Raw genomic sequence first — 72089 nt, forward strand, 5'->3', positions numbered from 1 at the left:
CTAGTCACACCCACACTCCCAGGGCACAGCTCTAAAAGAAGTGTCATTTTCACGTACAAATGAGCATGTACTATGTTTCTATGCCACAACATGTGTACAATCTCAGTAATAATTTCTCTTTGTTTCAACGCCAAGATTTTTAAAGACCAACATAGGTGTAAAGAACTCATCGTTACCTGTGTTCTATTTGCATGCCTTGATTCTAGGACATTTCAGTTAACAGAGAACTCACCCAACCAGACTTGTCAATAGCACTGAATCAGTTTAATCCAGAAAAAATTTTCCTTGATGACCAGTAACCTTCTTAACTGGAAAGTAAATTGGTTGAGGCAAAGAACCAGCTGTCTCCTGTGGGCTTGTTCCAAATAATAGCTCATGCCTATTATGACTAGGTCTTCAACCTCTGCTAACGATCTGCTGTGGGCTGCTCTCCTACCCACTTCCTGATCGTGTCCCACTGCACTTATTAACTGAACGCTCTCAGCAGGGACTTGTCTTCAGTAATCCTGTGCCAGTGCTGGCTTATAGCTGAGGATAGACAGTCTCTCAGTGGGTGGAGTGATGGAAAAATGACTATAAGTATTAGAGTGACCTGTGTTCATTCATTCGTTTCTTCATTCATTCATCTATGAATTCATTCTCTAAGTCTTCAATTCTTCCTTTCTTGTTAATATTTCTTGTGCATCATTTAAGTCTGGACAGTAAATTCAGAAGGCTTGGTAGACTTGAAAGGGGAGAATAGAGTAAGAAATAAATGAAGAAGATGGGAAATAAAAGAAATGAACAGAATGGTACTGAAGGCATGGTCTGTTGAAAGTGAGCTGAATCATCTCAGATGCTTTAAAAAAATTCAGATTCTTGGGTTCAACCCAGATCAACTGAATCAATAATAGGCAGACCTAAAAATAAGCATTTAATGTCCCTAGCCAATGTCCTCATGCTAATTAAAATATGTGAAACACTATAAAAGAGAAAGGAGTGGTTATTTTTTTAAGAATTTTTTGGAAGACTCTAGTATGATTAGAGATTAAAGACAAATTAGGAAATAAAAAGTGAGCTCAACAGTAATTTCTTATGTAGTATTTAATCTTTTAAACAATTTCTGTTTCAATTTCTATACCTGAGAAGGATAATAAAGATAATATTGTTCATAGAAATTGAGAGCAGGAAAGGATCCTCAAGGTGAGGTGATTTGTTTATTGTCACAGAACTTTAATTTTTCAAAATTTTATTTGTAAAGAAGAGTGAGATTGTGCTTGGGTGATTGTTTGAACATCTTAGCGAGAGAAGAGCTACTAAATGCAAAAGTGTATATTTAGTTTTTGACACATCTTTTATACTCAAGAACTAATTTCCAAAAAGCATTTCTGTCAAAAAAAAATCATGTATTAATATATGAAAATGGCTTGGAATCTGTGGCCAAGGTTCTAAGAATATGCTTCATTTGGCATAAGTAAAATAGTGGGAAAATATGGCTCTTTTTTCTGGTCATTGCACAAATGGATATCATCATTCTCGTGTTACTGCTTGAGGAGAACACAATTTGTTGATTTAAAAATCAAAACAAAACAAAAAAACACAAAATGAAACACTAATTGAGCACTATTCTAGGTTCTGGGGATAAAACGGTGATTGAGTCATGGTTTCTGCTTTCAAGAGGGAGACAGATGAATGGGCAAATAATACAAAAGTGCTAAATACTATGATGGGATACCACAGGAACTCATATAGTGAAGTGGAGGTAGATAAGGTAGGCTTCTTGAAAAATGTGACAGCTTAACTTTGAATCAAACAACCCAGGAGAACTGTGTGCGTGTGTGCGTGATGTGGAGAAAAGAACCAACGGGTTTGAAGTGGACTATTTCCATGATATTCCATCGCGTTGTTTATCCTTTTCTAAGGTAGCTCACCTGCTCCACATTCACAGCCTTATCCAACTTCTGAGCTCAGCACCAAAAAGAAAGCCAATATACTAGCAAAAGCAAAACCAATTAAAAAACCCCTGAAGTTTGGTGTGGGCTCCGAACACTATCATTTTGACAATTGTCCATTGGTGAGGCCCTCTGTCCTCAGCTCTTTCTCATCCTCTAACTCTGGCTTACACACTCGACACCTGTGTGTGCTTCTCCTGTGATTGATCGCTTCATTACTGGACCCTCCCTGGCTCCTTCTGGTTTCTATTTTATTCTTGGGTTTTGCCAGCACTCATGATTAGTATTTAGCATCTGAATTCTGCCTCACCTTTGTTGTTTATTTTCCCAATTCCTGTCCTGTTTTGGAAAATGGTGTGGCACCATTCAAATTCTGACTTTTTTGAATTAGCAATGAAAGGGAAAAGCCAGGAAAAAAAAAAATCCTGAGACATGTTGTTGGCTGAGTTCATTTATATGTGTTCTACTTCAAGCCAGTCTGTACAAGGCTTCATATGATAATTCATTCTGCAAGTAAGCCAAATATATAACTGAGTAGGTGCAACCACTGAGTTGCTAAAACTCTTGAGATCATCATTTCTTTGTTTGGGGAAATGAGAGAAATGCAATATTGAAATATAATGCAACAGATTAACAATACATTTTTGTAATCCTTCAAACAGTTTTATTCTCTCAGGAATGAAACAAAACACATTAAAATGGCTTCCACAATTCCTTGATTGAGACTGGATATAATGAAAGCAAATTGGTAAAGATATAACAATTTCTAAATGAAAGTGTAAATCCATTGAACTACCCAGGACAGTGTTCCTTCCTGTTCTTTTGGCCTTAATCCAACCACTCATCTGCTGTTCCAAAGTCAAAATCAGATCCTATTAAACTAGGTATTTGTTATTTTTAGAATTTGAGGGTCCAAACCCCTCTTCTGGGAAGAGTATCTTCCTTACTTCCATCCTCAGACTCAGGGGTTGGGATGGCTCAACTCACACCTACTTGTGGTCTCTGGTTCACTGACGAATATATGACCCAATTTGGCCTAAGGAGAGGCAGGCTCAGGGCTTCCCACCCCCCACCCCACCCCACCGCACCCCACCCCACATGGGCAGGCACCAGGAATCGAACCCCAGTCTCCAGCATGGCAGGCGATAAATCTGCCACTGAGCAACTGTTGACCTGCACAGGCCCTGGCTTTTATTTGAGTTTATCCAGAAAGAGCCATTCTTTTCTTATCACTCTGGAGTAGGGAATGAGCATGTTCCTAGCTTCCATTATACCTGAGAATGAATTGGGCTAATAAAGAGGGAAATAGAGCTGAGAGACAGTGAATCCTGATTCTTTGAGTTAGTGGATCTGGCCATGCTTTGAAGTCAAAGCTACGCCAGATTTTTAAGGCATGTGGGACACTAATTTTTATTTTTGTTTCTGTTTTTTGTTTTATGAGCCAATCTGATTTAGATCTGTCAAAAATGAAACTAAAAGAGACTTGCTTAATGTACTTGCGTAAACTACTCAATCCTGTCTTTTAAATGAGGCTTTTCCAGGTTTTTCATCTAGGTTCAATCTTTATTCCTGTCTTCTTATTCTGATGATGCTGGATGCTCTCTTAGAGCTATCTATGTTTGCATAAACCTGCCTTCCCCAGTCAATTCTGAAAAATGTGGAGGGTAAGGACTATGCATATTTATATACCCTTATACACTGACATTCTTGCATAGCTCGAATAAAATATTCAATCTCCAAGGGTTTCTTCAATTATAATAAATTAATTTGCTGGGTCTGTTGTAGATTGAATTATACTCCAATTTAGACATGTTTTTAATCTTAATCCACATTCCCTGGGAATGTGAACTCAGTGTATATAGTTCTCTGGAAGATGTTATTTTACTTAAACTGTGTCCCAACTGGATGAAGTTGGTTCTTAATCTGGATTAATGTAGGCTTTTTAAGAGAAGAAATTGATATATACCACAGGGGAAGAACCAGAAGCAGGAAGTCAGCAGAAACCTGAAAGAGAAAAAAGAGGACTTTGCCGTGTGACTTCCCAAGGTCTGCAGCCACCGACCCTGAGGAAGAGCAAGCCTGCTAGCCTCGGGAAACTGTGAGTCAACATATTCCCATCGTTTAAGCCACATCAACCCAGTAGTAGCAGCCTGGAAAATTAAGACAAACCTCAACACTCTAAACTGGGTTTCTGTTTCTGGAATAACTGCTTTCTTAATTCTGTCATTTCTGTTAATTCTCCTTTGGGGAGGACAAGGCTGTGATTTGAGGCCTTCTCTCTAAATTTCCCTGGTGGAGACAGATTTAGCGACGTAGCGCTACAATGGCATTTTGAACAACACTAAAAACAAATTATCAAAAAAAAATAGGTCTATTAAGCCACAAGATGAATTTTTCAAGAACAGAAACATATAGGCAATTCTCTATCTGCATTAAGGTTAAGGAGCTCAGCTCGGTCAGGTTCATAACTAATGATTAATATAGCCCTCATTTATGGGAGCGTCCATTGGCCAGTCACTTGTACACATTGCTTCTAATCCTCACAGTAACATTGCAAAGTAGTTATTGTTAATTCCATTTTGCAGTTGAGGAAATTCAGGCTCAGAGAACATCCCTCAGCATTTGCTACAAAACAAGCATTTGGCAAGTTTGACCAACATGAATGGCTCAAAACCAGAAGCCTTAATTATTTGCCATAATTTTGTGTCTGATAGGTAGTTGGTCTGAGTGAGTTACACAAATCTCCATAGTCTACTGACTCGTCTTTTCTGGGGCTTTCTGATCGACAATGACGTCACCCACATGGGGTTGTTAGTAGGCTGGTGTCAAGGGAACCCCAGCTTGCCTCCTCAGATGGGTGCTCAGACTACTTCAGACAATGGTAAGCTCTGAAAACCTCGCTTGCCGCATTCACGTGGTGGTCTCAAGTTTATAAGCCAAAGAACACAGGGCAAGCCCCAGCATACAGGTGCTGTTAGAGTCTCTGCTTGTGATATATTTTCTGTTGTCCCATTGACCAAAGCAAATCACACCGTCAAGCCCTGATTCAAGAGCTGGAAAAATAGAACTACCTCCTGATAGAAGGAGTGGCAAAATTACATTACAAAGAGGCACGTGTCTGGTGATAGGAGGACTTATCGTGGCTATTTTGGGGGAAAAAAGAAAAGGAAACACCTACCATAGAGAGGAAAAGTAACATATCTGAAGGCATAAGAGAGTTTGACTTTAAAAACAGGTTTTCCTACTTTCTGTGAGCCTGAAAATTAGGAACAGTTTAGGGCAGAGTTGTAACATCCCACAGAGAAGATCTTTGTGTATTAGCTGTTCCTAGTGGTGCCCCTTTGTACACAACACCTGTGTTTTGTCTCCCCAATCAAATGAGCAGTTCTGTGTCTATATCATCAACTGGTTACATAGTATTAGATTAATAGCTCAACAGTGGGTGGTGTTCAATAGTCAAAGTCCCATTTAAGAGAGATCCAAATTAAAATGCTTGCAAGAGCTAGGCAGACGTCATAAAGGTATAAGTCTATCTATATATCACATAATAGGGAGATGTTGGGACTCTGGTGATATGAAACATTGCCCCATCAAAAAGTATTCAACTTAAGGGGGAAAATGAGACTGAGCTATCCAAAACAAATCTGTGTCAAGGCAAGAGATGGCAAAGAAGTATCTCTGGGAACCTTATATAGTCATGTGTCAACTTGGCAGTGTCCCACTGTCTGGTCAAGCAAGCACTGGCCTGATTGTTGTTGTGACAGTGTCTAATTGATTTAAATCATCAGTCAGTTGATTGCACCTATAGCTGATTTATATCTACAACCAACAAAGAAGTATGCCTTCAGTAATGAGAGAAGTCTCATCCAATCTGTTGAAGGCCTTAAAGGGAGAACTGATGCATTCAACAGTCAGAAGGAAGAATTTCCATCTCTGTTTCAGCCAGCCAGCTTCTCCTGGAGAAGTCACTGAAATTTCTTCAGAGTTTACAATGCACAGCCTGCCTTTCAGAATTCAAACTTGCCAATCTCTACAGTCATGTGAGCTAATTCCTATAATAAATCTTTTAATGTGTATTAAATCTTTATATATATATAAAGATTTGTATATATATATGTGTGTGTGTGTGTATATATATATATATATATATATATATATATATAAAGAGAGAAAGAGAGAGAGAAATCCTGTTGTTTTGCTTCTCTGGGTTTCCTTAACACACCCACATATGAATACCCCCTTTCCCCACCTTTACCTGGATTTAACAACATTCCAATAGAAACAGTTCACCTAGAGTCCTGCTCTTTTATATCCGAGGCAGGAATGTGCGGAATCCCGATACGCTTTTGTGATGGTCAGATCACTAGTATGCCCAGCTCTTCATGTCCAGCAGTGTTAGTTGCATCCTACAGAGAGGCTATTTTTCCAGGAGCCCAGACAGATGTTTGTGCTGCATAAAATGTTGATCTTAGGGCTGTGGAGAAGAGGGCTTGGTCTAACTGATCCTTGCCAGGAGGAGGGAATGTCCACCAGAAAGATCCAGAAATTCAGTTTGTCAGCAGTCAAAGGGCAGCGAAAAGCTGTGTATTTTTTCTCTAAAACTGTGATAAAACCAGGCATTTAATAACACAGCTCCAACTTCAAACCAATCAAACATTGGCAGTTGAGGATTGTTTTATTTTGAGGCTTTAGCTTATCTCCATGGGATAAAAGCCTTTCCAAACTGGCTTTAACTAAAAATGTCATCAATCCCAGCTGCTCACTGGTTAGCAGAGAGTGGTAACAGAAGGCTCCTTTTTGATAGTGCTCTTCCATAATATCATTATCCAAATTTGCATGGCAAAGATGTGGGAGCTATTTATATGTTGATTATTACAGTGCTGCAGTTTATATTTTTTCCCAGCACAGTTGAAAATCATATTTAGAAAGGCTGACATCATCTTTAAATATATATTATAGCTCTCATTTGGTGGAGAGGAGCTGCTGAAATACATGCCACCTACTCAACTTCTCAGAAAAATGGTATAGATGTTTCACGCACAGTTATATATAAATGTGTATACTGGCATGGAACCACAATGGAAGCTAGGGGATTTAGAGGGAGTTTTGTGGGCACTCATTTTTGCCTTCTCAGTTTGCTTTTTATTTCTAAAAGAGGATTGGCTGTGTGATTTAGATGTGAGAACATGGGCTTTATAACCAGAAAGTCAGGTGTCTGAATTCTAGGTCTGTTGTGCAGTAGCTGTTTGATCTTAATATAATTTTTTTTTTTTTTACATGGGCAGATACTGGGATGTTGTATGATCTTAGAAAGGACAATTATCAACTGCAAACATCTGTACTTCTCAATTATAAAATGAATCTACAAATGCTGACCTGGGAGATTTTAGAAACTATGCAGTACAGCTAACGGTTAATGAAAACGAATGACTGACATCATTGGACATATTCCCTGCAATAGAATTGTGTTTTCTACAGATTATCCAGTTTTATGTTTTATTCCCAACAATATCTTGTAACAATAGAAGATATTGCTCTGTGAACCCCATTTTATCTGCCCCATTTAACAGAGGAGGAAACTGCAGCCTTCAAAGCAAAGTAACTTGCTTTAGTTATGGGGGTGTTGCATGGTTGAAGGAGAATTGTCTATCTGAAAGTCTGATGCTCGATTTTACCTATTTAACCACAGCCCTAGCTAGTCTACAGATTTGATATTAGACAGCTGACTGCTGTCCCTGCCCTTTGAGTTTTCTGGAAATCTGCTCACAGTGAAACACAATCAAGGGCCCTGTAAGGTACTGCTGTGCCTCAGGGAGATAGGTGAGCATCGTTTTGCTCCATTCTCGTCAGGGTAAGTGCAAGCCCTCAGTTCTGGGGGTGTAATTCTATGGAGTGCAGTTGGAACTTGGAAACAATTTGTTTCCCCAACCTATTAACATTCACCCATCATCTAATTTGAATCTGGAATCCTACTGCTGATAACAATTAGATTTTTGTTTGCAATTCTGCTGCAGTTTTAGCAGAATTGGAATCCGAATCTAGCAGGATACCCATGACTGAAGTGACGTGAGAAAACAAATTTAGAGCAGCATTATCCTTACTGGTTTTTAAGTGTGATTGAAATTTCTCATTGTTTAATACAGTAGGCCAAATATCACACTTCAGATGAAAAGGTAATATACCTTTTCTGAACGTTTATTTGACTATCATGCTTAATTACTTGAGGCTAAATGACACTGGCATGTATTTTGCAGAATTTAACTATTATGCAAAAATGCTTCAAAAATAATTTACCCTATAAATGGAAACAAAAATACAGCTGCAAGTGCTAAGTGTAGTGAGATGACATTTTATTTTTTACAGGCTAGTTGGCAAAAAATCAACTTTCATAAGCACATATGCCTGTCCCAAGCTTTTAAGGAGTCAATTTTATGTTTTGTACCATTTTTTCTCCTTGCTTGTTAAGCAAGTTCCAGTTTGAGCCAAGATCAGTTTTTATATGATGCTCAAAGCTAAATAATTTTTGGTAATATTTGCATATGCTAATTGTTTCCACACTCCTCCCTACTACCCCTCCGGTCTGCGTAGCATTGTTAGGCTAATCAGTTTGAAATCTCACTCCCCACCTTTCATGTCCTTGCTCAAGTAGAAGATTCTACATCATTAAATCCAAATATTTTACATCGGTATCCAAAGTCCTCTATAATCTGACCCTATTTTCCTTTGTATTTTCAATGAGAACAATATGATTTTTTTTAATTTCTTTTCTTTCTTTTCTCCTTTCTCTCTCTCTCTCTCTCTCTCTCTCCTTTCTTTTTGATTTCTAAAAAACAACACCTAGAGGTGAGGGTTGCAGGGGGTAAATAAAGAACAATCCTATCTCTTCCTCCCTGGTTCAGGAAAAAAGAGAGCTAAATTACAGGAATCATAAAGATTTTGATTTAAGTACCAATTCTAGTAGCAAAAATAAAAGTCTACATGGAAAAGAATATGACTTACAACTGCTATCATGTAGTCTACTGAAATTTCTCTCCCTTTCTTAAACTGTTTCCCAACAAGGCAGATCCTGTCTGAGGTCAGCTCACTGCATCTGGGATGGCAGAGCAGAATATGTCCTCTGGGAAAGCAGGCTGACTTACTTCCTTTAGCAAATCCTCCAGTGCCAGAAATCCAGATACTGTCGGCAAGATCAGAAAAAAGCAAGGTATATTTCTCCTTACATCTCTGTATTAGTTTTCTATTGCTGCATTACAAATTACCACAAAGTTAGCAACTTTAAACAATGCGTATTTATTAGTTCACACTTAACTCTGTAGGTCAGAAGTGCAGGCATGGCTTGACTAGGTTTGATACTCAGGGTTTAACAGTCTGAAATTGCAGCATTATTGGGGCTGAGGTGTCATCTGGAAGCTAGGGAAAATTACATGTCAAAGCCCATTCATGCTTTTGAAAGAATTCAGTTCCATATGGTTGTAAGATTGAGGTCCCCATCTGCTTGGTAGCTGCCAGCAAGAGACTTCTCTCACTTCTTAGAGGCCACTCACATTCCTTGCCACATTGTCTCCTCCATTTTCATGTCAGCAGTAATACATCAAATATGTCTTGTGCTTCAAATCTATGACTTCTTCATTTTTGAAACCTAGACCAGGTTTTTATATGAAATTTTAATCTAAAAACATTTTTAGATTTATGGAGTATTATAAAGATAATACAGAAATTTCTCATATACCCTACACAGCATTTTCCTAATTATCATTCTTTTCGTTAGTATGGTACACTTTTCATAATTAATGGATCAATGCTGATGGATTATTATTAATAAAGTCCATGTTTAGTCATATTTCCTTGGTTTCCTGCCAATGTCCTTTTTTTGTAGCAGGATGTCACTTCACATTTAGTAGTCATGTCTCCTTAGGCTCCTTTGTTGTGACAGTCTTTCAGTCTTTCCTTATTTTTGAATTAACCTGACAATTTCGAAGATTATTGGTCAGGTATCTTGCCAAATGTTCCTCAATTAGATTGGGATAAGGTGTTTATAGTGGAAGGCAAACACAACAAGTAAAATGCCATTCTCATCACTCTATATTAAGGGTCCTAGGGTACTTTGAGTTGTGCATCCCAGAAAAATAATGTTCATAATCTTATTGCAGTCTTCTGGGTGTGAACTCATTATAAATAAGACCTCTTGAAGATGCTATTTTTAGTTAGAATATTGTTCAACTAAATGAGGGTGAGTCTTAATCTGGATTACTGGAGGAGGCCTTTTTTTTTGGAAGATGCCTTTTAAAGAAGACCTGGAAGTCACAGAAATAGAAAGTAAGAGGCATCACATGTGATGGGAGGTAGAAATAATCCTGGAACGCTTAGTGTTGCCAGCAACCAGCACCAGATCCCAGAATGCTACCGATTTTGGGGAAAAAGCATTGCTAGCTGAAATCTTGATTTTAACCTCCTTCAATTGGCTGCTTTATCTCTGTGACATACCTCTATCATCCCGTATATTTTTGTATTTTTAAATGCTTTCTTATTTTCTGTCATTACAAGATGCTCCAGATTCATCTTGAATATATCTTGCCCCAATCCTAGAATCAGTAACTTCTCCCAAGAACCCTCTTTCCTTTCATTAGAGAATGGTATTAGAAATTATACTGGGTGTTAAATATGTCATTGCTACTGGGGTGCTGATGCTTCTAGGCCCTGTTAGGTGATAGAGATGGATTACATATGTATGGACACTAACCTCTGTATATACACATATTTATAAATATTTTTATATGAAACCATCTTTATCTATATTAAGCTGAACAAGAGTTAATACTGATGCTTCCAATACTAACTAATATCACTTGGAACATTTTAGCCTCCTTTGTTGCTTTTCTGTAAATTCCCACTCCCAAAGTGAGAAACCTGGCTTCTACCCTCTACCATACAATTTCTGAATTGTTCACTTCCGGTATGTATGCATGTATAGCTTTACTAGAATTGGCATCCCATACCTTCATGGGGAACAATGTTGCCAATCAAGCTAAAATAAATGCTTATCTGCAGGTTCTTGCACCACTGATCTTACAGACTCCCCTTCCATCCATAGTTACATAAGTCAGCACCTTTTCTCCCTAACCCCCTTCAGTGGTTGTTTCATATATTTACAATGCAGTTAAAGTATTTATCATATTCTGCACTCCATCCTGGGTGCTTGAACTATTAAATTTATTTTTAATTTTTATAGGAAAGGTAAACTCTTTCTGTTGTTAAGGCCTATAGAAAATAGCAAAGGCATAATATCAAGTATCTATCAGTATCACACCATATGAATTGTTTCACAACTCTAAAAATAATCCTGTGTTTTACCTATTCACCTCCTACTCTCATTCACATTCTTGGCAAGAACTGATCTTTTTTACCATAGACATAGATTGGCCTTTTCCAGGATGTCTTACACTTAGAATCATAAAGCAAGTACCATTTTCAGAGTGGCTTCTTTTACTAAGAAATTTGTATTTCATACTCATCCATCTATTTTAAGGTCTCCATGTGTTTTAGTGGCTTAATAACTCATTTCTTTATATTGCTCAGTAATTTTCAATTGTATGAATGTACCGTAGTTGTTTATCCATTCACCTATTGAAGGACCCCTCAGTTTCTCTTGTTTTGGGTGATTATGAATAAATCTGCTATAAACATTCACAAACAGGCTTTTTCATGGACAGGCTATTTCAGGTCAGTTTGGTAATTACTGAGGAGCATGATTGTTTGATTGCATGACAATGTCATGCTTAGTTTTGTAAGAAATTGCCAAATTGTCTGCCAAAGTCTTTATAACATTTTGCATTCCCAGTTTCTAGCAATGAAAGAGGTCCTACTACTCTGCATCCCAACAGCAGTTAGTATCATCAGTGTTTTGGATTTTACGCATTCTAATTGGTGCATAATCATTCCATTGCTGTTTTAATTCACAATTACTAATGACAAAATGATGCTGAGGTCTATTCATATGCTTATTTGCCACGTGTATTTATTCTTCACTCAGGTGTCTGTTTAGAATTTTGTTGATTTCTTAACTAGGCTGCTTGTTTTCTTATTTTTGAGTTTTGAGAGGTCTTGTATATTTTGGATACAAGTGTTTTAACAGATATTTGTTTTCCAAATATTTTCTCCCAATCTTGGCTTATCTTCTCATTCTCTTAACGGAGTCCTGTGCAGAGCAAACATTGTTAAATTTTAATAATGGTCACCTTATTTTTTCCTTTCATGAATTATGCATTGGTGATGTATGTAAAAATTCATCACCAAACACAAGGTCATGTAAATTTCTCCTATTGTTTTCCAAGAAGGTTTAAAGTTTTGCAATTTTGAATTCAGGTCTGTGTTGCATTTGAGATTTTGTTTTTTGTAAGGTATAAGTTCTTTGCGTAGGTTAATTTTTTTTTTTTTTTTTTAGTTTTGCATATGGGCATCCAATTTTTCCAGCACCATGTGTTGAAAAGAATATCATTTTTTCCTTTTGTATTGCCTTTGCTTCTTTGCCAAAGAACATTTGACTATATTTGTGTGGGTCTATTTCTGGGATCTCTATTCTGTTCCACTGATCTATTTGTGTATTCTTTTGCCAATGCCTTACTGCCTTGATGAACAAAGTCTTGACATTGGGTGGCATAAGTGCTCTGGATTTGTTCTTCCTCAGCATAAAATTATTATGTTGGCTTTATTTCCATATTAAATGTTAGAATCAATTTTTCTTTATCTTAAAAATAGTTTGATGGGATTTGATTGAAATTGGGTTGATCCTGAAGACCAGGTTGGGAAGAATTAACATCTCAAAAGTGTTTAGTTATCCAATCTATGAACGCAGAAAATATCTCTATTTATGTAGAGCTTTTTAAAATAATTCATCAATATTTTATAGTTTTCTGCATATTAGATATATCCATATTTTGTTAGATTTATATTTCAATATTTCATTTTGGTAGAGAATGGTATCATAAATTGCATTTTCTTATTTTAAATCCCAACTGCTTAATGCTAACTTTTGTATACTAACTGTTTTAGTTTCCTAGGCTGCTCTAAGTAAATACTATGAAATGGGTCAGATTAGACAGTGGGAATTTGTCCATTCATGATTTAGAGGTGGGAAAAATATTCCAATAAACACATCATCAAAACAATAATCAAGGTGATGCATTCTCCCCAAAGACCAACTGCTGGCGAACATTTGTTCTCTCACATGGCAAGACATATGGTGTCGGCTGTTCTCTCCCTTCTTTTACAGGTAGCATTCATTTCAACTTCTTGTTTCTGTGGCTTCCTCTTTATACAAATATTTATTCCATTTATAAAGGACCCCATTAATAAGATTAAAGCCCATCATGAATGAAGGGAACACAATGTTATACTTAAAATAGGCTTACATACACCAGAATGGATTAGATTTAAGAACTTTTTTTTTTTCTGGGATACATACAGCTTCAAATCACCATACTAAGAAATTTTTAAATTTTTTTTTTAATATTACTTGCAGGGCAATTCTGTGTTTATGAATTGCCTCAATTTTTACTTGTTTGAAAAACTCTTTATTTTTCTTTTAATTTGGAGGAGAATTCCATTGGATGTAGAATTTTAAATTGGTGTTTTCTTTTTTTTTTCTTTTCACACTGAATTTACTTCATTCCATTCTTTTCTTGTTTGTATGATTGCTAATGAGAAATTGGCTGTAATTCTTGTGCTAGTTCCTCTAAAGGTAAGCGCCCACACCCTCCAACACCTTATCCTCATTTCATTCAATTTTATCTTTCTTTATCTTTCTGCAGTTAGAATTTGATATGGGTATATGTAGTTTTGTTTTGTTTCATATTTGTGTGTATGTTTAAAGAGTATCTATGTACTTGGTATTCTCTCTGCTTCTTGGACTTATGGTTTAGTGTCGGTTATGAATTTTTGAACGTTTTTAAATTTAGTATTTAAAGCATTTCTTTTGTTCCATTCTCTCCTTCATCCTCTTCTGGCATTCTAATTATGTGTGCATGTTAGTGCCATTTTGAAATTGCACTGCAGTTCTTGAATAATCTATTCTTTTTCATTCATTCTTTTTTCTCTTGCATTTCAGCTTGAGAAGCTTCTATTGACATATCTTCAAGTTCACTAATACTTTCCTCAGCAATATTGAGTCTAGAACCAAGCCTATCAAAGGAATTTTTCATTTGTTACAATGTTTTATATCTACAACATTTTCTTTTGATTTTTAGAATTTCCATTGCTAATCTTTTTCTTGTATGTTATCTGGTTTTTTCCATTAAGACCTTCAACATATTAATCATAGTTATCTTAAATTACGACAACTGTGTGAAACATCTGATTCTAGTTCTGATTCTTGCTTTGCCTCAAAAATTCATTTTGCTTGCTTTTGGCATGCCTTGTGATTTTTTTGTTGAAAGCTGGACATGTTTATTGGGTAATAAGAACTGAGGTAACTAAATCTCTAATGTAAGAATTTATGTTAATCTAGCCAGAAGCTATGTTTGTTTAATGCTTGCTGCGCTATAGGTTATACAGGTTTCAAATTTCTTTATTGTCTTTGTTTTTATCTTCCTTTTTGATACAAAAGCTCCTCTTCATCTGTGCCAGTTTGAAAGTATTATGTACCCAGAAAAAATCATGTTTTAATCCTGATTCAATCTTGTGGAGGCAGCCCTTTCTTTTAATCCTGATTCAAAACTATAGGTTGGAAACTTTAGATTAGATTATCTCCATGGAAATGTGACACTCCCAATTGCAGGTGGGTCCTCTGATTAGATAGAGATGTAATTCTGCCCATTCAGTGTGGATCTTGATTAGTTTACTGAAATCCTTTAAAAGGTGATTTTGGAGAAACTTCAGAAGCAATAGAAATGACAGAAGCCTCAAAGCTGACAGAAACTTCAGAGTGGAACTGACATAGATGCTAGCACTTGGAGAACAGAGAAACAGATGTTTGGAGATGCTTGGAACCCAGCAGGCGTTGCCATGAGGTGTTAGCAAACTAGAACCTGGAGAGTGCCAAGGGAAGTCAAGAGATGAAAGCCAGCCCTGGAGAAGCAAAGTGAGGAACCCCCACAGGAACAGAGACTAAAAGTAATGGACCCTAGGAGCAAGAGGCTAGCAGATGCCACCATGTGACTTCTGAGCTGACAGAGGTGTTCCTGACCCACCAGCCTTTCTTGAGTAAAGGTAACTTCTTGTTGGTGCCTTAATTGGTATAGTTTCACTTCCTCAGAACTGTAAACTTGTAACTTATTGAGTTACCCTTTTTAAAAGCCATTCTAGTTCTGGTATATCACATTCCCGCAGCTTGCAAACTAACACAATGTTTCCATAAGTATTCTTCCTCAGAGACAGTTTGCATCTTTCAACTTTTTCAACTGCAATCCACCTTTATTATATTGGAGGCCTTTTGGTATGGTGATAAGGTATGGGAGATGGGTAGCATTCTGCTACCTTACAATTAAATCTCAGTCTTTAGCGGATTTGCCTTTCTTGCTTGTGACCTTCATAAGAATTTCTTCTTATAATTTGTTTTTTCTTTACCCTTAGCTGAGACGGGAAAGCTGATGGGGCTGGAGAGAGGAATGCCCTACCCATATGGCTCTGGTACAGGGATTTGATAGTCGAAACCCTTAGAGAATAAGGATTTGTTGTGAAGAAAGGTATGCATAAATTTCACAGTGATTACTCTTTCCCTTTCTGTGCCAGAGTCATGAGGGAATCTTTCTCAGATCTTCACTTTGAGAACTTGGATAAATATCTGGAGACAGAGGTCATGAGAGTATGGGGAACACTGAAGCCTGCAAGCCCCCAAATTACTCAGTCTTGTGCTAGTACACAGTAAGCCCCAGTGTCCCCTTAAATTGATCATTTATGTATTCCTACTAAATTACGTCTCCAGTAGTTGTTGCTTCAAGCAAGCTGATCTGGGTTGTGCCTCTCTGGATTGACCTGTATATCCAGATATCAATGTAGTGGTTTTCCCTGCAACCTCAGCTCTCTGATGATCCCAGGAATGGTCATTAATTTATAGTTTGTTCAGTGTTTTCTTGTCATAGGGACTTCCCAGTTCTCTTCATGTCAGAGCTAAACTCAGAATTCCTGTACCAAGATTTATGCATTAGGTCAGACCCACTTAGAATATCTGTTTCTTATGGTCAAATCTGCAACATTAACCAAACTAATCACAAGATTGAATTCCATCCTATTCACTGTTGCAGAGATTGTACATGGTCTATAGGCAAGGAATTGAGTAATCTTAGAGACTAACTTATAGCTCTGCATTCATCATTTCTCTTCTGTGGAGTGAAGTGGAAAGTCGCCAACTTCTATAAAAGAAAAGGGAAATAAACCCCCCTCTCCAATATTAAGTGCAAGATATATTCACGTATAGTGTATCAGCAAAAGACATGCTATGTCTGCATTCAATTATATCCCAACTACTCCTCACCAGTTCCATAGTCTAAGATGTCATTTTCTTTGCCTAGCCATTTACAGTAGCCTCTTTGCTAGTGTTGCTATAACAACATCTAGAAGGATTGAAACAACAAAGTACATCAGATCAGATCCTTCCTCTACTTCCAATATTTTCCTACTACTCTTACAGCCCAATCCCAAGTCCCTATCCTGGACTGTAAGGCTCTAAGTTACTGTTTTATCCACTATTTGTGGAGAATGACCAACTCACTATCCTCCAAATTCTTTGAAGATGAACAGCAGTACACAGCCTCTCTAACATGTGATTAAGCAAGTAAGTTCAGCAGTACCTTTATTTGATGATAGTCTGCTCAATCAGAATCAGTGGCCCACTGATCACTGCTTGAATGTTGTGACAGAGTCAAGTTGCATAAATGTTTCTGAATGCTTGCTCTCAATTTTTGTAGCAATGGTGGACTGGTAGTTCAGAAACAGCAGCCATCAGTGGACCACACTTAGAGCAGCTCTGCTCTTATAATCTGATCACTTATAATCTGGCCATTTCTTCCCCTCCTGCTCTTCCTCCTTGCTGATTTCTCTCCAGCAACATGGAAATATTGTCCTTCTGTAGTACATCATAATAGTTTTTTATTACTATGTGGCAAATTACTACTAATTTTGCAACCTAATGCAAGCCATTTATTATCACCCAATTTCCATGTTCATGAATTCAGTTGTGGCTTACCTGTATCCTCCACTTAGGGTTTCACAAGGCTGCAATCAAGGTTCTCTTCCAATCTCAGGTGGTTGCTGGCAGAATTCGGTTCTATGAGGTTGTAGGACTGAGACAACTTCTATAGGACACCCAATGGTGTCATGTGGTCCCCTCCATTGGCAGTTACAACACAGCATCTTGCTTCTCCAAAGCATTTCATCTTGAGAATATATATGAAACCACTTATTCTTGTTCAATCACGTCTCTATTGTACAGTTGCAAATAGAAACACCATGCAGAAGGGGAGTAGCACAGACTTTGGGACAGCTCAGACTAAGTACAAATTCAGACTCAACTGCTCATCAGTTTTATGACATGGTAAATTACTTTCTCTGAAGTTCAACAACAAAAAACAGAGAAAACAGTACACATTTCCCAATAGTTATATTTGATTTTGAGTCTTAGATCCACTACTTGCTAGTTTGACTTTAGACTACTTCTTGAGAATTTTAGAGTCTCAGCGACCTTATCTGAAAAATGGGTATGACAATAATTTCCCCCAAATAAGGTGATGATGAGATTAAAAGAGCAAGTGAATGTTAAGGACCTGTCATGGTGATAAGAATATTATTTGAAGTTAGTACAAGTTAGCTTTCATTAATATCATGATCATTATAACCGTATAAATTCTGTGGAACACAATAAATTGATAGTATTCATTACTTCTTCTTTCATTTTGAAATAATATTGAGCTAGATATAGCACTAATAATAGTAATAATTTAACTTTTATTTTTCACAGGCCCTAAACAACTATTCATATGAATGACAGGTGATCAAAGAACAGGTGTTGACATTTCCATATATATCTAACTATTTAGGTAATTTTAAGGAAAAGTAAATAAATTACGAGGAGTTTTAAAATATCAGTATATATATAAATAATATTTTTGTTATTTAAAAAGAATTTGCTCATAGAATTTCACCAATGTCGCATTTCTAACACTGATTAAATAACAAATTAGAAGAAGCAATTTTCTTATTATCAGGCTGTATGAAGTATTCATATAATCGTAGTAAAAAATATTTACTTTCCCTCTCCTTAACATCTAATTACATAGAATCAGTAAATTTTCCCATTACAACCTAATGTTCTAATTATTTTTAGACTAATATTTTGACAAAGAAGTAATGAAAACTCTAAATATACTTTGGTGCAGAATGTTAAATTTACTCACTGCAAAATTAAATTAAATGGGGATGTAAAACAAAGCAATACCAAAAATTGGTATTTCTAGGATAATGCTAGTAAGTAATTATGTTATTAGAGTAAGACTTCATATTCTCAGTGTACAAAGAAAAGAAAAAGAAGTATTATTTTAAGTACAATTTTGTAATGTTAAACCTGAATTGAAATATCAGTGTGGATTCATAGGTTTTTGTTTGTTTGTTTTTAAATACGTACTTCTTAACTTTGCCTAGTGGGAAAATCTAGAAGCTATGACAACTCAGTACAAAAAGAACATATAACATCCAGATTGAGCTCTTTATGTAATATTCTCCACTAAACAGAACCAGTGCTCCTTGGGGACTGATTAACTTCAAGCCTTAAGCAGGAATTATTCAAATAGAATCTGGGACTTCTTGTGCTCTTAAAGACTAGAAATTAATTTCAAAAGGACACAGGACAAAAAAAGGACATAGGAATAAACATGAAGTGAATCTTGTTGTTTAGAGTTGAAAAATTTTTGCAAATAATAGCTGTAGTAATAGTTGGAGTAATAGTAATAACACCAATAGTACAATTAATTAAAACATGTTGAATGTATTAAAATCCATACTTCATAGTGATAGAAAAGGAAGAGGGAGAGAATGGAATAAGAACATATTAACAAACATATAAACTTCAGTGGACAGTATTAAAATTTTTTAGGACACCAACTTCTTTCTCAAAAAAATAATCATTTAAAGGCAAGAAAAAGCATTTATTCTGCCTTTCCTTCATGGAGTGAGTATCAAATAGATACGGATAACATTACTAATTTTACTTATGGTCATGTGATTTGTAAGGAAAAGCTTACACTTTAGATATTTTACTTAAGTACAGTTGAAATGACATATTGTATTTTGCTTTAAAGCACTTCAGCCCAACAGACATTTTTGCACAGATGTTCATAGCAGCATTATTCACAAATGCCAATAGATGGAAACAACCCAAGTGTCCATCAACAGACATATGGGTAAACAAAATGTGGTATATACATATGACGGAATGTTAGTCAGTAATAAGAATGAAGTAAATCCTGAAACACGTGTCAACATGGCTGAAACTTGAGGACATGTTAAGTGAAATAAAGTAGACACAAAAGGACAAATGTTTTATTACCTCAATGATATGAACTAATTATAATATGTAAACTCACAGTCATGAAATATAGAATATACATTACCAGGAAGAATGAGGTTGAAGAGTAAGGAACAGTTTTTTAATATATGCAGAATATTTAACTAGGGTAAACTTAAATGTTTAGAAACGGACAGAGGTGATGGTAGCACATTATTATGAGAATAATTAACAATGCTGAATGGTGTGTGAGTGTGGTTGAAAGAGGAAGTTTAGAGTCAGGTATGTCTTCAGAGGAAAAGTTGGAGGTTAAAACATGGGAATATATAACACAGTGAATCTTGTAGTAGACAAAGTACGTGATTAACTATACAAATATAAAAAGTACTTTCATGAACTAAAGTAGATTTTTAGCACTATTATAAGGAGTTAATAGTGGGGAAAATGTACCTATTGAAAACTATGGATTATAGTTAACAGTAATATTTTAATACTCTTTCATCAACAGTAAGCTAATGTATGCACCAACATTATGGTTAAATAATATGGAGGATAAGGAGTATGAGAGGATTAGGGTTTTCTTTTTAATTTTTATTTCTTTTGTGGAGTAGTGAAAATGTTCTATATTTGATCATGGGGCTGTAAGTATAACAATGTGATGATATGGTGAACCAGTGATATATACTTTAGATAGTTTCTATGTTATGTGAATATATCTCAGTATAATCGCATTAAAGAAAAAACAACTAAAACCACTTCAACCCAGAGGATAAAAGAATACGTAAAGATGATGCACAGAAGAAATGTGGCAAAATCCTGATCATTGTTGAATCTGGGCGATAGGTAGGAGGAAGAACTTTGTAATAGCCTACCCTCAAGTATATATGTAAACAATGATCTTCATAATTTACAATGGTTAATAAAACTGCATAAATAAAACAGTTAGAAAGTTTAAGTGTCAGGAGCTCAGATCTAACCATATGTTTTAGTTTGCTAAAACTTTGGAATGCAATACACCAGTGAAGGATTGACTTTTATAAAAGGGATTTATTTAGCAAAAAAAAAAAAAAAAAAAAATACAGTTCAGAAGAAAGGCAGCTAGCTTTCATCAGGGTTTCTCTGTTGTGTGGGAAGGCAGGCAGCGACATCTGTGGCCCTCTCTCCTGGCTTCTGGGTTCAAACAGCTTTCTATGGGGTGTTTCCTCTGCTTCTCCAAACATCCATGTGAGATACTTGCCCCTGTTCTGACTCTTAACTTTAAGCCTCCAGCTGATCAAATTAAAATGTCATTCACTGCAGAAGGAATTCCCCTTAACTGATCACAGTTGTCATCAGCCACAGATGAATTTCACATGTTGATGATTTAGGTCCACAGCTGGGCACCATCATCTGACCAAGTTGACACCTGAGCCTAACACTACACCAAACAACACATATTCTGTTAAAAAATGGAGAACACAAGTCTCACCCCCACCCCCAAACATGGGGCTCTAGAAACATTTTTAAAGAAGACCTTCTTTTTTTTCCATTTATTTAACTAATACTAATTCATTTTCCAGTACAAGTCAGATCCTGAGCCCGTTTTGGAGAATATCGAAGTCTGGTTGGTGACCCTGATACATGAGTGCTTCAGTTTGCTAATGCTGCCAGAATGCAACATACCATAAATGGATTGGCTCTTACAAAGGCGATTTATTAGTTTACAAATATACAGTTCTAAGGCCATGAAAATGTCCAAATTAAGGCATCAGTAAGAGGATACCGTTGGTCAAGAAAGGTCAATTGTGTCTGGGGTTACTCTATCACATGAGAAGGCACATGATGACATTTGCTTCTAATTTCAAAGAGTTCTCTCTGCATCTGGAATCTCCTGAGACATTTTCCTTCTGCTTCTCCAAATGTCTGTCATTTGGTTTCATCTCTCTTCTCTCTGTTGGCTCTGAGTTCCCTCCGTTTTCTGCATATTCTCTCCATAGAGGACTCCAGTAAGTGGATTAAGGCCCACCTTAAATGAGGTGTGTCATATCTATATGGAAACAACCTAATCAAAAGATCCCACCCATATAGGCCTACATCCACAGATTTGACTTAAAAACTTGGCTTTTCTGGGGTATATAATAGTTTTAAATCAGCATGAGCAAATAATCACAATGTCTTCCATCTTTCATGGTTTTCTTATAGGGTTAGACTTAAGAATAAGAGCTCAAATTGAGGTTTATAAAAGGTGTAACTAAGTGTTATAAGTCTACATGGAATGGGAGATGTGGAAGATAGTTTAGAGGAGAACACAATGCTTAAGAAAAATAAATAGGGCTTCAGCAGGGAGTGTAGTGGCAGAAGCAAGCAAGGAAGTCAAGGTCTTGCAGAACTGAATGCTCAGCACAAACCATCTGCTACTGATGGTTTTCCCCAGGCCATTCTTCTCACCCTCACTTTTATAAGGCAGAGGTAGTGTGTGCCAAGGTATAATAGTGTCCAGTTTGCACATAATTTTGCTAGAATCTTTTTGAGCAATGCCCAATCTTGAGTATGAACTTTCTGGTAAACTGTTAAAGACAACATTTTTTTTTTGTAATGACCCTAACTTTTTATTCATATACTCTGACTCTCTTTGTGTCTTAGAATTTGAAAGGAAGTAATAATCACTGCATGGTTTTACAGGTAAATAATTTCTTCAGAATGCCACCTGAGCTCCTTGGCAAACACACGTGGCTGCTTGTGGTGCCAACTCAGTCTGTGGCAGATAGAGGGACTAATAGTAATTTCTGTTTCCAGCCCTTTTGGAAGTTTCCAAGCTGTCTTTGGCATCTGCTCCATTCATGCTCCACTAGCAGCTAGGGAATGAGGGATTTTGAAGATACTATTAACATTTTTGTCAATTAGGAAATGTGTGATCAAGTAATTGCTTTAATCTCTTCAAGATGGTCTACCTCAGAGAGCTGGAACAAAACAATGGAAGACTGGGCACATCTCACCTTAGGAGAATACTTTACACTTGGTATGGTATTAAATGAAAAACCTAAATTATGAACGATTCTTAGATGTTTGTTTTTGTCCATATGACTTGGAAAAATCAGCTTATTTGAACATGGGTTATCCAATCCTGGCTCTGGGAAAATAAATTATTGTATTTTCTCCATATGTACCCAGGATACCCTATTTCAGTACCCATAATGATGCTCTTTTCAAATAGAGGAAGATTTTTCCTCCCATCTTAACATTTCTTACTGTTATTTGTTTCATCTGCACCTGGTTTGAGTCCTGCTTTTATCATCTAACAGTTGAACCACTTTGGACAAATCCATGATTGTCTTTATACCCCCATTTCTTCTCCTGTAAAATGGAGATGGTAACTATGTGTATCATAGGATTATTGTAAAAATTAAAGGAGATGAAACTCATAAAACATTTAGTACATAGCAAGGGCTTAGTAATTATTACCAGTTATTTTAATATGTTATGATATGAATACCTTGCTCAGGGACCACAATCAGAGTCTTTTATCTGATTTCTCTTACCTCTACTCAGAAAGTATCTTCCACTTACTCTGCATTGCCATAACAAATTACCTGCACCCTTCTTATGGTATGCATTATTTCTTATCTTGGGTTTTAGTTAATACATATATGTTCTATTCTCTCTGTAACTCCTGGATGTCAAAGTCCATATTTGATTCAATTGTATATCCACATTTCCTAGATTGGTGACATGCTTAGGGGAGATACTTAAAAATATTTGTTGCATGGTATTTTATCTCCTTCACATTTTGAAAGTGATATGCAAATAACATTTCCTTGTAAATTAGAAGGCGGTAGACCTCAGTGATTCTTGCTTAGGTAGCACTGGCATTAACCTGGCTGGTCTCTTTGACTCCAGATATGCCCCTTACATCTACACTATGTTGTCACACTAATTTTCTAAGACACAAATATGATGTGGTTACTCCCTTGCTTTACAACCACTTTCAATGACATCCATAGCCAGTCTGACCTCAGCATTGCCATGGAGGAAACTATGAAATTATGAACCCTACTCCCTCCATTCCAGTCTTGTTCCCCACCAGTCTTTTCACCTTATGCAATATGCTTTACTTTATTCTGAGCAATTTGAAATGCATGATATTCCAAACTTCTTCTTCTCTGTTCTGTGCCTTTTGTCTTTATCCAGAATAAGTGCTATACCACTTTCCACTGTCACCTAGCTTGCTATGATGTCCTTCAGGATTCAGTTCAGATGTAACCTGCATCATCTCACCCAGAAATGCTTTCCAGACCATCCTCTCCACCTATTCCCTGTTTTACATCTCTTAATTCCAAACTGCTTGAGGTTTCCTTCATGAACCAACCTATTTCATTCTTCCTTGCATGTTTTGCATGTGGTTCACCCTTCTAATAAAGGTTGAACCTTACTTACTCATTGTTGAGAGTTAACTTGGGGGTTATTTCTTCTAGAAAGCATTTATGAAGACTTAGTTTGGGTTAGGTGCCCTTCTATGTTCTCTGACTCATTTAATACTTATGAATTCAGCTATCCCCATGAAGTTTATTTTGTTCAACAAAATCTGTTGCCTACTAATATAGATGTAATGTTCTAGGTCAGCTTTTCTCGACCTAAACATTATTGATATTTTGGAGTAGTTGATTCTTTAGGAGCTTTCCTGTATATGATAGCATGATTAGCATCATTCCTAGCCTCTATATACAAGATGTGAGTAGCGCACAACGCAATCCTGTTGTGAAAACAAAAAATCCCTCTAGGCATTGCCAAATATCATCTACAGGGAAAAATGATCACTCTTGATTGAGAGCCACTACTCTAGATCCTAAGACAAGGGTTGGATAGGTATTTGACTATTACTAATAGAGGGTACATGGTTAGAGAACATAGGAAATTAATTATATTTCCCATTTATTATCATACTGTTTTATTTCAAAGAGAGCTTTCTATGTTAAAATGAAAAATCAAAGATTATTTATTGACAAATATTCAAAGCACTAACCAAAGGCTATTATAACATTATCATTACAAATAATAGGCAGTAAGAACCAAGAATATATAGTGGAAGATCACCCTAAAAAGTTGTTATGGAACTGAGAATGCAGAAAATTTCTATCCATTTAATGCTGTTTTGGATGTTGTCTTTAATCACCTTGATATTCATTACTACTATGTTTTTAATCCTAAATCCCATTAGGAATAATATCTATGTCCTTCATGACCTGGATGTGAAAACGAGGGATTATACTTTTTCAATTTAAATCATTATAACTGAGTTTTATGGAATTCAAACACATTATGACCCCTCTTCTATGAGTCTGACTCTTTTGACAATGTTTTAGGAAACTTGTTCCTACACTCAAGGTACTTACATTTTGGCATTTTTAGGTCTACATCTGAGACCTAAAGAAAGAATGGGGTTAGGAGAAGAAATCTTTGTGATTATAGAAATTTCACAGGAAAAGAATGGATATAGTTGGTCTGAAGAATAAGCAGGAATCTTTCAGATAAACAAGGCAATGCAAACATCCAAGAGATTGACACCAGAATGCAAATCAATATTTAGCTTCCATCCTCAAAAACATCTTGCTGAAATAAATTCTGCATTGTAATGGATTTATACTCTGAAACTCTTATTGTTCAGAGTACTAGGAACCAACATTTCCTAGACCAGAAAAAAATCCACTGACCATGTTTTGAATAGCATTGTTGTAGACACAAAACGCAATTATATGTGTGTGTTTAGATATATGTATGAATAAAGGGTCTTAGTCACGCTATCATTTTAATCAGCTTATTCTAGCAGAATTTTAGTGAATCTAAACTAAGGCATGGTTTATAGGATGATGAAGATAGGGAAATAATTAGGTTAGAGGAAAAATACAAAAACAACAGCAATATAAACAAAATTTCTTTCTTCCATATAGTGCCTGAGGTCTGTGTGCTGATAGGACCTTATAAATCAGAATTATCTGGAAACTTATTATGTTTACATAAAAGTTTATTAAGACAAAACTCCATAAACAGAAAGAATAGCCTGACCAAGGGGAGAAGATCATCAGAGCAGCCGAAGGGAATGGTTAGGTTAGGCCAGGCAAGGTGATGAAGAATTGGAAGGCAAATGAATTCCTTGCTTTTGCAAGAAATCCTTTATCCCCTCCATGATCCCTTCCTTCCCACATGGACCATTGCTCTCACTTCCTCTTATTACTAATTAGGCTATTTTATGTGAATTTCAGCATGCAATATTTCATATTTAATAACCCTGCATCAGAAGGAATGGGAAGTCAAAGGGGCTGGAATTTATTGCCAGGTGCTCTGGAAAACATCTGGGGCATTTATAGCAAAGCCACAAAATTCCTCAAGACCCGAAAGCATCCACAACCCACACTTCAGGAATCCAATAATTTTCAGCTGGGAATCTAATAAATAGCACAGAGCAAGGGCCATACCCTGATCAAACTTATTTGCTAGATATTCAGGCCACAGAAAGTTGACATTCAGGGGTTGCCATAATTGTGCTTCTCATTTAGCACCTTGTTAACATAAATTGAGGAAGTTCACACCTCTAATCTCCTGTTACTAATGTTGGCCTCTAGAATGTGAACTCAATAAGATGAGGTTGACTCTGCTGAAAAAGCTTAATTTTAAAAATAGAAGGAAAGGAATCTGAATGTTTCAGTTGAGAAGCACAGAATCTAACACAGGAGGTATTTCAAATCTATGGGGCAGCTTCCAAAGCGAAAGGTTAAAGTCAGAAGGTCAATAAAGTTGACTTTTTTTTTTAAACATAATTACACATACTTTCTTTGTGTTTACTATAGTCAAACTGATTAACATGATGAATCCAAAAGCAGACCAAGCTATCCCTGTTCTCTGCTCACAAGGAGCCTATCACAAGTACCATTTCCTCCTTCAAAAGTCAAATCTCACCAACACTCTGAAATCCTGTTCAGATTAATCTTCCTTCACATACCTGCAAAGGATGATTTAAATTCCATTTTTTCCCTGATGTCCCTTTATTATCTCATTGATTTTCACTATTCCTACCATAATAAAATTTGACAACTTTTTATATGTGATCTTGTTGCCTAAGGTTTTGAATTTATTTTCCATAATCAGCAAAATGCCATGGTTCTTACGGACACTGATCTCCAACTTCTCTCTTCTGACCATTTCTAAGACAGTGCTAAAGCTTGTGGTCACACTCCCCAAAAGAAAGTCACCATTTGCAGAGTTTTCTTTTTTTTTTTTGTATGCTTATGGAGGGGGTCACATATCATTCTTTTTCCAAGTGAGTACCCCGTTTTTGCAGCATCTTTTGTTGAATTTTTGTTTATTTGTATTTTCTTTCTTTTGTTTGCTGGTTTGTTTGTTTCTGGAAAGTGCGTGGGTGGGGAATGGAACCCGGGTTTCCCACATGGCAAGCCTGAATTCTACCATTGAACTACCCTCTCACCCCCTACGGAGCTCTTTTTAAAAAAGAGCTCTTACTTTGTCTTACTTTGTCTGATAGGCACTACTGTAGTGATTACAAATGTTAAAAGCTTCTGTTTAAAAATGTCAGAATTTGGGCTTTTATAAAAGCAGTAGAGGATTATCTGCAAATAAGTTTTAAAGGATTTCGGACTAAGATAGCAGAATAAAGGTGATTAACAGAATTTCCTTCCTCTAATCAAGAAACTAATTAAATGAATTAAAAAAAAAATAGTAGGGCGGGCCGCGGTGGCTCAGCGGGCAAAGTGCTTGCCTGCTATGCCGGAGGACCTCGGTTCGATTCCCGGCCCTAGCCCATGTAACAAAAACAAAGAAACAAAATACAATAAAACAAGAAAATGTTTAAAAATGTTTCCCTTTCTTCCTTCCTTCCTTCCTTCTATCCTTCCTTCCTTCTCTCTGTCTTTCCTTTAAAAAAAAAAAAAAAAAAAAAAAAAAAAAAAAAAAAATAGTAAAAATGAAGAAAATTTTACCAGAAGCAACCCAGCATGAAAAGGAGAACCATCTCATGCTTCACAAGTCTGAGGTCAAGAAAAGAAACAGAAATTCATGGAGTAGCTAGAGTGTCTGTGTCTCTTAACATAGCTGCTAACCCTAGAAGCCTCATTAATAAGTTGATAAATTCTTTCCAAATACTTGAAAAGAAGCAAATTAAGTGAATACCCTAAATTCCCTCTATGCTTACTAACAAATAGTGTATTTGGTTCCTGGGAAGCATCATTAAAGAAGGAAACCCAAGGCTCTGGGTCTACTCTGATGTGGGCAAATAACCTAAAAGCCTAATGTTAACTATGCCATGAAAATGGATTATACTTTACAGCTAGGAGAAATAAACCTTGATAAAGCACACGTAACTAAGCATCAAAAGAAAGAGAAGAATTTAGATAATCTAAAAACAATGCACACCCATTATTCTGGAAAGTACCCCCCTTTTCCATGCCGTTAGGCTACAGAGGAATGGACATAATGCTAAATACCTAATCCTCAAATCACTTTTTGGTAAGGAGCACAAAGTTGTCCTGGATTAGTAAGTAAATGATTCAATATTTAAGAAGTCAGCTTTAGCATAGCGAAGACAATTAAAGGTCTGGACAGAGCATCCCAGGGATAAGCAAAATTACAAAAGAAAATAACATAACAACTAGATAAATTTATCTAAGAGAAAACAAGGAGGGATGAAAACAGCATTTCAAGGACATAACCAAATCTAAAAGGAAAAGTAAATGAAAGAATCAACAATTTCTTCACACGTGCTTAGACTTTACAGCAAATATATTTACTATATGGATTCAATAAAGTCTCAAAGTTAGGAGAATAAACTAACAACAAACAATGTACATTTATATAGAAAACCTGAGGAAGAAAATTGATAAATAAATTGAAACAGCAGGGAACCAAATCACTGGAAAATCAAATTATGACAGACAAGAGGCTTGTGATAATCAGAAATAATGCAGGTAGAAAGGCCAAAAAAGATTAAAGCAATTAGACAAATGATAAGGAAAATTGGTATCCTTGAACTGGAAAAAACATTTTAAAAATCAATAAAGAGTATGTTTTTAAACATTTCATAGAAGAACATTTCCCTGAAATGAATAGCAAATGAAATTAACAGATATTATGAATAGACAATATTCGGTAAAATGTGACATGCAACAATCAACATAAATATGCATCATGTTTAATTTACTGATCTTCAAGTATAAAAGGAAGTTTTCTTTAGGCATTCAGGCAGAACAAAACAAGTTACCCACATGGTGATAAAATCAGACTGTCTTCAGTCTTTTTCAACACAACATTAATGCCAAAAGACAATAACTTTTGTCTAAAATAAATTATATGAAATATAATTATAAATTATATATTATATATTATAAGTTATATATTAAGAATATTATACTCACATTAATAAAGTCAATGGAAAACATTTTATATGCTTTTATTTCTAATATATATTTTTAGCAAATGTAAGATAGAGACTTTGAGAGATTATAGCAAATGGCATGCAACATCATATGTACAAAGTATTTATAATGATTTTGAAAGAAACTGTCAGCAGTTAGAAAATTCCTACTGCAAGATAATTTTAATCTCATAGGGAAGATTAAACAAATGTTAAAATAAAATATAAGGTCGCAAATTGCATTAATAATTTATGGTGGTTTAAGAAAGGGGAAATTAGTATATTTAGTTAGCCTGGCAGTTCTTTATAGTGACTTTTGAGTGCAGGAACGAAGAATGAGTAAAACATTGAAATTTAGGGATGGAAAGAAAGGCAGTTAAAGCAATGAGACCAGCTTAAACAAAGACAGGTAACTGTGAAGTTGCCTATCCATTCAGAAAAGTGTCAATCATGTCACAATGACAGGGTAGCAAAGATGGCAGAAGGTAACGATAGATGAGGAAATTGACACAAAATTGAGAAAAGCTTTCTGCCCCTCTTATATTTTATCTGCTAAGCAGCATGAAACCATGTTAAGTTTTTACACAGGAAAAGTGTATTTTGGAGTGTCTAATTAATACCCAATTTATAGAAAGGCTAATATTTGCATTATCTTAAATGCCTTGATTTCCCATCCTTCCATTGTACCAAGTTTTACTTTATTTTTTGTCCTTTTATGAGAGGGAAGAAATGTATGAAATTCAAAGGATGGCCTGAGTTTACTTTTAGCACCAATAGACATTTATTAAGCATCTACTATATGTGACACCCTGGAGTAGAGTGGCATCAGTAAATATTCAGCACCACTTCTGCATTTACAATTCTTTATTATAATTATTTACAAACAGCAGGTCAATTTCTAGTTTTGGAATTAAAAATACTACCAGGATTCATACGGTAAGGAAATCAGTGCATTGGTTTAGACAGTTTGTCAAAATGGCTGGAAGCCATACTGCTAAGTCTCAGACATCAAGACAATTCAATCATTCTAAGCCACACATACCTTTAGTCTTCTGGCTTCCTGAGTTTTATCCTATTGAGTAAATCATTGTGAAAGATTGACTTCTTTTTATCATGGCTGAGAATATCAACTGCATCAGTCATTTTCAAATTTTTACCCCCTGTAGAAATGGGTAATTTCTTTTCTCCAAAATCTGATAGCCAACTTAATATGTTGAAAAGAACATTGATAGCATCTCAGAACTAGTAATTATTAGCTGTGTCATCTTGGCCATGAAAGGTAGCTTCTGAGATTGTGAGTTTCCTTATCTGTAAAGAGAAGGAAGACTAAGTAGTACCCATGGTTATGGTAAACACTAAGTGAGTTAATGTATGGAAAAGGCCTACAGTGACATATTGTATTATAGTGAATACCTATCACCAGCGATATTTCTCTTTTCTTTTTCACTAGTCTTGAAACCAAGAAAGCTGATTTTTAAATGGCTCAAATTTACAATGTGAACTTGTTATGACCCTTAAGACCCTTAAGCAAACAGGACTCTTGTTTGTAATATATCTCTTAGATTTCCTCTAGCTCTGAGAACTTTGAGATAAATTCTGTGTGAAGCACTCATAAAGAACAGTTACAGAGTGCAGGAAAGTGAACTCAATTAATGCTCTCACCCAAATGAGTATAAAATCTAGTCTGCAAGATCACTGAGAAATAAATCACTACTTACCAAAGGATGGGGCAAGGCCAAACGCTATGGAGAGCACTACCATTTTCCATAGATGGTCCTTGCTTTTATTTTGTCCATTTTATTGTGAGTGATGCTTTTCATATCTGCTAAATGTGCATGTTCAAAAGAAACTCCCCTGTGACCCAATGCACAGCCTTGGGCATGTCAGTCTGATCACCAGCTAAGTTTCGTGCATCATCCTAAATGCTGAAATGTAGGTTCTTTGGGAGAGTTAGTTTGGAAAAGGATTTACTCAGAAATTAATAGAGAAATGGCAGAACTTTCATTTGCCATTTTAATTTTTCTCCCTCATTGTTAGGGATTGAATCAGGTCTCCCATAAAAACATGTTTAAGTTCTAAGCTCCAGTCTTACAGAGTTGAACCTATTTGTAAATAGAACATTTGAAGATGTTAATATTTAAGGTGTGGACTCATTCGTGAATATGATCCTCAAAGAGCCTATTTAAGATGAGGTCAAAATGAATGAGAATGAGAATGACCTTATGGTCGAAGTCCTTATGAGGAGAGGAAATCTAGACAGAAACATAAGACAGAGTAGGAGGAGAAGCGAGAAGAAGAAGCCACTTAACGGAAACAAGAGATGCAAGCCAAGGGACCCTGAGGATTGCAGCAAGCCAGCACCAGAACACTGCAGATTCTGTGAGAAAGTTTGAGCTGTTGAGACCTTGATGGACTTGTTGGACTTTAAGCCTCCAAACCTGTAACACAATAAATTCCTCTTGTTTAAGACAACCTGTGTGGTATATTCATAGCAACCCTGTGTAAACTAAGATACCACATCTTCTTTAAAGTGTCTGGGAAGTGATGAGGAAAGCTCAAATCACTCACATAAAAAATATATATATATATATTTTTGGATGCATGGTCTGGGAATCAAACCTGGGTCTCTCGCAGGAAAGGCAAGTATTCTACCACTGAACCACCTGTGCACCCTAATCACTAAATATATATATTGCTTACACAAATTATGAACTTTTGGTCCACATATGTGAATAATGATTTCAAATTTCAGCCACCGTATGTTTTGGAGGCTAATTAAGAAATAATTATTCTTGAAGAATAACAAATAGTGTAGGAGACCACCTAGGTTGTATTTTGTCTTTGAAACTAGGCTTTTTTGGTATTCCTCTCAAATCTGTTTTTTTATGAAAGATCATTTATGTCTTCATTAATTGGTACTGGAAATCCATTTAGGCAACTGTGATTTGGATTTAGACTCCACTGAACTGTTAAACTGATTTAATGCCTTGTTCTTTTATGGAAACTGCTCAAAATGAACATTGAGTGTGAAAGTATTTTAGATGGAAATACCACTAAATAAAGACTATTCTGAATTTTGCTATATCTTTTCTAAAATTAACCCTTAGACCAAAGGGTCTAGGGGAATATACGGTATTACTTCAAGTGTATTTAAATCCATGGATTCAATAGGATGGAATAGCAACATTTCAAAAGTAAAAATGTGAAATATCATCTGCAAAGATAGTTCTATTCCCTTGCCAATCAAAATTCCATTAACTAAGTTAAATTGGACTTAATAGCAATCACGTAAACCAATTAGTTTCAATTTATAACTCCATTAGGAGTATTATCCATCACAGCATTGCCAGAGAGAGCTGTGCTTCTTCAGATTTCCAACAGATTAAATAAATATAACCTGGGGTGCTAATCACAAAATGATAATGCTGACACTCCAAGATTACTTCCCTTAATATAGCTCATATTCTTTCAAAGTGGAGTTTTTCTCAGAAAATGATCTTGGTCCAAACTCTACACTTTCTCATTTTATACTTTAAATGAGTGGAAGTCTCTAACATAGGATTAGATCTCTAGTAGCCTGTGAGTTGGGTGATAATCATTCCTTTCCATACAAATCCAGATAAACTCTATTGTTGCATTCTCTGCGAAATGCTTGGCTTTCCAAGTTTTATAATCTTTTGTAGCTTTGTAATTCTTTACAGTTCATAGAGGAAAATTAGACTGCCCCATGGCTTATGATCTGATTCTGGAACTCTACCAACATTTGTGTCTGCGAGCTTAGTACTGAGTCCTTTCTCCCCTGTCTACAGCACTTTTCTAGGTAATCTTGTACATGCGTCTCCATCCATGTGCTTACAACTTCCAAATTTATAACTATATCCAGGACCTCATCCAGAGACTCTAGACTTATATAAGTAAAATCTGATTGGCATGTCCAATTTGATATGGCATAACTCTCAATTCTGTCCATCAAATGTGATCACCCCTAGCTCTTCTTTATCCTAGTAAACAGTGCTATCATATACATATCGTATTCAAGCCAAAAGCACTCACTCCTTCTTGCAATCCCCACATCTAATCTATCAGTAAGTCTGCCAGCTACACTTTCAAAACACACCCAAATTCATCCAAGTTTCTCCATATTTACAATTGCCTCTATAGTTCACATAAAACTCTGATCTTGCCTGGACTACCAGAAGAGCTCCTAATTGGTCACCCTGTGTCAATTTTTCATGTCCTGCAGTCCATTTTCCATGTGGTATCAAGATCTCTTGAAAATATAAATCAGATTATTTTCTTAATTTGACAATCCATTGGCTTCCCATTGTGCTTAAAATAAAATGTAAATAGCGATTCCCTGCCTGGAATGCCCCCGCTGACCTCTTTGACCCCACCACCCAGCATGGCCTAGCTGGACTTGCCTTCTTTCTGTTTTTCTAACATGGAAAGCTCATTTCTACTTTAAGATTCTTGTTCCAGCTGTTTCTTCTTCCTCATATACTCTCTCCCCTTATGTCAGCTTGTCTGGAACTCTGCAAGATATAGAGCTCTTTTGTGACTACCCAAATTATGGTAAACTCCCAGTCATTCTGTGCCTCATATATTCATTTTCTTTTGTGCTCACTGCGTGTCCTCTCCTTAAAGAACGTAAGTATCATTTGTGAAGGCAAGGACCTTATCTGTCCTGTTTACCACATTTTCACCAATGTAGCCATCTGAGCCTGACACAAAGCAGACCATCAGTGAATCCTTATTTGGATGAAGACAAATGATTGAAGTAGTACCAAATGTGGATTAGTTTAAATTATAAAAATATTAGACAACAAGCTATTTTAGAGATCTTTACTGATCTAGATGAAACTGATTCTTTAATTCTGCCTGTAGGAATGAAAGACTCCTATTTGTGACCATCTACTAAAATCTGCCCAAACAATGTCACTGACACCATGTTGAGTCCTTAAGGAAGGAAAAATCAAGGTTGGTGCCATATAGCAGATGTAGTCTGATTCTGAGGTTAGAATGACTTATCTTCTTCTCTTTGACTTTATCTGTGACATGTGACTCTTCTGTTGGAGCTTTACAGAAGCTTGGTAATGACAATCTTACAAACTGAAGAAGAAAGGGGAAGGGAGAGAGGAAAGTTAAGTATAATGAAAAGACAGATAAGAAGGGAGAAGAAGGAGAAAATGAGATTGCAATATAACTCGATGGTTAAAGGACATGTGTAGGTTCAATTGGGTGAACTTGGACAAATATTTTAACATCTCTGAGCTTTTTTAACCCGTTGCAAAACATCAGATTGTTGTGAAAATTAAATAAATGGTGGGAAGTTGCAGAGAGTGAAGACGATATTCATTAGGAAAATTATTTTACTTACATTTTAAGGAAATTCAGCTAAACTTGTCCATAATGATTGTATTCCAAATTATGGTTACACCATTAATAATATATTCAAGCAAATTATCCTATCCAAGAAAATTTGATTAGTCTTATTAAACTATTCAACAAAGCTGTTTGTGATGGGTGTTGTCATCTCTAACTTACAACAGTGAGAAGTTGAAAAGCAGGGAAGTCAAGCAAGTTGCTTTAGCAATTTAGAGCTAGGATTTAAGCTAGGACCTTTGGACTCCAAGTTAAATACTTTGTACATTCAATATTGAAGACATTGCCCAAATAATAAAACCTAAATTGACCAAAATGTTTTTTGTTTGTTTGTTTCAGTACCTGCCTCAGAGTGAGGCATTTCTAATTGGCATCACCTTGTAAGAGCTGAGAAATGTGCCTTGCAAAAGCCACATTTTATTATTTTTATTTGCCTAGCTTGCCTATCCATCGAACCATAGCCTTGACTTTTTTTGTGTGTCCAGTATCCCAAAATATGATGAAGTTTTGATGCATGTATAAAGAAAAATAAATTTTGATAATAAATTAAATCCAGAGAGTAGAATAAAATGCTGCAAGATATTGCCCATTCCCCTATTTAACTTACAGTAAAATTGAGTACAGTTTTTAGTTAACTTCCATGAATTGTTTATAGTATTGAGGAGAAGTAAGGGCACAGGTTTTGGGGCCAGATAATCTAGATTAATATTCCAAATTAAAAATGTCAGCATTACAACAAACCATCAATATATCCTAGCCACTATTATTTGCTAGTATTACGGATGAACTGTTACAGCCCAGTACCAATTTCCAGTTTCTATTAACTAAGTTTCTGGTGAAAACCTACAAGATATATCTAAGAACAGATTCTCGGGTCCCTGAAAAATATCTCTTTCTATTTTCTAAATGTTCTTTAGATTTTTTTCAAGTGGCCCTCTGGTTTTGCTTTCGCAATGTTTAGTCTGGATGTTCCTTCTTTATCCCAGACCCATATTACTAATCTCAGATTTCTTCTGAGAATTCAGACAGTGAATATATCGCAATAACTCAAAGTCCAGAGACAGCACTGAACACCAGGGTATTCCCATGCACTAAATAGGATTCTATTCCTAAGAAGACGTATTCTTGCCAGTAAACTCTGGAACCAGGGTCAGCAAAGCATAGCTTGCTCCAGGCTGTTTTTATAAATAAAATTTTATTAAAACACAGTCATGTCCATTCGTTTACATGGTGTCTATGATGGCTTTCAAAGTACAGTGGCAAGCTGAGTAGTTCCGACAAGGACCATACTGCCCACAAAACCTAACATATTTGCTGTTCAGCCCTTTACTGAAAAAGTTTGCTGACCCCTGCTGTAGAAATTGCTGTACTCACTAGAACCTGCATCATTGCAGTTAGTATCATATTTTTAAAGTAACTACTGAAGTTTCAGTAAAGCACGTTATTGAACATTGATGTTAACTACTTGAATTCTCATTAGTTTTGCAATTTGATTTTAAAATTATTTTGTTTTATAGTTGCATAAGAACTATAAATGTGAGGAGTATATGTAATTTTTTGTTTGTAAATATGCAAGAACCATGATATTTTATATTATTTAAGGACATATTAAGGATCTGGGAGAATTTGCTATGCTTTAACATAGTTCCCTGCTCTCAGGTTTGAGAAACAATATATTAGATAATTGCCTAAAGATTCTGGCTGTCATGATTTTGAGCTGGCACTTGGCTTCATCAGTCTTCCTTGACCTTCATTGCTACTCTGGCTCTATAGCAGCCTCTCCAACTATTTGCAATGTAGGAATGGTAGCTTTTGGCCCCGTTATGCATCACAGACAGATCTTCTTTGAAAAATATCAATAGACTGAATTATTAGAAAAAGTGGCCACACTCTTAGATGTTACAATGATATCAAATTGCTACAAAAGTTTCTAAATGTATACTCTCAATTTCTGCACTTATCTCTTTCTACCAGTACAAACAATAAGTAGACAAGCCCCAGTAGATGGATCACAATTCGCTAGCATTGCACTGCAGAATCAATAAATCAATATGAGGTATTATCGCAGTCAGGGTTCTACCAGGGAAACAGAACTGGGAGGATTTATATACATATACATGCACACACACACACATATACATACATGTATACACATATACGTACATATGCACACACAAGTTTATCTTGTGATTTGTTGAAAGAAATTTGCTTACCCAATTACACTGTTGTGGAGGCAGGCTAGGCAAGTCTGAAATCTGTAAGGCAGACCATCAGGACTGTCCTTATGACATGACTACTGAAAACTGCTCATGTCTTTTCATATCACCATTACAATAACAACTAACACTTACTGAAAATATAGCAGACACCTCTAGCACTGAAAATATAGCAGACACCTCACGTTTCTGTGTCTTGCCTCTGATTTCAGTGAAAGCAAAGCCAGACTGTTGTTTTCTGAGACCTGAGACCCATGGTCCCAGAGTGTATTTACTGCTATGCAAATACCCTGCATCCTTTTGTTTTCTGCCTTGATGCTCTTATTTATAAGGAGCCTGCTCTATCTGCTCACCCCAGTGAGCTCACAAACATAAGTGGAGCCTAGGATTATGAGTCAATTCATGACGCAGAGGCAATCTGCAGCCAATGGGGAAAAGAAACCCATGGATGACATCTTCCAACTCCTGCTCTTACTGTTGCCAATTCCAAGATGCATTCTGTAAGCTTCTTAGACAGCCTTAGCCAAGTTAAGTTCCTGTTGCTTGCAATGGCAAACAATATAATGCACCTGTCTTAATTTCCTGGGGCTGCTGTAACAGGTATCCCAAACACAGTAACTTAAGACAGCAAAAATTTATTATCTTACAGTTCTGGAGGCTAACAGTCCAAAATCAAGGTGTCAGCAGGGCATGCTCCCTCTGAAGTCTGAAGGGAAGACTCTGCTCCATGCCTTCCCCCTGATCTTTGAAATGGCTTGCCAGCAGTCATTCACTGCCTCTGCTGTTACATGACATTTTCCCCTCTATATCTCTATATGCAAATCTCCTCTTCTTAGAAGGATGCCAGCCATATTGGATTGATGGCCTACCCTGCTCCAGTATAACCTCATTTTTAACTTGCCTAATTTCATCTAAAACAACCCCATTTTCAAATAAGATGACATTCTGAGATACTGGGAAATAGGACTTCAGCATATCCTTCAATGGGTTGGGGACACATTTCAATCTATGATGGCATCCATGCATTGGATTTTCTTCCCTTCCTCTCTCATTCCCCCTTGTTTCCCCCTTCTGCTTTCTGGAAACATCACCCATCTGATCTGGCTGCATATAATTCTTGCTTCAGACGTGACATTTTGAAGAATCTCAAAAGAGGACAAATAACTACATGTGATACATTTTCTTTAGATTATTTTACCTACATTATCTGTAATTCTCACTGAAAGTTGAAGATTATGTATTATTTTCTCCACCATAAATTTACAAAAATAAAGAGAGAAATTAAACAACTTCTCTAAATCCCCATAGCTGGTGGGCAGCAGTACCAGTATTCAAATCTACCTATGTGTGGGTACAATAGAACATGGCTTTTGCTCCACATTCTTGTGCTTGCTGCAAGATATTGCCCATTCCCATTTTGGCCTGGCATTTTGCTAAAGCTTTGCTACTCTAGTCTGGATCTGGACCTCAACTCTTGTGCTTGCTCTTGACTTGTTCTTTTGTGGGTTATCCCTAGGTTCTGCCCATGATGGCTTATACCCACAAAAAAGTTCCCCCTCCCCTCACACACACACACACACACACATGATGTGGCTTAAATCCTGGCACAGACAGTGCTTAGGGGTTAAGACAAAGTTTGCCTTCACTGGTGATAATCTTGATGAAAGATTACTGATGCTGGCTTGCATCTTTGAGCATCAGGTTTGTTCCTACACACATCACAGATTCTATCTATATTCAGGTGTTCGTCTAAATTTCAATTAATAAATGAATTACTTTTGGTTATTGTAGTAACAACACTTTTGAGGCATAATTTTTAGAGACCCTTAATGACTGTACATTATGAATTCACGTGCATGACTAGTATTTTATCTCTGTAAATAATATGTGAAATTTATTCCTGTGGAATTTAAGACACTGTGAAATTTAAAATTCATTAAGTATTCCTGATAGTTAAATTATGCAAGTTTTTCTATATCTGAGGATATGAAGTCATTTTTTTTAATTTTCATAATTGAAAAATAAGTTTTCCCTCACAGATCTGTAGCTAAAAACAATTACAATTTATTAAATCCTTGTTATGTACTAAGCACATTTCTTGCATGTGGCAGGGACTGCAGATTGGCTAAACCAATACCCAAAACTCATTCCCAAACTCATCCTGCTTTCTCCACCTCCACTATGAAAATTGAAAATGAAAACATATTCTTATCCATCCTACCTAAGGTAGAAAATGTGACACATTTCTGGCCATTGATGGCATGGTTTTAGCCAATCATACATAACTGAAAGTCAGTTGATGGGAATTTTCCAGAAAACCTTTTGCTATTCATGAAGGAAAAGATAGATGTGGCTGGCATGACCAAAGGCTCCCAACCTTTTTCTGGTTTGAAGATAGATCTGATGGCTAGAGCTGCAGCAGCCATTTTGTGATTGTGAGGAATCAGACAAAGAAAATCACATTTGCTTTGATCAACAGAACAAATATGAAATGTTTCTTGTATATTTATCACAGTATAATGCACCATAGGAAGCATAAAATGTTATGTTTCCTACCCTAAAAAACACTTATATTGTATTTGTAGAGACATATAAAAAAGAATATAGTCAAAATTGCACAATAATTAGGTGCCATGATAGCTGCCAAAGACAATCATATCCCCAAAGGAGAAGATTCAAAGATGTTGCCAGTAAAGGAAGGGAGAGCTGGTAGGTATCATAATGGTCTTGGCGTGACTTCCCACTGACAGGATTGCTGATTTGGGGAGGCCTCTTTCCTGTCATTGCATTCTCCTTTTCAGGCAGAGATCTTTAGACCTTATGCCACCACCTGAGGAACAGCCCAAACACACAGATTATGCATTCCAGATCAATACTGTGGAGTCATGAGAAGGACGGACTCTGAATTTAACAAACAAATAACACTATTATTGCCTCCACTTGCTAAAAACTCAGAGAGGAACAATATTTTCCTCCAAATTGTCTGGCTTTCATTGTGCATATGAGAGCCAGACATGTAGTAAACCAAATGCAATTTGAGACTTGTGGAATTTATTTCTCAGCCAAGCAAGAAGCTGAATTAATAGGCTTTTACTTTTACTTTTGTTGCACTGAGAAAGCTGAAGATTTTCCAGCATATTTCTACCAGATGGCATGCTCTGTTTCCTACAGTCTTACTCCCTGCTGTGTATCACCTCCAAGTTGATCTCCTCAAAGGTGAAGGGGAAAAATATGTGTCTGCCTATTTGTATGGTAATCAAAGCAAGAGAGATAGGAAATATCAGTCTGTCTGCCTCCAGCTGTGGTTCAGCTTGACTTAACCATGCAATTGTTTCAGATTTGGGTAAGATAACATTTGTCTTACTGAAATTTAAAAACAAGGAGTGGTCATCATTTTGGCATGAGAAATAAAGTTAATGGATGTTTGATGGCTAAAGATCCAAATATGATGTGTTGATATTTATGAGGCCCATAACTGATGATAGACAAGAAGGACTTAAATTGTTAATCAAAACCAACTGAAAAAATTTATTCACCTTAAAGACAGTATTAAAATTGCAAGCATCAATGTTTTAGTCATATTTCCATGAGATCTCTTAGAAGTTTTTGGTGTGTCACAAAGAGAGATGTTAGAGACAAATCATCTGCAGCATTACAAAATGTTGTAGAATCAGGAAAAAGTATTATTGAAAATTGCATTTAGGCAGGTCTAGATTAAAACTTCACATTTTACATTTAAAATAAAAATGGTCTAGAGAAATAAGGAAACTAGCAATAAGTAATTGTGTACATGGTGGATTGAACCCATGCTCTAATTTCTAACTTTAAAACTGATAATCACAAACTGTGTATATATAATTACCTTTACAAAATTATCATTAAGTACTATAAGGGATATTTTGCAAAATAGTTAGTGATTATCCAGGATATCCTGGCTCTGTGTAAACCCAGCACTGTGGCTTGCTTCTTGCATTGATTTGGTGGCAAATTCAATGACCGTTTACCAATGTAGAAACTATCAGTGAAGTAAAGGCAATAGCAAGTAGATTGAAATACTAGTGGTCAATGAGAGGGAGGGGTGAAGGATATGGGATGTATGAGTTTTTTCTTTTGTCTTTTTTCTTTCTTTTGCCAGAATGATGCAAATGTTCAAAAAAAAAAAAAGATCATGGTGATGAATACCCAACTATGTGATGATACTGTGAGCCATTGATTGTACACCATGTATGGAATGTTTGTATGTCAAAAATGTTTGTATGTTTATATGTTAAGTTTTTACAAGAAAAATATTACAATAAAAAAAACACGTTGCTGATTTAAATGTCTAGGGACTGTCAATAATTTATTTCACTTCGTCATTGAGTGTTCACAGATGTGAGCCTTCAGAGAAAAGGCACTGGTTGCCATAATTCTTGAATAAAATTAATTAATATCTGTCTCTGCCTTTAGAAGTTACACCACATACGTCAGTTCTTTGGAGCTCTTCAATGCCTCTTCCCATCTCTGGTCTACATGTAACTTTTTCAGTTTTCCAAGTCCATGGAGTGAGTTCCCTGGAAGTGAACCTTGAATTAGCTGTATGCCCCTGGCTATGACAGGGCAGGAAGAGTTTTCTTTGATTCCATTAGTGCAAACATCCACATAGAGTTATCCTTCCCCACACACAATATGCATAACAAGATGAGATGATTCCAAAATTGGTATTCAAACTCAGAATTAAGGAAAAGGGGTGGCTATTGCTATCTAGCACCCACAATACTAAAATCTGCCTTTATCCACTAAAAAGCAAAGCCAGTGCTCTTGTTTACTCACCGTTGTCTTTTGGTTGTTTACGCCCATTTATTCCTCCCCCCCCTTCCCTAAACTGTTTCTTTTCCTCTAAGAATCAGCTCCTTATTCGAACATTTCTTTTTCTTTTCTGTTTTATAAGATTTCAGAAACTAATTTCAGGTCCTGGTTTGGCATGTTAGAAATGTCACATTCTTCAAGTGGGAGGCCTTTGTAATCTTATTGTTCTATAAATATTGCCTTGACTATAATTCTTTGTATTAAGTTCACCTGTCTTTCAAAAAAAAACCCTGCCTTATCACATCTGTCAGTTGTTCAGGGAATTCGTTATTGAGTAATGTCATATTATTCATATTACAACTAGATTTTTAGGCTCCTTTGGAAAAGTGATTCAATGCTTATATTTTTTATTATATTGTGATTATATATATATAATATAGTACAAAAAGTTGTGATTCACTCTTTCCAATAATGTTGGTATGGACATTAAAGTTAATTTCTACTTATCTTGTGTTCTACAGGAACAGATATAATTCATAGCAATATGTATGGGAACAAGGGAAGTGTTAGGTGTTAAACGGCAAAGGAAATGGAAACTGTGATTTATATCTTGAGGGGAATCCATTGGAGTCACCTACACAGTTCTCTCATTTATGAATAAAAAAAACAGTCTATCCATACCACACTAGCTGTGAATCCTTTTTACTTGTGACTTCATTAAATTTAGATTATTATTTAGATTTAGATTATATACAGAGTATTCGAAGGCAAAGTGATAAAACTTTTAAAATATTCTTTCTTGATATGACATATATCATGACTCTTTTTATTGGCCTATCAAAGACAGAAGATACAAAACTGTGTATTCATCTGATTGCATTTTTCAGTTTATGACTCCAGTTTTCCCCATGTTCCTCTTTTCATCTCGATTTTAAATCTAGCTCTTCATGTGAACTTTGAACTATTTTTACCTTCCACAAGAGTAACAAGCAACCTCATCTAATCAAAAACTACAGCAAAAGAAGATCTTAAAAAAAAAAAGAGGGAACTATTGGTTTTTCAGTTGATGTGAATGCACCCACTCTTCTCTACATAATGTAGGATGGAAGCAACCTTGTGAACTAGTCTAAATAATCCATAAATTCACTGCTCTGAAATTGTGCAATGACTTTTCTCCTGTTTGGCTTTCTCAGTTAACAGGCAAAAAATATCTTTCCTCCTGCATATTTGGCTATTAAACCTCCATTTCACTGTCACAAAAATTGTCAAACAAATAGCTAGACAAACTACAGAAAGCAAATTCTAGGATGATGAAATATAGTCTGAGCATACTAACAGTTATGATGTTGGAATTGTAATATGGAGAGCTATTTGTGAAATATTCCATATTTAGTAAGTCTTAAGTTCTTTAAGAGTTCTTTAAATATTTTTCTTGAATCTAAGTAATACCTTATAAAATTCCAGAGATTTTTATTCATTTCATTGCATTTGCACCCCACTGAACAAATGCATTACTGTTTGTAGTGGAAGTAGCTTCAATTTGATGATTTGTTTTTCTTTAAGCTCTGATAGTGAAAAATTTTTTTGGCCATGGTATAAAAAGACAAAGTTCACATACGAACAATTCCTCAAAGAAGAGCATTAAAATGAATTACAAAAAATTTTGTTACAGGAAACGTTTCACACATGAAAATATTTAATTTTATGATAACTGAGCAAATTCACATACTTGAAAATGCAAAGGCTAGCTATGAGATCTTAAGTTGATAAATTTCCCTACATTTCTTTTTATTTTGTTTTAATACAAGGCCCATCTCTGGCAATACTCAGGTCTCTTTAATTAAGATTAGGAAAGTCACAGAGTTTCTCACTGAATTCACACATTACATGCAGAATAAGGGCTTGCTTATTTTTAACTCTAAGATTCCATGATAGTAGTTTGTCAGAGGGATGACATTTTTGGATAATTTTTTAAATTGTGAGATATATCATGCATGTGAACATATTTTTAAAACACACACACACATATGAATTTAATGAATAGATTAAAGGAAACACATGAAACATGGATGAGCTTTTAGAAAAACAAAATTTTGCTAGTATCTTGAAGTCAAGAGTGCCTCAATGTGGTTAGTAACCCCTCTCACTCTCCTACAGGGGGCTGCTATTCTGATAGTTAAGATAAAACCTTTTGGTATCTTGGTTTTCTTTATAATTTCCTCATTATTCATCAATCATAAAAAGGCATAATTTAAACTTCTTGCAGTTAAAATTTATTAAGATGGGTTCACTTTGTATATATTATTTTCTGATTTGTTCGTTTTGCTCACATGTTTCTGAGACTCATTCAACCTGATGTACAAATTTGTAGTTCAAACGTTTCAATTGGTACATGGTAGCCCATTGTTTATCTGACTATGGATTATTTGCCCTTTCTATTTTGGATAATCATTTGGGTTGCTTTCAAGTTTGGTAATATTATTAACAATGCTGGCTATGATCATTCCCATATATGTATCCTGATGTAAATAGTGCATGCATTTTTCTCAGAGTGAATCATTGTGTTCCAAGGAATGCCAAAATATTTCTGATATGATTATATCAATTCATATTTATACAATCAGTGTGTGTCTTCTATTGCTCCATATTGCACCATTTGAAATTTTTTTCTAGTCTGATCATCTCATCATGAGATTTTTAGCTGCACTCTCTAATTGCTGTAGATTGCTTATTCTTTCTGCAACAATATTGCTATCATATTTCAACTTCCATTATAGATTCATTGACTGTATGAGTGTTCACATTTGTGAAGTGATTCTTTAGGTTTTCTATTCCTTTTCCTATTGTATTGTTTGTCTTCTGGGTATTGAATAATAAAAGTTCGTTTTATATCATGATTTAAAAATCAATTACAATAGTTGTAGGTTCACAGAAAAATCATGTAAAAATTACAGGTATGGGAACATATATCCCTGCTATTGTCACTTTGCATTAGTGTGGTACCTTGGTTACAATTGATGAAAGAATATTAAACTTGGGCTATTGACTATAGTTTACACTAAGTGTTTTGTTCCCCATATACCACCCTATTATTAACTCATTGTGTTAGTGTTCTACAACTATTATACCTCATCAAAGAATATGTAGCATGAAGAAGTGAAGATTTTGAGTAAGGATAACTAAAAGGGTAAATGTAAAACCCAATAGTATTGTATCATCAATATATAGCTCTACTCTTTATTTTTTATAACAGAAAACAATTAAAAAATAAAAGGCATTGTATTAGTCAGGGTTCTCTAGAGAAACAGAACCACAGAAGATATCATTAAATAGGAGAGTTATAGAAGTATCTCATGCAACCATGGGGTTGCAAGATTCTAATTTCTGTAGGGCAAGCCACAAGGCTGGCAGATTGGATGAAGGGTCTTGACTAGCTCCACAAGAGAGGCTGGCTGGCTGAAGAGAAATGAAAATTCTCTCTTCCCTTAAAAGTCTTCAATTTATTGACTCAAGCCCAACTGATTGGATTATTTCATTTGTGGAAGACACACCCTTAGTTTATTGTAGATGCAATCAGCCATAGATGCAATCAGTTGGTTGAAAATTTAATAAACTAAACTTCTGGTTTATCAACTGGCCATGAGATATCTTTTCAATAAAGGTCAGGCCAGTACTTGCCTGACCAGACAACTGGGTACCATCACCTGACCAAGTTGACATCTGAATCTAACCATCACAATCCACCTCTGTCATCTTGACAGCTATGCACTTCACCTTAAAATACACTTTAAATAGAACACAATAACAGACATATGTTTTGCCTAAAAGTACTCAACTGTTCTGTGTATAACCAGAAACCCACTGATTTCTCCAGAATAGGGTGCAAGTTCTCAAGTAACATTCACTTTTCTAAGACTTAAATACTAAAATATGAACAATACAACTATGCAATATCATAAAAAGAAAACAAGAAGGAGAAAATATTCGTAACATCACAGTCCTCATTCCTGCAACTGGCCAAATGGTTGTAGTTCATATTTATCACTACCTTCTTCTATTACCAATTCCATATTCCTTTTACTTTCAGTAGGCACTTTATTTGGGCATGGATCTTTTTCTGATGTGGTGACCAAAACCTTCATTCCTGACTTTTCTGGGCCATTGTTAGTACTGCCTGGATTGAATTGTTTAGGTTTCCATTGACTTTAATACCTGGGTATAGTAGTAGTAAGAAAAGATGCCCTAGGAGATCTTCTGTATTCCAGGAAAACTCTTCTTTTACCTCCATTATGTAGTTGCAATCCTGTTTCTTCTTGATAGTCAGGATCAATTACACCAGCTAGTTGAGTAATCCCCTTTCTTGCCTATTGATTCAGAAGAATGAGAAGCTTTAAGTGGCCAAGTGGCAGTGTTAACTTCAGGTTCAATGGAATCATTGTTGTGTCTCCTGGTAGGAGCATCCATCCTTTTGGAACCAAGACCTGTAGACCAGCAGAGCTTAAGGCAAACGTTTTTCTAGTGGATCACTAGGGGTGATAGTGAGTGATGTCACTTATACCTTCACCTTTTGATTCTTGGACCTGTGAATCCTAGTTATGGGAAACAGCACCATAGATTAGACAATGATTCATAGCACACACAGCCTCCTGGAGAACATCATTCCAGCCTGAAATGTATTGCCATCTAATTGGTGCCACAATTGGGTCTTCAAGAGGCAATTCCACTGTTCTATCAACCCGGCTACCTCTGAATGGTGAGGAACATGGTAAGACCAGAGAATTCCATGAGCTTGTTCCCATTCCCACACTTCATTTACCATTCAGTGGGTTCCTTGATCTGAAGCAATCTGTATGGAATACCATGATGGGGGCTAAGGCATTCTATAAATCCAAGGATGGTAGATTTGGCAGAAGCATTGCATGCAGGGAAGGCAAACCCATATCTGGACTACGCACTAAGCAGTGGTTGTAGCCAGGTTGGCCTTGGTGAGTGAATGTCTATGTTGCTGAGTCCATGCATAATCTCCATCCCTACCACTATGCCCGTTTTTATTCATGAGTCCATTGGTAATAGCAGGAGTGGCTAGGGAAAGAGAATGACTTGTATCCATAGAACAGGTGATCTTATCCACTTGATCATTAAAACCTTCCTGTACTAAAACTACCTTATGCTGAGCATTCATATGAGCCACAAATATCTTCATGTGTTTTGCCCACTCAGAAAGGTCTATGCACATACCTCTTCCTCAGACCTCTTTTTCACCAATTTTCCAATCATGCACCTAAGTCCATGACCATTCAGACAAACCATTAACAATAGTTCATGAGTCAATATACAAAAACATCTCTGGCCAATTCTTATTCCAAACAAAAGGAGCAACCAGATGCAATGCCTAAAGTTCCGCCTACTGGGTGGATTTCCCCTTACCACTGTCCTTCAGGGACATCCCAGAAAGGGGCTGTAGTGCTGCAGCTGTCCAGTTTTGGATGGTACATGCATATCATGCAGAACCATCTGTAAACCAGGCCTGAGTTTCTCTTCTTCAGTCAACTGAGGATCTCCCTGAGAGTCCCTAACTGGTTTGAGACAGAGAAGGTAATGTGGCAGAAATGCTGGTCATGAGAATTTGGGCCACTTCCTCATATAACTTTTTCAGCTGGCTGGCTGAAGAAGAAGTGAAAATTCTCTCTTCTCCCTTAAAAATCTTCAACTGATTTGGATAAAATCCAACTGATTGAATTCTCTAATTTGTGGAAGACGCAACTTTAGTTGATCATAGATGTAAGCAGCCACAGATGCAATCAACTGACTGATGATTAAGTAAACCAATCTTCTGATTTATCAACCAGCTATGAAATTTCCTTGATGTAATGGTTAGGCCAGTGTTTGCTTGACAAGACAACTGGGCAAAGTCACCTGGCAAGTTGACACCTGAATCTAACATCACAGGTATATATCCTGGTAATGCACCTGCATAATTTAAAATGGAAAGTAGGACAAAGACAACACAAAGAAGGGAAATGGATCTTCACTTCTTCAAACTTCTTCAATCCATTCTCTCCTTTCCTTTCAAATTGGAGTACTCGCTTTAGCAACTCTTGTAGGGTGAGTCTTTGTTGATGCACTCTTTCAGTTTCTGTTTGTTCGTATGTTAAATTCTCCCTCATTTTTGAAGGACAGTTTTGCCAGCAAAAGAATTTGGGGCTGGCAGTTTTTTCTCTTTCAGCACCTTAAATATATTGTACCACTGCCTTCCAGCCTCCATGGTTTCTGATAAGAAACCGACACTTAGTCTTATTGAAGAACACTTATATGTGACAAATTACTTTTCTCTTGCTGCTTTCAGAATTCTCTCTTTAAATTTGGCATTTGACATTCTGATTAGCATGTGTCTCAGAATAGATCTGTTAGGATTTATTCTGTTTGGGGTACATTGTTCTCCTGACTGTATGATTTGGATCGTCCTGTCTTCTATTTCACTGATTCTTTCTTTTTGTTGTTCAAATCTGCTCTGTTACACCTCCAATATATTTTAATCTCTATTATTGTGCCTTTTATCCCATAATTTCTGTTATGATTCTTTTTATACTTTCAGTTTCTTCTTCAGGCTTGCATTATTTTCTTAATATCCTTTATCTCTTTACATATATTTTCCTTCATCTCCTTGAATTAATTTAGAGGATTTATTTGAACTTCTTTGATTAGCTGTACCTAATTCTGTATCTCCTCTGAAGTTTTCATGACTAAGCCATATTTTTCTACTCCTTAGTATAGCTTGTAATATTTTGTTGATATCTGGACATCTGATAATCTTGATAAGTTAAATCTGAAAGTCATTTTCTTCCTCTTATCTAGTGTTTCATTATTAATGTCTTTATTTTAAAGCTCTTTGGTAATGCTTTGGTCCAACTTAACCACCTGTAGCTAACTTATGTTTAATCATTCAGATTTTTTTAGCTTTTCTTCATCTTATTGTTGCCTTGGATATGTGGTACAATTTTAAAGATGATACTTTCTGTGCAATTCACTTCTAGGAGAAATCTTCCTTTCCTCTGCTCTTTTTCTGAGAACCTTAATCAGTTCTGTTTGTTTTTGTGCAGAATTTCCTCCCTAAATCCTCTGATTTGTTTCAATTCTCCCCCTCACTCAGTGCCCTTTTCCTTATACTTTTCAGTTCAGGGAGTCTCCTTTTATACAGCAGTTTTATTTAGTTCCCTCACCCCTTTTTTTCCTGTGAAACTTTTCTGCTTCCATTTTCTTCCACATTCAGGAATCCTACCCTGGAGAACCAGGCTGGGTCAATCCAGAAAAGGTGGATTACTTCAGAAAAGTCTGTTTTGTATTTAGATGGTTTAGAGAAAAGAAACTGGATTTAGTAACCACGCTTTTTGTCAGCAGTTCTACTGGGGTCTCCCACTACCCACTGGGGGTCATTGTGTGGGTTTCTAGTGCACTGCTCTGAGTGGCTCTGCACTCTGTGTCCACAGCAGAAGGTTCTGGGCCATATTGCCTCTGCAGGACTCCCAAGCTGTGTGGGACTGAGTGAGGGGTGGAGCACAGGCAGCAGTTCTGGGACGGAAATTTCCTACTTGCTCTTGTAGCTTATTCTTCCTTTACTTTGATTCAGCACTTGTGGGGTCCTTCTCCAATTTCTATAATCCACTAAAGTTCTAAACAAGTGGGATGGTCCTTTCATCAGCTGATTCTGAGAGAAGTTTTTTCAGGGGCTGTCTTATGTCACCACGGTGTTCTCTCTCTATCACAAGTCTTAATTTTTCCACATTCCATGTTTTTTTCTGCAGAAAAAAAAATCATAGGTTTGCTTCTGAACTTTATAACATGTCCCTTTAAAATTCTGTGCCAACTCCCCATCCTATTGCTGAAGGTCCTCTGCAGTACTATAACAACCTTATTTTTAGAGTCTGAAATTATTTTCTATGAGTTTCCTACAAAAAATACTTTATTTTTAGAATGTTTGAAGTCTCACCAATTCCAACACTTTAAGTCCTCATCTATGAAAGTCATCTAATGTATCAAGACATATCACAACTGTGGCCTCTTCCAGACTGCTATTCTTGATGATCATCTAGAAAAGAATTTTTTTTATTATTTCCACATTTTTGCCATTTTTTGGGGGAAGAGCAGTAAAGAAAACACTTATATTTTATAACTATCCATTAAAAGCCAGACAAGTATTATTTAGCTATTTAAAATTTTTTTATGTAATAATGAAGTAGCAAGTGTAAGGACACTTAATAGATCATAATAGCTTGGATCCAGTAGGTAACTTGACCAAAAAGACACTGACCATAATTATGTAAAATCTAAAATTCAAGCTTTCTGCCTGACACCAATACTTTTGCCTTTTCTGCCACTCTTTCTGGCCACGGAGCATCTCATTATGCCTTTCAATATACTTATTTACATGCAGAGATCAAAGCAAGGGCATTGCCACTTGAATGCCTGATTTTGAAATCTAGTTTATCAACTTTCTTTCCATTTAACCTAGAGCAAAATGATAAAACTCTCCTGGCTTTAGTTTCTTTATCTTTAAAATGGGGATAAAAAGAGCAATCATTTTTTTAAATGATTAAGTAAATGCAAAGTGCTTAAACATTACACAGCTCAGAGTAAGTCCTTAATAGATGTTAACAATTTTTATGATTTATGATCCTGATAAGTTAATTTTAAGCACCTTAAGAATAGATACTATATTATACTTATTTTTATATTCTGTCCAAGAAACCTAGCACAATTCTTAATTAAATATTTAGCAATGTAAAATGGGGGACAGCTGGGATCTAGCAACCAATTAAACTGTACCTTAGAGATAAAAGTTGATAAGAACATGTCCATTATCTGGATATATACAATACATTAGTCATTACTTAAATTTTTAAGAAATCATCTTCTTGGCTATTGAATAATGCAGTGTTTTTAGAGAATACAGGACATTAAATGCTAAGGAAACTTAAGATTTCACCAAAGCCAAGATCATTTATTTGGAAACAAATGAAAATTAAACTGTTGTTTTTTTCTTGTATGCCTTAATTACTCCAAGATTATCAATCTTTCAAAGATCCAATTCAATATATTTCAGCAACATTCACTCTCAAGGACTCACAAAAACATCTCAAACTCGGCTACCCTTCTTTCTATGAGTAGACTTCATACCTAGACTAGATCTCACAGTCCATTGGGAAGCAGCCCTGACTTAGCTGCTACTGTAACACAGATTGCATCTTTGTTCATTTTAGCTTGACTTCACAGTTTCTAGATGATTCTGGGTGTCTCTTTGGCTGGTGTTTCTTGTATCACCTGTTAAATTCCTTCATTTCCTATGACACTGTACTTCTGGGCTCCACCCAGGGAGTTTATATCTAAAGCCTTCTTGGCTGGTAAACAAGAATCAAGGGAGAGAACTATAACTAACAAGACCTTACCAGCCTGGGCAAGGAGGAACTGCCTAACTCACTGGAGTATCTCTCCTGATAAGTTTTCAACAAAACCAAATTATATAAAAATCTATTCCAAAAACACATCAGTGCTTCTATTTCATATTTATATCAATACAAATATTAAAGGATATATCAAGAACGTATCAAAGACACAGAGCTTAAAATGAAGTTAAGTGATCATATCTGGAGACAAAGTCTCTGAATTCAAATATGGTTCTATCACTAGTTGCGAGAACTTGGGCAAGTTACTTGGCTTCTCTTTTATTCTTTTCTTTATCTGTAAGATGGGTTTATCATAGTACCTAGAACATAAGGTTGCAATAAACATGAAATGAGTCAATGCATGTATGCCACATAGAACAGGCACTCAATAAATGGTAGTTATCAATTTCAACAAATTTTCTTCTTGAAGGAAAACTTTGAAGATATGGACGTTATGTTTATTAGCTTCAGACCAGGCCAACTTTTCCTTTTCAGCAAAGACTACAACTTTTCAAAATAGTTCACTAATATGAACTCATTCAGGGCACAAGGGTGGGTTCTCTAAAAGGGCAAAGAAACAGCACCCTTTTTCCCCAACAAAGTTTTAAGCCAATTGTAAAGTAATACAAAGCCACTGGTCTGCTCATAGAGGTAATGCATCCCAAATTCCTCATCCCTAGGATTTACTTTGGAATAACACCCTCAAGGGAAAGAATATATCTGCCGGGCAGACCCAATTTCCAGGTTGATGCTTTCCACTAGTCTTGGGGGGGAGGGAAGAAGCATGAAACCAAAGCCTTCACCCCCACACACTTTATACTCAGAGACTTTGGCAGATTCATTTACCCCATTAAGAAATATGTACCGATCACTGAAACTCTTTATCAAGTCCAATATGATCAGCTCAGTTAAGGCTTGGGGTATTCACAGGATGTCTTATATTAAGGAGTAAAGAGCACTAGACAAAGTCTTCTTGGCTTATATCAGTGGCCATGTAGGTGCATCCTAATGAACCTCTCTGCTGGTATTTTCACAAATTCTTTTTTTATTTTTAGACACCAAACAGATGCTTTGGGGAAATCTTTGTCATTAACTAATTCTGATTTCTTAATAAATGAGCATTCTTTATATTCTTTTGTTAAATCTGGAACACTAATAAAATCAACAACCACAGCATCAACTAAACCAAAGCTTTATTGCAATAGCAAGGTGAATTTCATTGAAAATAATTAAACATTTTCTATACCCATGGATTATATTTGTCTACTGAAAAATTTAAAGCAAAATGGTTTCTTTAACTAATGGGCTAAAAAACATTTGAAATATTCTTGATCATGAACTGTGATGCCTTGTTCACTGATGGAAAAAGAGACTCTAGAAACATGTTTCCTTAGGGTGAATTCTGTCTCTACTCATTATTACTTTTGTGAACTACAGAAGATTATTTAATTTTTTCAAACCTGGCTTCTCATATATATAAAATGGTGGTAATAGTGCCTACCTTAAATGACTGATGGGTGGCTCTAGTGAGTAAATAAATATTTCAAAATAGAAAAGGGCCTAGTGTACAATGTGTTTAAATCAGTGTTTATCACTGCTCTCAACACTGTTTTAGCCTTCCTTTGTAGCCTCTGTGGTGACTTCCAAATAGCAGACATTTAAAAACTAATGGACAGCTCTATGAACCAAATACTGCAGCATCATATTTCAAGGAATTCTTTTACACATATGTATTAGATAAAAGTCTGTAACTGAGAAAATCTCAATAAATGTAGGCAACCATCAACCCAATTTCACTTAGGTAGAGAAGAAATTGCTAAACAAAAATGGTAACAAAACCCTGCAAGGAACCATTTGAAATGTTAGAATTCATTTATCAAAAACATATTGAGAAGCATTTAATAGTGCTTATGACAAATGTACTAAATGGGTACAGTCATCGTAGACATCTTAGTTTCAGAAAGATCCACCCCTTTATGGATGCCTGAACTTCCTTTGGAAAACAATCTCAATGCAATCACCATTTGTAAAGTGAAAAGTGATATGTCATGTAAGACAGTGGGAAAAGATGCCAACTTCGTGCTGGAAACTGCAGAAAGCACTTTAGATATTGAATGTTACTTAATCTTCACCACCTATCTGTGAAATCAGTATAATTACCCCCTTTTTCTATAGATGAGGAAATAGACACTCAAGGGATTACATGAATTTTCAAGATCGCACAATTAGGAAGTGAAAGAGCTGGAACTGGCACCCACATTTATTTAACTCCAAATATCTTACTGTTAGCAACGTTGAATGGAAGATATGGAGAGAGATGGAAAGGGAAGAAGGTTGCTGCAAATCAAAATAAATTTCCTGCTCCAGATATAACAGTGCCTAAACACGTAAGGACATTTTACTAAACATGGAAATGACATGTTTAGGAAAGTAAAGAAAAACAAATGAAAATTCATGGACATTTATATATGTTATTTTAAAATGTTTACTATAACTCCTTGAGAAATGTCATCAGCTGGAATTTAAAATATGAACACACCTGGGAATTCACATGAAGATTAATACATAATAATTTGAATTCTGCTGAGTGATATATACTCCCTTAAACTCATCCTGCTTTAATAACTTAAAACGAATATGGCTGGCATCTAGACTGCTACCTGACAAACCACAGCACTGATGTGCTCTGAAGTTTGCTAGGCAGGTGAGCTTGTGCTGCCAAAAATGCTTTTAAAAGACAAGGATGAAAAGAAAGTGTGGTTGAATAGATTACATCAAATACATAATTTCTAGATGAAGTTACACAAGTTGCATAAATATTTTAATAGTGTGCCCACATTCTGCAAGGTGTGTGGGGAGAAAGCAGTCAAGCTCCATAACAAAAAACCTCCTTGCAGAAAGACTCTTATTCTCTATTCACACTAACCATGATATTAAATTCCCACAGAAGAGATTTTTAAATTCCTCTTACTCATAATCTCATTATTGCCCCTTTGACAAACACTATGCTGGTTCCAAACAAGTCTCCTTTCAGAAAACTTCCTAGAAAAATGGTACGGTGGAAAGTCTCTGTGGCAACTCCCATGTGACCCACCTTCTGGCAGTCACACACTTGCATAATCCTCTTTCCTTGAGAATAGGTATGACCTGTGACAAAGGTGAGGAGATAGGTGTGGTTACACATGCATTATTACATTGCATAAATTGCAAACATCCATGGTGCTGAGACTTCCTCCCTTGCTGGCTTTGAGGAAGCAAGCAGCCTTTTTGGGAAGACTCAGTTGGCAAGAATGCAGGGAAGCCTCTGGATGGCAACAGCATGAAACTGAGTCCTGCATTCTAACAATCTGCTAGGAACTGAATACAGCTCACAACCACACGAGCTCAGAAGTAGATTGTGCTCCAATCAAACTTCAGATGGTACTGTGGCCTCGTTAGTATATTGGTTGCTTTTTGTAAAAAACCAAATAGAAGAACCTACTAAACCATGCCCAGATTCCTGACTCTCAGAAATTGTGTGATAATCAATATAGTGCTGTGTTTATGCTAAGGTTGAGGGAATAGTGTTATGCAGCCATAGATAACTAAACCTATTGCATATGTGTATGCTTCTGATTTTTGATTAATAGTTCTTAATTGAGCACCTAACATATGCCAAGCATTATCCTTGAATGATTGTTACTGGATTCAAGGATATTTATCATACTTTTGGAAAAGGCTAGATATGTGTAACTCGAGGAACAAAGCACAATAGCTATATCAAAAGGTTATTGTAATGAACGAATGAGATTATGTGGATAGAAACACTGAACAGCAGTATGTATGACACATAATAGTTATTAAAGTATTTAACAAACATGATTTTGTGTAAAATTAAGTGTTGTGATGACTAGATCTCTAAGCAAAGGATTCGGAAAGAGAGATTGTTGTCAGATGGGAAGATATAAAAGTTCTCATGCAAGGAGTGAGTCCTGAGCCATCTTTACTTGGAAAAAGTGATAGTGTATAGTAAATAAATTTGTGAGATCTGGAGTCACAGAAGGCCTGCTTTTGAATCCTGCCTCTATCACCTACTTTTTAGTTATGTGAGCTAGGATAAGTATCTTATCTCTTTTTCCCCAGTTGCCTAATCTAAATTTAGAATCATCACACTATCAATCTCATAATGTTTTATGAGGAGTAAGTGAAATAATGAATATGTGAAGGTTTTCGTGCAAATCTGGGTATGTGTATACAATAGAGATTAGAACTTACAATCAGTGGGAGTAACAGCAATTTAGTAATTAATAAGAGTAAGAGAAGATGAATAACAATAAATGTAGAAGTAATAGTTTCTATATGGTGAAGGAGAAAAGAAAGATAATTGATTTTTAATTACTTGAAAGACTATACCCAAAGCCAGAAGTAATTCCACTAATTTACACATAGTGTTTTTGAATCATTGTAATTAAAATATAATTTATTGTCTTTTAAAGTTTGCCAAAAATTCAACATAACTAGAAAATATTCAGTTGAGAATTAGGTCATCTGACCTAAAATATTAGAGCTATGAATTATATTTGTAAGTTCAGTTGTAGCATTCAGCTGTTGCTGCTGCCAGGTACAATTCTTCTTAAGAAATCAAATGTCAATTCATTAGTTATTATTGGTTATTCTCAAATGTGCTCAGGAAATCTGTTGCCAAGTAACTCTTAGTGTTCTGCTGTGTTGTATACTCTAATGAATTTCATTTTGCTTCTTAACCAAAATAGTTAATTAATTTAAATTAGTTACTAGATTGTTTAAAAATAACACAGTACTTTAATACTTTATAAAACATGTCCAGACTTATAATAAGGAGCTTGTTATTTGAAGTAGCCATTCAAAGGATCATAGACCACAAGCTTCCATGAAAGCTTCCTTCAAAGGATTCAAATTATTATCCAAATGGAAAAAAAAATAACAGAACAAAACTCAACTTAGTTATTAGTCATATTATTTGTTACCCAACTTGGACATTTGTGGAAGTGAACAAGGTGAAGTTCAGATGAAATGCTTGAGTCTACAAACAGAAGCTGTAACTGGCAAGTAAACTAGATGTATGATCATCTTCCTGAATGCTCAATATTAATGATTATTATTTTCAGTTTCATAGTTGGCCCTCAATGATCATTCATTGATATTAAACTGCCTCATAGATATATATTCATTGATATTAAACTGCCTCATAGATATATGTGCTAGAATTATGGAATTATGATGGCTAGAGAATTTCTTGCTTATTATTATTATTCACAATAATAATGCTATATGTCAGTCCTTTATAGGCAATAGTTTTGAAGAATACTCTACATGAAATTGTGGTGTGCATGACAATGGGCTTATCACCCAGATGTCATCCACTCAGTACACGGTCTCATTCTTCTATGTTCCAGGCACTATTGTAGGGTGATGTGCCAGCATTGGGTAAGACAGATGAGGACCCTCCTCACTGAAGTTTGCATTCCAATAAAACGTAGAAAACAATTTCACTACAACAAAGCTAACCACTTAAATCAAATATTGAACCGTATATCCAAGACGTATCAATGTCCTATGTTAGCCAACTGAGCTAAACAACTGATTGCTTTGCCGGTTATTATAACTAACTTAAAGATCAAGAAATTTGTCCTCAAACTCACAATACTGAGTTGCCACTTTTGTCATAACATAACAGATAAAGAAACATGTTAAGGTGGAGCTAATTTGAGTATTAAGATTGAAAAGTATCTCAGATATTGTGGAAGAGACTGACAAGTGGTTATCAAAATCCATATGCTAATTTTCTTTTTTTTAATTTTTATTAATTAAAAAAAATTACAGGAAACACAAACATTCCCAACACATACACTTAGGCACACAGAGAAACTACAAGTCCAGCCTCTAATTGAGATAAATTTGCCATGTCACAGGAAATCTAGTCAATGTAATATGAATAGAAGTGATGGATACCATTCCCAGATCTGGTTAATAAAAATTTCCCATGTGATAACATACCACATGTCTTCTCCGTTCCAGCTGAAATTGAAATAACTCCACTAACATGGATCACTAAATGACTGCATGGAAAGGCCATCTTACCAACTTCTTCACTTGTCCTATACTTTCATGTAACTGAGAAACTGACTTGTATTATGTTTGAGACATAAACATGTACGTGTCTATTTGTTATAGCAATCTGACTATGTTAAATAAAACATCTACTGTAAATGCCCTGAAATTTATAGCCACTTGCCCTACTGCTTAGAATCCTTCAAAGTCCAGTTTGCAAAGAACCAATGCCACTCAATTGTGGTACAAAGTGAAAAGTGGTGGTCATTATAATAACCCCCTCTAATTGTAGACAATGAAATATAGGCTCAGAGAGGTCACGAAAGTTGCATAAAATCACATGATTAATTAGAGATGAAGTTGGACATCGATATCAGGGCATCTGTCTACCATAGTAGTTGAGAGAATATCACACTAAGGGAAAGTGAAATCTATTGTCTAAACTTCTAGATGATGTCTCAGTTTAAAATATGTTGGGGACTTACATTTGACCGAGATGACAGTATAAGATGTTCCAAGGTGCCATTCCCAAATAGAACTGTGAAGAACTACCAAATACTAGTAGAGCTATCTTCCTCAAAACTCTGTAAAACAGGTAAAGGGTTGCAGTAACTCAGCAAACAGTGAACAAAGAAAATTCAACTTTAAACATGGTAGGAGAAGCTCCTGTTGCCTTTGCTGACCCCTACCCTACCTCCTCTGTGCCCCAGGGTAGAGCCAGCCTGTGCTACCATTGTGGTTCCCTGGTCCTGTTATGCAAGGAACAGAGAAAACCTATGTGCATATGCTGTGGTGCCTATAAGACAGTGCAGCCTGAAAGATGGAACCAGAAACCTCTTCTCTGGTTCCCCCCCCAAAATTTTCCTTGAAGTCAGAAGGAATCTGCAGATAGCTAAAGTAGGGTCAGAAACAATTAAGTCAAATGATCAGGGCAATTGATTACCAGCACTAGGACATAAAACAGAGCAGCTGGAAGGGGAGAAAAGTCTATTTCATAGGAGTAGAGGGGACATTCAGATTCTTATAAACAGGGGAATTCCTAAGGTCACGAGCAAGCATAAGCTCAATATGAATACAAAAAAGACAGAGAAAATCCTACACTTCACTTTCTCTTTAGGCTCACCTTCTTGACAGGACAGCTAACCTCTGGCAGAGAGCTCCAGCACATACAGAGCCAATTTGCAAAGACTGTGAAAGTGTTTGCAATGGACTATTTGCTTTCATTAACTTCTGATATTGAAGGATATCACTGTCATATCACCAGCTTGATACAAATGAAAGGAACTGACAGTTCATTAACTAAACCCAGAGTTAGCACATTAAGATATTAAAATGTATAGCAAGTGACAAAAGATTAAAAGACATATAGAAACAAAATTAAAAAATCAGAAATCATCAATGAGGAGCTATGATCAACTGAAATGTATTCCATGTATGCAAAGGTGGTTCAAAATGAGAAAATAAATTAATTTAATACACCAAGTTAAAAGAAGGACAAAAAAACATGTCATCTCAATTGATGCAGAAAAAGCATTTGACAAAATTCAGTATTGCTTCTTTTAATTTCACTTAGAAATCAAAGAATAGAAGAAAATTTCCTCAATATGTTAAAAAAAACATATATGACAACTCCATAGCTAACATCATACTGAATGGAGAAAGACTGAAGTCTCTCCCTGAAGGTCAGGAATGAAAGCAAGATATCCACTGACACCACTGTTATACAAAATTGCCCTAGAAATTCTAGCCAGAATAATCAGGCAGTAAAAGAAAGGAAAGACACTCAAATTGTAAAGGAAGAAGTAAAACTTTCCATTTTGCAGATGACATAATTTTATATATAGGAAGTCTTGAAAAAATCCACAACTATTATATCTAATAAATAAATTCAGTGAAATGTGTGGGTACAACATCAACACACAAAAATCAATAGTGCTTCTAAGCACTAATAATGATCATTCTGAAGAGGAAATCAAGGAAAAAATCCACTCAAGTAGCAACTAAAAGAATTATATATCTAAGAATAAATTTTACTAAGGATGTAAAGGATCTGTATACAGAAAACACCAAAACATTGCTAAAAGAAATTAAAGAAGCTTAAATAAATGGGAGGACATCCTGTGTTCATGTACAAAAACCAGATGTTTTCAAGATATCAATCTTACCCAAAGTACAGATTCAACACAACTGTACTCAAAATTCCAATAGCCTTCTTTGCAGAAATGTAAAAGTCAGTCATTGCAAATACATGGAAGAGTAAGGAGTCCCTAAAAGCCAAAACTATCACTAAAAAGAACAAAGAAGACACACTACCCAATTTTAAAATGTTTCACAAACCTTCTGTGATCAAAACAGCATAGTATTAGCACAAGAATATATATGGGATAATGGAATCAAATTGAAAAATACAAATGGCCATTTAGTGAATGAAAAAATACTTAACATCAATAACCTTAGGGAAATGTAAACCAAAACATGAGATACCATTGCAAATCCTCTGGAATGTCTACCTTAAAAATGGAAAATAAAAAATGTTAGGGAGGATTATGGAAATAAGAGTGCTTGTTCATTGTTAGTGTGCATGTAAGATGGTTTAGCCACTACAGAAAACTGGTTGGCAGCTCCTCAGAAAGTTAAGCATAGAATTACCTTATGATCCAATAATCCCGCTTCTTGGTATTCACCCAAATAATTGGAAGCAGGGACTTGAAGAAATATTTTTATATTGATGGGCATAGGACCATTATTCATAATTGCCAAAAGATGGAAGCAAGGCAAGTGTCTATGAACAGATAAATGAACAAACATGATGCAGTATATACATTCAGTGGAATAATATTCAGCCACAGAAAGGAAAGTAGCACTGATATATGCAACATCTTGATTGAAGATATTATGTTGAATGAAATAAGTCAGACTCAATAGAATGAAATTGAAGATCTCATTTACATGAAATAATATGAATAATCAAATTCATAGTGTCAAAACAAGAATATAGGTTACCAGAGTGTTGGGGTCGTGGTGAGGAATGGGGAGTTCATGCATATGTGGTAAAGAACTTTTTGGGGGGTGATAGAAAATTGTTAAATTCAAAAGTATAAAGTATTTTCAAAAGAAAAGTATAAAATTCAAAAAAATTCATAGGATTGTTCAACACAACAGACCCTAAAATAGACTATGAACTATACAGTTAAGGATGTAATTATAATAACAGTGTTTCTTCAATTGTAATAGTGACCACACTTATGCAAAGTGTTGACAGGGAAAATTGTGTGTGAAGGGAGCATATGGGAGTTCTATTTTCTGCATGATTTCTTTGAAACTTTGCAAATTTTATAATAAAAATATTAAATTAATTAAAAATTTTGTTGGCTGCTGCAATATTATCTATTTTGTATTCAAGAATCTTAAGTTTTTTGCTTCTTTTTTTGGTCAAGTGTGGGAATTAAGTCATGTTCTACCAAAATTAAACTCCTATTTCAACAAGACGTAAAAGAAATAATTGGGGAAGAGGTGCAGTTGCTTAGCAAAGTCTAAGGTTAGTTTTACTATTTAAGATTGTTATTTGTAGCAATAGAAAGTTGACTTCTGTTGTAGCATTTGAAACTAGATACAATATTAGATATAAATTTAGTATTAAATATAAATTTAGTAGGATGGAACAAAATAAATATTCAGTATAATTGTTACTTGGCATTATTATTATTATTATTATGCCAATGTTTTTTATTAGAGGAGTTGTAGGTTTACAGACAATCCAAGCATGAAATATATAAAATACAGAGTTCCCATATAACCCCTTATTATTGATACCTTGCTTTAGTGTGGCATGTTTGTTACCTCTCCATCATTTACAATAGGGTTCATCATTTGTGTTGTACAGTCTTGTGTTCGTTTTTAATTTTTATTATATGTATATATACATACATACATACATATATACATATACGTATGAAACTTAAAATCCCCTTTTAACCACATTCACATATATAATCCAGTTGTGTTAGTTACACTCACAGTGTTATGCTACCTTCATTATCATCTATTACCAAAGCTTTATAATCAACCCAAATAGAAAAGCTCTGTATTCCCAATTACCTACCCTCAACCTGGTCCTTGGTAACCTATACTCCAGATTCTGACACTATGACTTTGCTTATTCTAATTATTTCATCTCAGTGACATAATATCATACTGTCCTTTTGTGTCTGCCTTATTTCACTCAACAAAATGTCTTCACGTTTCATCCATGCTGTTGCATGAATCATAACCTTATTCCTTTTTTTGCATGGGCAGGCACTGGGAATCGAACCTGGGTCGCGGGCATGGCAGACAAGAACTCTACCTACTGAACCACCATGGCCCGCCCACCTCATTTCTTTTTAATGTTGAATAATATTCCATCGTATCTGTATACCATATTTTATTTATCCATTCATTGGTTGAAGGACACTTGGATTTCTTCTATCTTTTGGCAATTATGAATAATGCCACTTTGAACATTAGCTATGCAAATATCTGTTCAAGTCCCTGCTTTGAATTCTTTTGGATATATATACATAGAAGTGGGATTGCTGGGTCATATGATAATTCTATACTTAAATTTCTAAGGAACTTCCAAACTGCCTTCCACAGTTTGGAAGATCCTTAGAAACATTCCAATGTTCCTTAGAAATATTCCAACAGAATGTACTAGTTTACATTCCCACCAGCAATGAAGGAGTGTTCCTACTGTCATATATCCTCTCCAATACTTTTTAATTTTCTATTAATTTTAATAGTAGCCATTCTAATGGGTTTGAAATGATATCTCATTGTGATTTTTATTTGAATTTCCTTAATACCTAATGATGTTGAGCATCTATCCATGGATTTTTTGGTAATTTCTACATCTTCTTTGAAGGAATGCCTATTCAAATTATTTGTCAATTTTTAAATTGGGTTATTTGTCTTTTTATTGTTAAATTGTAAGATTTCTTTATATATTCTGTACATTAAAACCTTACCAGATACGTGGCTTCCAAATATTTCTCCTACTGAGTAAGTTGCCTTTTAAACTTTACAGTAAAGCCTTTTGATGCCCAAAAGTTTTTAATTTGAGGTCTCATTTACTTTTTCTTTTGTTACTTGTGCTTTGGGTATAAATTCAAAGAAACCATTGCCCAACACAAGGTCTGGAAGATGCTTCCTTACATTTTCTTCTAGAAGTTTTATAGTTATGGTTGCTTTTTTAGGTCTTTGTTCCATTTTGAGTTCATTTTTGTTTGTGGTGTTACCTAGGGGTCCCCCTTCATTTTTTTGCATATGGATATCCAGTAATCTCAGAACCATTTGTTGAAGAAACTATTCTCTCAAAATTGAGTGGAATTGGCAGCCTGGTCAAAAATCCATTGGCCATAGATGTGAAGGTTTGTTTCTGAACTCTCCATTTGATTCCACATTGTTATGCTATTTTATAGGAAATATAGGGTAGTGTTTAAGAGAGCACACTTCACTATCAAACCACCAGGGTTCAAATCATGGCTTTACCACTAACTCTCTATCATTAAACAAGTTATATGTCTTCTGTGATGTAGCTCCCTCAACTGAAACATGGAGACACAGAGAAGTACCACATACATAAATTAAGAGAGAATTGACTAATACTGTATGCAAGGTGCTTATAACACTTATAACAATACCTTATAACATACCTGTTACATAGCAATAACTCAATAAATAGTTGATATTATTATCAAAGTGTCCTGAATAAGTTTTTTTTTTCTATAAATTATCTGGGGTAATGGACAATCAATTATAATCTTTGTCATATATCTTCTTTTATATTGCCCTTATAATATTCAATTTATTTTATTTTAAACACTTTTATTGTGAAATCTTCACATACATATAGTCTGTCCACAGGGCTCACAATATCATCACATAGTTGTGTATTCATCATTATGATCATTTTTAGAACATTTGCATCACTTGAGAAAAATAAACAAAAAGAAAAAATAAAAAACTCATACATCCCATAGCCCTTGCCCCTCCCTCTCATTGACCACTAGTATTTCAATATCTCTAATTATTTTTATCCCTTAACCCCCTATTATTTATCTGTTTATTTTTCCATATTTTTTTACTCATCTGCCCAGACCCTGGATAAAAGGAGCATCAAACAAGGTTTTCGAGTCACAAGATCACATTGAAAAGCTATGTAGTTATACAATCATCTTCAAGAATCAAGGCTACTGGAACACAGTTCAGAAGTTTCAGGTACTTCCCTGTAGCCACTCCAATGTACCATAAACCAAAATGGATATCTACGTAATGCATAAGAATAACCTCCAAGATAACCTCTCAATTCTGTTGAAATTTCTCAGCTGCTGGAGCTTTATTGTGTCTCATTTCTCTCATCCCCCTTTTGGTCAAGAAGGCTTTCTCAATCCCATGATGCTTATCCCAGAAGTCCTGTCCCATGTTGCCAAGGAGATTTACACCCCTGAGAGGCATAGAGGGGAGGGCAGGGAGTTCACCTACCAAATTGTCTTAGGGAAAAAGGCCACATATTGGAAAAAAAGATGTTCTCTAGGGGTGACTCTTAGGCATAATTGTGAGTAAGCTTAGCTTCTCCTTGCAGGAATGATCTTCATGGGGTAATACCCAATATTGAGGGCTTGAATATGTTGTCTATTGAATATGTTGTCCCTATTGTTTGCAAGAATATCAGAAATTCCCTAGATGGGGAACTTTAATATTTGCTCCTTTCTCCTCAGTTCCCCAAGAGGACTTTGTATATACATTTTTCATTCTCTGTCCAAATTACTCTGGGGTGTATCAGGGCATCACATTGACCTGTAAAAACCAACAAGATATCAAGTCCTATTCAAGATTCCATGTACTTATGGTGTTTGAATAAATTGACCATACCAGTTAAATTAGATAATGCTCTATTCAAAACATAAATTTTTCATCAAATAAACATCTTTTCCTTTTGTCTCACACAGAAATTGAAGTTTTAAAACATGGACAGCATCATCCTTTACCCTATATTCTTATTTATCTTAGCCCTATCCAGATCACTTTCATTCATATCTCTAGTTGAAGTCTGATCACTTTTTCAACTTTTTTAAGTTGCTGTATGGGATATGCTGACTTTCATAGCTTCAGAGCTCTAATTCTGAGTCTCAAGTGTCACATAAATACCTGAAGTTTCAGGGAACAACCAAGTTATACACAAATAGCTCAGTATCTCAGGATTTAGAAATAGCAGTTACGACTCCAGAATAGATGTGACTGCTGAGAGAGCATACAATATTTGTCATAAATCTTGTAGCCCAGAAAGACAATCAAACAAACAAAAGTATTAAAATCTATAAATGATTTAAAAGTTTTGTGGTTTGTTATTAAAATGGCTAGACCTAAATCCAAGAAATGTGTGTTCTATTTAGAATATTCTCACCAGGGGTGAAAAGCATACTTGACGGCCTGAAGAAGACTTACAGTTTGGAGTATTTAAAGCTCATATTGAAAATCCATGCTTCCAGTTCCCCACTGAATCTATGAAGGCAGGGATGACTGCCATCTCCTTTGTCATAGTATGTCAAATGAGTGACATATGTCTACCTCGCTTTGGGAGCACATAAATAGATGTTGGAGAAATGAATGAATTCGTTGCAATGAGCAGGTTGTTAAATCTATGCAGACCTTCATTTCCTCATCCAAAAAATGGGAAGAGGAGCCCCCAGTCTTTAACATATTGTGTAGGCTGACCTGGATAAATTATGTAAACACCTGGATCTGGTAGGGATTAGAAAAATGTTTGGCTGTTAAAACTCTACACCAGATATGGTATGTATAAAACTTTATAATTACTTAAGTCACACAGTTACATCACAAGATTGGTATTTCTCTTAGCTAAAGTTCTTTTTGTTTGCTGAGAACAAGAATCAATTAGAGCTAACCTAGGGATAAAGGTAGGATTTATTACAGGAATGCAGACATGGCTCATGGAACCCAAGGGCAGAAACATGCAAAAATTTGGAACTGGGACACAGAAAACCATATAGAAGCAGAGCAACCTCTATGCCAGTCTCTCTGGCTCTCTCAAAATCATTTCTTATTTAGTATCTGTCTGATTCTTTTTTGTCTTCAGATGGTTTTCTCTGCTTTACCATGTCAGTCCAAAGTCAAACCAGACAGGATTTGCTAACTTAGTCTAAACCCAAACCTGACAGGAATAGAAGTGGGTTGGCCTAGCTTGAGACTGTGATCCAATAAACTGGTCCCACTGAAGGAAGGTCAAATGTAACAACAGGTTCCAGAACTTCACACCTAATGTTGGGAGAGGTAACTTGGATAGTTATAGAATAAATGATATCATTATGAGCTAAAGATAACTCCATAACTATTTAGTATGCTATAATTATATTCATTTGAAAATAAGAAAACTGAGGGTCAGGGAGTTTAAGTAACTTACTCAAAGTCACACAGTGTAGGAGCCAAGGGTTAAAACAAGACCTGCAGAATTTGTTGGGAGCAGCTGGTGTTAAAGTGGCGGCAAAAAATTGAGGAGACAGTTATTTGCTTAATGGAGAAACAGTCTGGGAGAGAGAGAATGTTTGTTTTGTTTTAGCCCCAGGTTCTTTGTGGTCATCTTAAGTAAGCGCTCTGTATTCTTACCAGGTGCATGGGTACTCTTTGTCACGTGAACCCTGCAGTATATAAGCAGGAACCAGTTAAGAATAAAATTGTCTGATGTCTCTGATCTGTTATCACTGACCTTCAGACCCCCTGAACCCATCTGTGTCTGTCTTTCATTCTGTCGTTCATTCTTTCTTTCATTCTTTCTTTCTCATCATTCCTTAATATCCTTCGAGCTCCATTTCATAGGAAGCAACAAAACAGTGAGTGTAAAAACTAGAATTTAAGCCTATCTGTCTGACTCAATGATTTGTGCTTTTCTCTGTGACATTGTCTCCCATTAGCTAGGAATGGGAATTATGGTCTCTTAAATATTTTATATTAATCTCTAAGGTCCCTTAAAACTCTCTGTCTTACTTCAGCTAATGCCCAATTCTGGTGTCTATTAAGAAATAACCATTCCAGCCTCTACATTTCCATTTTCCAGTTCTTTACCATTTTTTTCTTCTTCGCCTTGCACCTATGGAGCTAAAAGGAGCCTACTTTGTAGAACACAGGCCTTAAGAGGAAACAGTTTTAAGAACATTAGGTAGCAAAATCTCCTGTTAATTTTTTCAACTATATTTTGAGCACAGCTGCCTCTGCAATTGATGTATAGTGTTTAGCTATTTTCTCTCCATTTCTAAGAATACCCAGAATAAAGTAAAAAGAAAATGGTATGGGTCCCCAAGACCCTTCTCTGAAAATTAAAAATATTTAATTAAAAATAATGTTGTCAAATAGAAAGTACTATCTATGCAAATATTTTAAGTATGCTTCAATGAGTTGGTATGTAATTCTGTCCTAGCATTGACTTTGAGCTAGTATTTCCAACTGGGCTACCATTTTTGTGACTAAATGTATAACCTTGGATAAGATATGACTGAGGTCAGTTCAAAAGGCTATGATTAAAAATGAGAACTTGCAATTTAAATTTATCTTACTTTTCCTTGTGTCTTTGTATTAGCTGACTGCATGCGAGTGGAAAGGAAGATATTAATCAAAAATAATTATCTGGACAAAAAAACTTTCTTATCATTTTTCAAAGAGGTTGAAGAGAGAAAAGTTAAATGTTGGCAACCCAGCAGTTTGGAAACTTTGCTGAGATTGAAATTTGAACGTGACTTGTAGGAAAACATCCAGAAAAAGAGTGCAATAGGTAGGTTACATCATGTTTTTAAAAAATGCCTCTTAAATGTACATGATGGAGCATGTAACCTAGAAATATTTTCTTAGATATATATTCACTGGGGAAGGTGAGCATAATTACAGCTGCTCAGACTTCATCTAAACCCAATTGCCGTTATGGAAAATTAATCTTTTGAAACATTAAGTTAGTACTGTGATTTCTCACTTTTGTAAAAAGTAAGAAGAAGGCAACATAAATCAAACTTTGGTCAGCAGGCCAGAAGTTTACTTAATTGACAATGTAAGACAAAGCCTCATTAAATTTTTATTTCATTGGGGCAACCCATAATTCATAGCTGTCTGTATAGTACTGAACATACATAATTATGCCCTAATTGTGACCTACCTAGGAGAATAATAAATAAGGTGTTAGACATTTTTTCTTCTGTACTTTTGGGTATAAATTTGACTCAGGTAATTCTGTCAAAGGGAGATGATTTCCTAGAAAAAGTGATGTGCTGAAATGCTCTTCACACATCCATGCACAATGAATTAGGCTTTTTGTAACCCTGACAATGGATCAAATGTTTGATCAAAAGGATAAACATGATTCAGATGGTTTTAGTGAACTGGAAACAAGGATGGGCTTAAAAAGATCAACAAACACATTTTATCTATTTATTTTATTTTTTAATAAAACCAATTTACATACAACATGAACATTCTTAATGTAATGAACATCCCATACTTGGTGTGCAATCAATGGCTCACAATATCATCAAATAGTTGTATATTCATCACTATAATCATTTCTCAGAACTCTGGAAAAAGAAATAAAAAGAAAAAAGAAAAAACTCATACATACCATACCCCTTACCCCTTCCTCTCATTGACCACTAGTATTTCCTTCTATCCAATTTATTTTAACATTTGTTCCTGTTCTTGTTTGCTAGCTGCCGGAATGCAATATACCAGAAATGGAATGGCTTTTAAAAGGGGGAATTTAATGAGTTGCTAGTTTACAGTTATAAGGCCGAGAAAATGTCCCAGTTAAAACAAGTCTATAGAAATGTCCAATCAAAGGCATCCAGGGAAAGATACCTTGGTTCGAGAAAGCCAATGAAGTTCAGGGTTTCTCTCTCAAGTGAGAAGGCACATGGTGAACACAGTCAGGGCTTCTCTCTCGGCTGGAAGGGCACATGGTGAACACGGCATCATCTGCTAGCTTTCTCTCCTGGTTTCTGGTTTCATGAAGCTCCCCGAGAGGTGTTTTCCTTCTTCATCTCCAAAGATCACTGGCTGGCGGACTCTCTGCTCCATGGTACTCCAGCATTCTCTGCTCTCTCTGAATCTCTTATTCCCCTTTCATAGGACTCCAATAAACCAATCAAGACCCACCCAAATGGGTGGAGACATGTCGTCCCCTAATCCAGTTTAATAACCACTCTTGACTACATCACATCATCCAGGGAGAGGATCTGATTACAGTTTCAAACATACAGTATTGAATAGGGATTATTCTACCTTTATGAAATGGAATTTATATCAAAACATGGCTTTCTTAGGGGGCATACTTCCTTTCAAACCAGCACAGTTCCCCCTATTATTTATTTATTTTTAATCCATATTTTTTACTCATCTGTCCATACCATAGATAAAAGGAGCATCAGAACAAGGTTTTCACAATCACATAGTCACTTTGTGAAAGCTATGTCATTATACAATTATCTTATAGAAACATGGCTACTGGAACCCAGTTCTATAGTTTCAGACACTTCTCTCTAGCCTCTCTAATATACCTTAAACTAAGAAGAGGTTATCTATATAATGTGTAAGAATAACCTCCAGGATAACCTCTTGGCTCTATTTGAAATCTCTTAGCCACTGACACTTTGTCTCATTTCTCTCTTCCCCCTTTCAGTCGAGAAGATTTTCTTAATGCTTTGATGCTAAGACCTAGTTCATTCTAGGATTTCTGTCCCACATTGCCAGGGACAAATGAGTAAAAAATATGGATTAAAAATATGGAAAAAAAAGTAGGGTTTATACCCAAGGGAGTCTTGTCCCATGTAGAGAGGGGGAGGGCAGTTAGTTTGCTTGCCATGTTGGCTGAGAGACAGGCCACATTTGAGCAACAAAAGAGGTTCTCTGGGGGTGATTCTTAGGTCTAATTTTAAGTAGGCTTAGTCTATCCCTTGAGAGGATCAGTGTCATATGAACAGCCCTCAAGACTGAGGGCTTGGCCTATTGATTTTGAACAAACAAATTTTAAATAAAATTCCTTGTCATTAAAGAAGGAAATTAAATTTTTCCTTATAATGATGTCCAATTAGATTGAGGGTACATATGGAAAGTGTTGGGTATTATATATATATATATATATATATATATATATATATATATATATATATATATATGTATATATATATATATATATGTATATAGTTAGGTTGAAGAAACTATAAAAGTTAAGCTAGGGTGGGAGGAAGATCTATGCTATAATTAACATTTTTTTATTGAAAGTAAGACTATTAAGAACATTACCTATGAAATTTAGAAATATATAAATTGCTGTATGCAGCTCTTAATTGTGTGCCCACACTTAGCAGAGGGAAGCTAATTACCTTCACAATAAACATTCTCCCTTTTGCAACGGGAATCTCTCATGTTTTGCTCTCTTCTTGTGCACTGCATTGTATTTTATTTTTAATTGCCAACATATTATTAAATAAAAAGGAAATGTTGCTAAAGGAATGGATGGAAATTATAGGATTTTCAACGTCGCCCTACATGCTATGGCTGCTTGACTTAAGGAACATGATTTCCATAATGTATCTCTGAGCCCTAGATAATGGACAGCAACACAGAGTGTGACATGGAAAGCATAAGAAGAGCTCTGGACTAGAAGTAGGGGCTTTGGCCACTGGGCCCAGTTCCTCAATAACCATTTCATAGAATCTCTCAGCCGTAACTCTAAAATACATTCCATAGACTAGTTACATTTAATGCCTTTTTTACTTGTAACTCATCTATTTCATCTCAAATTTAGATCAAGTTCTTCTCTCTTTTCCCTTCAAGGCTGAGTTAGGTGCATTCCTCTATCAAAATATATTATTGCAATTTCTGTCAAGCTATGGACTTACGTCTTGGAAAGGTCTTACTTATTTTTGAATCATTAGTCTTTGCACAGTGGCCAGCCCATGGTAAATACTCAACAATCATCGGTTCAATTAATTAGTTTAAAAAAAGAATGAGTGACTTAATTCCCACTAAGGAAATGCTAAGATCTTCTAGTAACATTCACTATAATTCTTATTTTCTGAGCCTAATGTTGACATTGAAGGGACCTAACAGATTAGGCCCCCTCAGATGATTTCCCACATGATAACTGAATATGCATAACAATTCTCTGAGAGAGGTATAATTATCATACTTTCATAGACAAGAAAACTAAGAGAATTATGTAACTTATTCAAACTTTCAGCGAGGAAGTGGTGGAGCTACATTTGTGGCCATTCTGACTCAAAAACCATTTTTTAGCATTTATTTAATTCTACTTAATTCTGCCTCCAGGCTCCAAGGTCAATAGCCAACAAATGTCTGAGCTAGGACCTACCACTCAATTGCCTGCACACTGTTAATATTCTTGAAAACAGGATCTGCCCAAAACTAGCTATATAGAGAGTTTTTGAAAATGGATTGTTAATGAAAAGTTAATTCAATAAAAATTGTCCTTCTTACTTGTGAGATAATTGGAAGTGAACTGGAAGTCTACACATTCCTTCTTATTTGATGCAGTCACAAATAATACTGCATCACTAACTACAAAAGAACAAGCTGATGACATATAGGCACATACAGGTAGTAAATCGGTGGCAGGTATGAAAACCGACAAACTACACCTATATTCCATAAATGTGAAGGCCTAGCTAATGAGCACCCAAATTGAAGTAACTTTTTAAAATATTGTCCCTTTATATGAACATCCCCATGGACATAACTCTCACACCTTTCATAATAGATGACCGATAACGTCTTGTCATGACTTTTGCATTTCATTTTTGTCTTGCCTGTTTATGTAACCAATCACTCCCCCACTTCTATTGCAAGACAACTTTGCTTTTAGTTTCTTTGCTCCCCATGATGATGGCACCATCACTGAATGAAATCATGAGTGTTCTCTTATCGTGGCCTTAGCTTTTTAATAACCACATGCATTGAGATGGGAAACAGAGGCCTTTAAGACTTGCTGTGAATCTGACTTTTCTGCTATATAATGCCTATGGTGTTGAAAATGATGACATTCAGCTAAGATGTTTTCATTAAGTGTCTTTTATTCAACCACTGATAGGAAAATAGCACAAGGGAAAAAAAAAGAAGAGCATACCTCCTTTCCATTTAGACTTATTAAATATTCAAGTGATTCCTCAAATATACTCAGCCTTATTGTGGCTTCATTAAAGTGCAGCTCCATTGCATTTTACGATAGAACACTGGGACGATATGCTTCCTGCAGCGGCTACCCGCAAGCAAACAGATTGCTGCATTCCTCACCAGCCAAAGTTCAAAAGTAGCCCAAAGTCAAGAGCATTGTAATAATCAAGGCCACAGGTTAGAGGCATGGGTAATGATGGTAAAATCCACATCAGTGAAAAAAAAAGGCCACAACTTCCATACCAAGTGCAGATGGAAATAACGAACAGCTATTTCTAGTCAAGGCTTAATGCCCCTTATTCAAGAAGTCATGTTCATCAAGGGATGATATTCACAGGAGGGTATTGGAAACCATTAAAATGATAATTTATAAGACTATGTAGCAAAAAGCAATGTCAATCATGAAAAAGCAAATGAAAAATTTCACCATAAAGGAAAAAAGAACATGTATGCAATTCATTATATCAAAACATGTATTGCATTATTGTAATGCAATAATGATTGCAATTACTAAAAATATGAAGTCATGAGGACAGACGTAAGTAAAAATTATAACAAATGGTAAAATCTATAACACAGAGTTCCATTGTTTGAGTAGCTACTATATGCCAGTCATTTCCCCAAACTTTGTATTTATAGTATTTCATACAACATTAAGTAATGAGGAAATATAGAGATTCATACACATTTATAGGGAGGAAAACAATGCCAAGACTAAAAAATGATACAATGTCATACAGCTAGATAAGTACATAAAACCATGTTCTGTCAGACTCTAAATTCTTCTCAATTTGCTACATTGCTTTTTCATGATAAATAGTATTCAGAAGATACATAGTTTTACCTCCTTTATTGTTTTAATTTTTAATACTGGCTCTAAATTATACATTTTTTTATCTGCTTTGAACTATATAAAAATGCCATATTCATTCCCAGCTGCAATATTTCGGCTTTAGTTGCAGAGCTTTCTCTTATTGAAGTACACAGCCTCAGTCATGTGGACTTTGTTTTTATCAACTTTAACTCAGATTGTCTCTCTATCTTTTGGGGAACAACCTGAACAAAATTCAGAGTAAGAAGTTGGCCAAAGGATTCAATTTTGAAATGAAATGTGCATTATACCTTTTGAGATGGGATTTGAATCCACAG

This window comes from Tamandua tetradactyla, chromosome 19, assembly GCF_023851605.1.
Source record: "Tamandua tetradactyla isolate mTamTet1 chromosome 19, mTamTet1.pri, whole genome shotgun sequence".
Lineage (NCBI taxonomy): Eukaryota > Metazoa > Chordata > Mammalia > Pilosa > Myrmecophagidae > Tamandua > Tamandua tetradactyla.